Source organism: Ochotona curzoniae, unplaced genomic scaffold (genome assembly GCF_017591425.1).
Source record: "Ochotona curzoniae isolate NIBS_2020 unplaced genomic scaffold, NIBS_Ocur_1.0 scaffold_1852, whole genome shotgun sequence".
Classification (NCBI taxonomy): domain Eukaryota; kingdom Metazoa; phylum Chordata; class Mammalia; order Lagomorpha; family Ochotonidae; genus Ochotona; species Ochotona curzoniae.
Window position 1 is genome coordinate 15177522 of NW_024467087.1, and position 60948 is coordinate 15238469.

The 60948-nt window shown below is 42.5% G+C and overlaps 1 protein-coding gene across 1 annotated transcript; it reads left to right on the forward strand.

Annotated features, from left to right (window-relative positions):
- Positions 1–17309: 17309 nt before the first annotated feature.
- On the forward strand, positions 17310–57674 carry ZNF280C (zinc finger protein 280C). Its single transcript, XM_041000065.1, is given in 19 exon segments — positions 17310–17347; positions 17468–17512; positions 19367–19501; positions 25508–25527; positions 25529–25595; positions 25856–25974; positions 29572–29680; positions 31678–31766; positions 35636–35856; positions 39970–40121; positions 40826–40926; positions 41639–41785; positions 44817–44948; positions 48620–48912; positions 49373–49513; positions 54378–54443; positions 56830–56948; positions 57082–57118; positions 57204–57674. Coding segments are annotated over 18 exon segments (1995 nt in total). The 5' UTR covers positions 17310–17347; positions 17468–17481; the 3' UTR covers positions 57220–57674.
- The last annotated feature ends 3274 nt before the right edge of the window (positions 57675–60948 follow it).

A 60948-nucleotide genomic window follows, 5' to 3' on the forward strand; every position in this document is an offset into this window, starting at 1 on the left:
GCCTCTGCACCTACATATAAGCAACACAGCTGGGGCAGGTGATGCGACAGATAGGAGGGCCCAGAGGGTTTCCCAAAGCTGGACTGCTACACCTGCCAACACAAGGAGAGCTAGGCCTGTGAACCAACCAGGTGGCCGTGTTACAGGATCTCCTGGAGAGGACTGTTGCACCTGTCCATGTACATAGGATCAGGGAATGGGAGCAGATCAGGCCAGGTTGCTGCACCCACTGGCACACCTATGAGAAAGCCAAGCTAGAGCGCCAACCTGATAGGAAATCTGGAGAATTGTTCTTACCAGGCCAAGGTACCCATTGGTGAGTGCAATAACCAGGTCAGGGGCAGGTCAGGTTGAACCAGAGAACCCACAAGTGCTTGCAGGAACTGGGGCTGTGGGCCCACTTGGCAGGGATCATCATAACCAGGTTAACACATCTGCAGGTATGTAAAGGTGATAGGGCAGGTAGTAGTCCTACTGGGCTGCAGCACCCCCTGAGAAGCACATGAACTGTGGTTAGGAGTAGGACGGATAGGGTAACCTGGTTAGGAGTGGGCCCCCTGAATTATATGAATACCTTAGATGGACAGGATCCCTCATCTCAGGGAACATCCCATAGACATATGGTCTAACTGTGGAGCACATGTTGTGGAGGCCACCCCTGCTGCTGATTCCAGAGAAAGAATGCACATACCCAGATGCATCTGAAAGACAAGACAACCAGCTCCTCTAATCCAACAGAAGACCTCAAGAACCTCTCTAAAGGGCAGAAAGAAAGGCAAGTGGCATAACACATCAGACCAAGTTCTATAGAAAGTACCTTGGCCTGTGGACACTGAGGACAAACCGGCCTCAGAATTTACACAGAGAAAACAAGAGCTCCCGTGAGGGCAGATGGAATAAGTCACCTTTTATATAATGAAAGCCAATGACAGTTTAATAGAGCAATCAGGACGATGCTGGGGGCACAGCCACAGCCATTGAAGGGACAACCTCTGGCCAGCCATAACAATTCACTAAATGAGGGTCAGAAGCAGAAACTACATAGCAAGCTCAAGGAAACAGGTGGGAGGTCGTACCTCCCCCAGCCAATGTCAATCTTACTCATCAATTACTCAAGTACTGGTCCCAGGACATCCTGGAAACAGCAACAAGAAACTATCTCTATCCCCCATAGAAGTGGGGCATCCTTCTCTCTCCTCCTACTCCCTCTGTGGACATAGTTTTCTCCTTTCCCCCACCCTTTCCATCCCTACCAGTGACCCACAGGGCTCTGCAAAAATCTCCTAACCTTTTTAATGAACTATTAAACAAAAACAAAAAAACCCCACACAATTCGCAAAGCTCAACAAAAAGAAACTAATGATCCAAATCTCCTTCTAGCCACAACAAAAATTAATCTGTAGTTTGAAAGCCTTCCTTTCCCACAAAGGAAATTTTACTCCCACTTTACAGGATCAGTTCTCCCAAACATTTACAGAAGAAACAATTACAATTCATATGAACTCTTTAGCAAAACACAAGAGAACAAGTCCCAACTCACTCTATGAGGCTAACATTACCCTGATATCAGATGAACACATTACAAGAAATAAAACTAAAAAGAAACACTGCCCAAGAAATTAGCTTTTTAAGATCTTACGGCATTGTGGCACAGCACAGTAAGCTGCTGCCTCTGACTCCAGCAACCCATATGAGCATACTGCTTTCAATCCTAACTGCTCCACTTACAATCCAGCACTTTTTAAGAAAATATTTATTTATTTTATTGGAAAGGCAAATTTACAGAGAGACGCAAACAGAAAGATCTTCCATCTGTTGGTTCACTTCTCAATTGGCCACAACAGCTGGAGCTAAGCTGATCTGAAGCCAGGAGCCAGGAATTCATTCAGGTCTGTCGCACGGGTGCAGGGTCCCAAGGGTTTGGACCGTCCCTGACTGGCTTCCCAGGCAACAAGCAGGAAGCTGGATGGGAAATGGAATAGCTGGGACATGAACTGGTGCCCATATGGGATCCTGGTGCTTAAAAGGGGAGGATTAATCAACTGAGACAAAGGCGCTGGGCCCCAATCCAGGTCTCGTCGTACTGACAAGACGGTGGAACATGGCCCTAGTGCCTGGGCTCCTGCTATCTGCAAAGGAATCCTGGGTCTGCTCCTGTCTCAAGGCTTTAGCTGTATACTGGCCCCAGTCACTTGACTAGTAAATCAGGAGATGAAAATTCTTTTTTCCTCTCTCTGTCTTTCAAATAAATTAAATAGTAAATAGTTTCTAGAACTTTAACATACTGACTCCAATAATATAATGAGAGTTTATTATGGTTACATGGGTTTTGCCTGAGAAATGTAAGCTAGGTATAACCATTAAAATCAACCATTATATTTCAGCATATTAACTTAGCAATAAAAGAAAAACTACAATCTATGTAGAGAAATAAATTAAGTACATCATGCATTCCTGATTAACTCTCCAAACTAATAAGGAATCTTCCTCAACCTGCTGAAAGAGAACTACAAAACTGTAGCTAATATCACATTCACCAAATGAGAGAGACTTACACTTGTTCTCTAACATGGGAAACAAGATCTATCTCCTTGACCACTTCTATTCAACAAAGAAATTCGAATCAATGAGATAAGGCAAGAAAAAGAGGTTGGAAAAGCAAACAAACTCTCAGTACACATGGATAACCTATTGTCCAAATAGAAAATCTTCTAGAACAGGCCAAAAGCACAACTAATAAATGAATCATAAGGTTACAGGATCCAGAATCAATACCCAAGAATCAATTGTCCTTTCACAGATCAGCCATACATAACTGGACAGGATTTTTTTTTTTTTTACGCAAACCAGCATCTATATGGGATCCCAGTGCATGCAAGGTGAGGACTTTAGCCACTAGGCTACTGCACCGGGCCTAGACAGGGATATCTTAACTAGTATTTTAACTGCTACACCAAATGCCCACCCCCTTCATGGATTGATTTTTGGCTATTAACTGCCAGTAGGAGGTAGGAGCGACGCCTGATGTGTAGACATGTGTTATAATGACTCTTTTCTGTAATAGTTTCATTGGACACTTTTTTTTTGCTGCATTTGTGTAAGCTTAGTGAGACTCATTCTGTCCTAAAGTAAAGATGAGAGGGGGAATAAAGCTTTACAGTGTTTCACGGGAGTGAATGAATTTCCAGAACAGAGCAGAACCAATATTTTCAAGTAGCTTTAGGAAATAGTATGACTTGCTAGCTTGTCTTTTATCTGTGAGCTACTTATCTAAACTTTTAATACTAAAGATATACATTAATAAAAATTTGGATTCATCTTCAGATACCACTAAATTAGATTCATTATGTCCCATATTCAGACTAAATTACTAACATTTAGAATGCCATTCTTATTCCTCCAGTAATGATATATTTAAATTTGCTTTCTGTAATTTGTGGTTAATTGGTCCATCATTAAACATCATGTTCGTATATCCTGCTACTCTAACTCGTGATTCTTCTTTTTTTTTTTTTTAAGATTTATTCCTTTTTATTGGAAAGTCAGATTTACAGAGAGAAGGAAAGACAGAGATAAAGATCCTCCATCTGCTGATTCACTCCTCAAGTGGCCACAACGGCTGGTGCTGAGTGGATCTGAAGCCAGGAGCCAAGAGCTTCCTCCCAGCCTCTCATGTGGGTCCAGGGTGCCAAGGCTTTGGGCCGTCCTCCACTGCTTTCCCAGGCCACAAGCAGGGAGCTGGATGGGAAGTGGAGCAGCCGGGACACGAACCGGTGCCCCATGGGATCCTGGTTCATGTAAGGCAAGGATTTATACACTAGGCTACAGCACTGGGTCCAGAAATGTTCATTCATAAATGAACATTCCAAGAGGAAGATTCATTTTACCTCAAAACAAGGATATGAGGATTAAATAGAAAGGCCGTCCGGTGAGGATTCAACTAGGGTTCCAACCAGTGAAGCATTAGCTGCGAAAGGAAGTTTGAAATGACCAGCTCCCTTGGCAAGGATAATTCTAACACAAAGGCTGCAGGGGCCCCGAAGTACCAAAGCTTCCGCTCTGCAAGTCCAAAGGACTTTATGAAAAAGAAAATAAAGGACCTGGCGCGATAGTGTAGTGGTTAAGGTCCTCGCCTTGCATGCGTTGGGATCTCATAAGGGCGCTGGTTCAAGTACCAGCAGCCCTGCTTCCCACCCAGCTCCCCGCTTGTGGCCTGGGAGACCAAGAAGAAGCTCCTGGCTCCTGGCTTTGGATTGGCTCATCTCCAGCCATTGTGGCCGCTTGGGGAGTGAACCATCAGACAGAAGATCTTCCTCTCTGTCTCTCCTCCTCTGCATATCTGCCTTTCCAATAAAAATAAATAAAATCTTTAAGGAAAAAAAAAAAGAAATAGAAACACCGACTAGTCTGGCCTTTGCCAAGCAGCCTCTTCCTCCAGCTTGTCCTCCTCCAGCTTTGGCTGCTCGGCCCATCACGGACCAGCTCCGGACCTGCTGAAGCTGCCCTGCTGTCCTAGGAGCCTTGGAGCCAGGAACTAGCCCGTGCCACACGCCTTAGCTGGGCGCAAGGCACGCGATTTGAGAACGCCCTGTGACCCCACTCCACTCCCCAACCTCCCAGCTCCGCGCTGTACCAGAGCGCAGGAGTTGTTGGGACACCACAGACCAGTACTATCTCCTGTCTCGGGATCCCGCTCCACTCACTACCGCCAACCTAAAAGCACACAACCAACCTAAAAGCCACAACCAAGCACCCAGGTTGAAGTTGCTTCCTTGTGGCTGGCAGAGCGAACTCGGATTCTTACAGCGGAATTGTTTTCTCCGCTGTGGTCTCAGCACCGCCCACAGCACGGGTTCCAGCTCAAGCCTACAGGAATTAAAAAAAAAAAAAAAAAAAAAAAAAAGGAGGGCTGTGCGGGGCGGCGGGAGGGCAGTACTTAACTCCTTAGTCTCCAGTTCGCTTCGGCTACCTGCGCCGGGGAGGTGGATGCCGAGAGATGGGACGCGGGAAGAGCCGGAGGGATTCCAGAGTGTGGCTAGAGGACCCAACTCGCAGTGCAAGAGTTAGACCGGGGAGGGGCGTAGAGTGCACGCAGCCAAGCCGCGTCTCCCCGCCCCCCGTGCTTAGCGAGGCTGCGCCCCTCGCAAAGCGCAGCGCGAGACGGCGGGCTCCTCCTTCCTCCCCCTCTCCTCTGGCTTCCCTACTGCACGAGGTCCCTAAAGGGGGTACGAGGGAGACGTAGCTGTCCTGACTGCGGAGGGTTGCTGTCTCCGAGAAAGTTGTCCAGGACTCCAGGCAGTTGGAGCCCTGGGAGGCTGTCCCAAGGTAAGTGCTGAAAGTACTCTAATTAGGGAAGGGAGAGGTTGGGCGTATTCCAGTTGGAGCGGGGTGCATGCCGTTGGTCAAACTGAGTGCTAGAGTCTAATGAAGGATTGTAAGGGCAAAAAGATCTCCAAACTCCAGGAAGCAGCACGGGACTCAAGTTTCCAAACACCACATGCATTCAATCCTCCCCAACTTGTCTTCGGTCACGCTCCCCAGACTCGAATCCGATTCTAGTTATAAAATTGATCAGCTTTGGGACTGGGAATCTTCCTCCTCGATTTACAGAGACAGATTAAGCACATTCAGTCACACAGTCATTCCCTGGCGCAAAGCTCTGAATTTGGAGGCAGGAAGGAGCTTCAGGTGGAGTAGAACCAAGACCTGGCAAATTTCAATTAAGTTCAATTAGGAAATGAAGGGAAAGATTTCCCCAGTGAGAAGTTTATGGACCAGTGAATGCAGTAAATACCAGTATGGCCTCTATGAGGTTTTCAAATTAGGTTTTAGGATTTTAGGGTTCAAAAAAAAAAAAGGCAGCTAGTGAAAGCAGAGAAAACTTTATTTTAGCGGGAACAGAATCGGAGGAGATAAGAGAGAGTGTGAGTAGAGTGTGGCCAGATTAAGAACAGGCAGTTTGATGCTAGCTTTCATTCCTGTAGCAGGTAGTCAACTCTTTAGTAATAATAATAGTGGTAGTAAAAACTTATTTATTGGAAAGACAGAGTTGCACAGAGAGGGGGATACAGACAGAGACAGAGATCTGAGCCAGGAGTGCAAGCCTCGTCGGGGTCTCCCACGTGAACACAGGACCCCAAACACTTGGAGTCATCCTCCATTGCTTTCCCAAGCACTTAGCAGGGAGCTAGATCTGAAGTGAAGCAGCCAGGACTCCTGCCAGCACTGAAGGCTACAGCTTAACTCTATATGCCGCAGCGCCAGCCCACCCCACGTCAGACATTCTTTAATTGTAATTTGGTTTAAGCCTTGTCTGCTCCACTTCCCTTCCAGCTCCCTGCTTGTAGCCTGGGAAAGCAGTAGAGGTTGGCCCAAAACCTTGGGACCCTGCACCTGCATGGGAGGCCTGAAAGTAGCTCCTAAATCCTAGCGTCCGATTGGCTCAGCTCTGGCCACTGAGGTCATTAAGGGAGCTAACCAGCAATGAAAGATATTTTTCTCTGTTTCTGCTTCTATCTGGTTGTCTCCCCTTTTGTATGTAAATCTTTCAAATAAAAAAAAATAGAGCCTTAAAAAAAGAAATAAGGAAAAAGTAAGTAAGCAGTCTGAAAAAAACTACAGACAATGTGATTCCTACTATGTGATGTTTCGCAAAGGAGGAAACTATGGTAACACAGTGGGGAGGACAGAATAAATGGACGAAGCGCAAACTGGTTCTCAAGTAGTGAAATTGCTATACGATAGTGGACATATGTCATTGCAAATGAATGCAAACTGATATAATTACAAACTCAGAAAAGGAACTCAAATATAAATTATGCTCTTTGGGTAATAATTATGTGTCATGATAGCTTTCATTGGCTTACTAAGTGTCTCATTCTGGTGGACAATGTTGGTAATGGGAGAGGTTATATATGTCTGGGGGTAGGGGACATTCAGAAAATCTTTATCCTTTTTGGTCAAGTTTGATTTGAATAAAAAACTGTTCATATGTACATATATATTCTATTTTTCTTTTTTGCTTTCTTAATTTTTACATTGTTTCCATTTTAGTTTTCTTTTGTACTTATTATTTATTTTGTTGTATATATTTTTTAAAATTTTGATTTTTAAAAAGCACTTGACAACCAGATAATATATATAAATGACCAACAAGCGCATCAATTGATGCCCAATATCATGAGTTATTACAGGGAGGCAAATCAAAACTACAGTGAAAGGGGTAGTTATTTTGGTGCAGAAGTTATGATTCAGCTTGGGATGGCTGTATCTATATCAAAGTGTTTGGGGATTCCAGTCCCAGATAATCTACTGATTCAAGCAGGTCCCAGCTACCCACATGGGAGACCTGGATTGAATTCCTGATTCCTTTGCTTCAACCTGACCTGGCCTTCCGTGGTTGTTGTATGCATTTAAGAATTGAAACATAAGATGAGGCCTCCCTCTCTCTCTCTTTCTCTCTCTCTCCTTTTCTTCCTTCAAAGTAAATAAATAGGGGGAAATGACCTAAAAAAAAAAAAAAAAAACCTTCCATTACGAAGCCCAGACCCAATATCAAAGTATGTGAGTTTGATTCCCAAATCTGACTTCTGATTCCAGCTTTCTGCTAATATGGACCCTGAGAGGCAGCTAAACCCTTGCTGGCTGAAGTGATTGAGATTCTGTCACACACCTAAGAGATCCAACTTGAGTTCCCAAGCCCCAACTACAGCTAAACCCAGCTCTGGATGTTGTAGACATTTCAGGAGTGAGCCAAATGATCTCTCTCAGTCTCATAAATAAATAAATAGTTTACATGAAGATGTCTAAAAACACAAGATAGAGGTACCACTTTTGTAAACACCAGGGAGGTTATAAGAAACCTAAAAGCAGAAACTAGAGGAGTGAGTGTTAACAAACTGTGGAGAAATGAATCATGATAAACCCTAGTGCAAATGAATGATGATGCCAATGTGGAATTTGGCAGTCTATCAAAATTTAATGATAGAATTATTACATGGTATATGATATATGTTCCTAGTGAAGTAACAAAGACAATTGAAAATATATTTCCACTCCAAAATCTATACAGTAATAATTGTTGTAGACAAAATTGGAAACAACACGATTAGCCACAAACTGTCAAATAAATGCACAAATTGTACTAACTTCACACAATTAATGTTCTTTAATCATGTAGAGAATCACATGCTGCAATATGGATGAACATTCAAAGCAGTAACGTAAAGAAAACAAGTTATAAATATAAACATATTTTGTGAGTTCAGTCATAATAAATCTATTATAAATCAGGAAAATTTTTACAGTTATAAAATTGATTATTGGCTGTGTAGTAGAGCTAGAGTGTAGCTGAGTGCTGAGGTGAGGCAGGTGAGGTGATAACCTATGCGTTACAGGGTTCTTTTGGAGATGGTGAAAGTGCTCTAAAAGTGACCATTACGTTGACTCTCTGTGAACCTCCTAAAAACCGTTGAATTGTACCCTTGCATGCATTGTATGGTGTGCTGACTATAATCTCAGCAATCTCAGAACTTCTGACATGGAACTCCTATAAGTTTCCTTTACTGGGGCTGTAGATTTTCAAGCACTAATGGGTGTTACTGCCTGGTCCAGCCTGATGCCCACAGCCCTGGCTCTCATGCTCACTAATGGGAGCCACAGCCTAGTAGGGGAGTGCCCGCAGTTCCCCTGCCAGGCCCAGTATCCTGTGATTGCCAGGGGTACTGTGGTCCAGCCTGACATGAATCACACCCAGTCTCAGCACTCTGGTTCTCACACATGCCAACAGGTGAAACAGCCTAACAACCGCTCCTGTCCCAGACCAAGTCCGCACACTGGCTAACTGGTGTTACAGCCCTGTCTGGCCTGGCCTGGCCTGACCCACCCCCAGCCCCAGCTCTCCTGCTCACCAGTGGAAGCAGCAGTTCAGTAGGGAAGTCCCCAAAGTTCCTCTACCAGGCTTACTCCCATCCTTGGGTCTTTTACATGCCAGCAGGTGCAATGGTCCAGTCTGCCACAGCTCACCCCAAGTCTCAGCATTTGCTGTGAGATGCTGAAACCTGACTCAGCCCAGCCTGCCCCCTGTCCCAGCTCTTGCCAGTAAGTACAGCAACCTAGCCCAGCCTGGTCCACTCTCCACACCAGCTCACATGTAAACTGGCAGGTCCTATAGCTCAAACCCAGCATGGCATGCACCCCATCCTGGCTCTTGCATGTGCCAGCACGTGCTGTGGCCTGGCCCTGCCAGATCTGCTCCCACACCAGATCTGCTCCCACACCACATATGTCAACAGGTACTGCAGCCATGCCTGGCCTAGCCTGCCTCCTACCCTGTGGCCTAACAGGGGGGTTCCTCAAGTTCTGCTACCAGGCCTGCTCCCAGCCCTGGAGATTGTGCTGGTGAGGGGTGAGGCTGAGGGCCAGCCTGACATGGCCTGCTCCAAGTCCTGGTACTCATTGGCAGGTACTGAGGCCTAGGTCAACTGACCCATGTCCATCCCAGCTCCTGTAGGCAGATGCCAGTCTAGTCCAATCTGGTTCACCCCCAGACCTGACTCATGCACCTGGCAGGTGCCACAGCCTAGCATAGCCCATCTAGAACCCGTTCTAGCTCTCACAAGCACCAGTTGCTGCTGGGGCCTAGCCCAGTATGGCATGCCCTCAGACCTAGCCCACATGCATGCTGATGGTTACTGCAGCCTTACCTAGTCCAGTTTGCCCCCAGCCCCAGATCTTACTCTCACCAGTGGGAGCTGCAGTCTAGCAGGAATGTCCCTAACATTCTCCTATAAGGCTCATTCCCAGCCCTAGGTCTTGCATGTGCTGGTGGGTACTTTAGCCAAGCCTAACATGGCTCACCCCTAGTCTCAGCTCTGGCTTGGTGGTGGTGCAGGCTAGTCCCACCTGGCCCACCTCCTATCCTGGCTTCTATATAAGCCAGCAAGTGCTATGGCCTGACTAGCCTGACCTGCTCCCAGACCTGGCCCATATACATGCTAATGAGTGCTGCAGCCTTGCCTGGCTTGGCCTTCCAGCAGCCCCTGCTTCCATGCTCCCCAGTGGGAGCTATTGCCTAGCAGGGGAGCTTCCCAAATTCCCCCACCAGGCCTGTCCCCAGTCCTGAATCTCATATGTGCTGGTAGGTGCCATGCCCTTCTTGGCATGGTCTGCCCTCAGTCCTGGCCTTTGCATGTGCTGATGGGTGCTGCAGCGTGGCCCGGCCTAGCCTGCTCCCAGCCCCAGCTTCTGCAAGTGTGAGTGATTTCTCTGGTTCAACCTGTTACCACCCCTAGCTTTCATGCAAATCAACAGGTGCTGAAGTCCCACAGATGCAAACCTACAAGTCCCCTATACAATCTACCCCTAGATCTGTTTCTCTTACATTCTGGCTGGTGCCCCAGCACAGCCTGACCTGTGTCCACACCCTGCTCCTACACCTGTGGAGAGGTACTGCGGCCTAGCCCAATCATCGATGCCCCACAGTCATAGCTTTTGCATGCACCGGAAGTTAGTGGTGATGTTACTGAGCTCAGCCCAGGTTTCCTACATGGGTGGATGCCATAGCCTGACCCACACATGCCCGCCAGTTTCCCGTGTCTAAACCACTACATCTCAGGGTGGATTAGCTAATGGAGCCATTGTGATCCCCCCTCTCCAAAGAAATCTTTTTTTCTTTTGATATTTCAATAAGAAATCCCACATCCAATATAAAAGTACCTAGGTTTGATTCCTGGATCTGGTTCCTGGTAAATGTGGCCCCTAGGAAGACACAGGGCTCAAATGATTGGGTCACTCCCACCCGCAGGAGAGACCCACATTTAGTTCCCAGGCCCCAGCTATAACTGACTGAACTGATCCCTAGCTCTGGCAGGCATTTCAGGAGTGAACTCGATGATCATAACTTTCTGTCAAGACCTCTGCCTCTCAAATAAATTAACAAAAAGGAGCTGGACTCAAACATACTGAATATACTGTTGTAAATAACACAATGCTACTTTAATGTCCACTAGGATGGTTATAACAAACAAAAACACAAACCAGAAAGCGGGTGTGTTGGTGATGTTGTGGAAAAATAAGTTATTTTGGATTTTGTCTCACCCTTCAGAACATTCATAGAAACAGAGACATTGGAGGAGTTGCCAAAGAACCTTGACATGCTGACTCTTACACAGGGCATGACCGTCTGGATGCAGATTTATCCAATTAGGGGAGGAGTGGAACCACAATTGAGGGAGGATATTAAGGCAACCAATCAGAGAGCAGGGAAAAACAACCAATCAGGAGGCCAGAAAAGCAGTCAGTCAGCGGGCAAGGCAAACCAGCAATCTGGATGCTAGAACAAAATTAGAACTCTTCCTTTCAGGTCTTTGAAAAGTTAATGTATTTTTATGTTTTTCTTTCCTTTTGTTGGTCCCCTAGAATCCCTATCATAGCAATCAGATTTTTTATTTATTTATTTTTTTTTGCTAATGTTTCAGGCAGGCTGGCATTGTTTGGCTAAGTGCTTTAAGCCCCTCCCTCACCCCTTCCCCCCACTTGGCCAGGCACGGTAGCTCAGTGGCTAAAATCTTTGTCCTGCAGGCGCCAGGATCCCATGCAGCCAAACAGCTTCCTGCATGTGGCCTGGGAAAGCAATCAAAGACAGCCCAAAGCCTTGGGACCCTGCACCCAGGAAGAAGTTCCTGGCTCCTGGCTTCGGATCAGCTCAGCTCCGGTCATTGCAGCCAATTGGGGAGTGAACCATTGGGTGGAAAATCTTCCTCTCTGTCTCTCTTCCTCTGTGTGTATCACACTTTCCAATGAAAATAAATAAATCATAAGGAAAACAAAAGACCCCCCCCCATACACTGCCATATCCCAAATGAGCGCTGGTTCGGTCATCTAGGCGGTCAGCCAGCAGATTGAAGAACTTTCTCATTCCCCCTCCATAAAAAAAAATCATGTTTAAAAAATATTTATGTATTTGAATTGCCAAGTCAGATATACAGAGAGGAAGAGAGACAGGAACATCTTCTATCTGTTGATTCACTCCCCAAGTGGCCACAACGGCTGGAGGCGAGCCAATCTGAAGCCAGCAGCCAGGAGCCTCCTCAGGGTCTCTCACGCGGGTGCCGGGATTAGACCCAACACCCGTATGGGATCCTGGCGCATTCAAGGCGAGGACTTTAGTTGCTAGGCCACCGGACCCAAATACATAAATCTTCTGATTTTGAAGCAAGTTCGTATGTTTAATATGAATTTGTTAAAATTTGTTTGACTTTGGGCCCAGCACGGTGGCACAAGTGGTTAAAGGTCCTCGCCTAGCACGCCCGGGATCCCATATGGTCGCCGGTTCTAATCCCGGCAGCCCCGCTTCCCTTCCAGCTCCCTGCCTGTGGCCCGGGAAAGCAGTCGAGGACGGCCCAAAGCTTTGGGAACCTGCACCCGCGTGGGAGACCCAGAAGAGGATCCTGGCTTTGGATCGGCGTAGTATCGGCCGTTGCGCTCACTTGGGGAGTGAATCATCGGACGGAAGATCTTCCTCTCTGTCTCTCCTCTCTGTATATCAACCTTTCCAATAAAAAAATAATAAAAATAAATCTTTTTAAAAATTTGACTTTTATTTCCGTTTATTGTCCAGTAAGAGCTGAGAGGTGTCTTGGGTTTCTGAGGCTCTTGTTTTTTTTACCTCAGAGCAGTCGCCTTCGAGGGCGTTAGAAAGTAGCGAACAGTGTCTGACTGAAAAGTTGCCCGGATGTTCAGTGTGGCGTTGGCGTCTTCCCATCATGCAACGCACCGCCTATATATTTCGGCTTCTGGCGGGAGGCTCTCAGTGCGCCGAGGGGATTCCCTGGCCGCCGGTTCTCCTGGTGGTCGCCTAGCGCCTTCGCGCTCCTCCCTCTCTTGCTCCTCCTCAGGGCTGGGCTTGTGGCCGATTTTCCCCTTGGTTGGTAAGCGCATTCCGCTGTTGGACCGGGGATGCCGGCTGCCAGCGGCGGTTCTCCCGCGCGGCTGTGGCCACGGGTACCCTCCTGTCAGGGTGCCGACCTGAGGGACTCGAGCGTCGGCGCGGCTTCTCGGAGTGGACCGGGACGCGCGTGAGAGGTCCAGCTTCGTGGCACAGCCGCGGGTGGGCCGACCCTGCGACCCTGCGTGCGCGTGGACGGTGGGGGAGTTTGGGTGGGGGCAGGTGTTTGGGTGGGGGCAGGAGGGCGAGGAGCCGCCCCCCCGTGACGACGCGGCGCTCCGTGGACACAGGACCCCACGAGGCCCGTGACTCTCGGGGCTTTTTTTTTTTTTTTTGGCTTTTTTTTTGTTTGTTTTTTGTTTTTTTGGCTTTTCTTGACTTTCTTGGCTTTTCTTTCTGGAGGAGGCTCCCTTCGGACTTTTGTCAGTTCGGTGGCTGTGGGGGATGGAGCCCCGCCCACCCCGAGTCTCCGGAGGCGAGTTGGAAGTTTGAAGCACCCGGGCTTCTCGGGTCGCTCGCTCGCTCGCTCGCTCGCTCCCTTGCGCTCCCTTGCTCGCTCGCAATGCGCTCCTTCCGCGCCGCCTGCTTTCTTCTGGCCCAAGTGGTTTCCTTTTCTATCCCAGAAATCGTGTTTCGTTCCCTTACTGTCTGCAGGCTGAGAGCCCGCAGGAGAATCGTGAGGTTAAATGCACTGAGTTTGTGTTTGTTCCACCCCGCCCCCCACACCCCGCAAGAGTGAGTTCTTGCGGGTTTGTTCTATGAGGTAAAAACACATTTCGCTTTCTTTTCGCTCGCTCTGGAGATAGAGGGTGTTCCCACCTCAAGTTTGAGTGTTTTTCCTCAAGCGAGATCTGAGACGAAAGTGTCTAGTGAGCGCGATTCTGGGAGTATGGGGGAACTTCATCGAAGGAATTCTCTGGAAAGATGCAGCGTTTCGTTTCGTTTCTCTTTGTTTTATAAGTCGGCGAACTTAAACTTACGGCTTCGTGGTTTCCCAGTTTGGACTCTAGCGTTAGAAACGTCTTTGAGTTGCAATGCCCTCAGACCTGCAAGTAGAATTTTAAACTACAAAAACAAACAACAAAAAACTGGCATTAGGGAGCTGTTCTGATTTGGAGGTTACTGTGCAAGCTCAAGCTGTCTTCTAAGGCAGCAAGTAAAACTAGAAAGGCAGGGGTTTGCTTGGAAAATGAAGTCAAGTCTGCGCTGGTGTTTTCCAAGGGCCGCCTGGTCCCCCATCCGACCAGCTTGCGATTGTGGGTTGTGTAGATTCCCGTCCCTTGTCTCTTCTGAGCTGAGCCTTTGGAGTTCTGACAGACTGTTTTGAGGGTGAATTAACAACCTCAAGGAAAGGGTTTAAATAATAGTAAAGCCAATTCTTGACCCTCCTGTGCTGCTTAATTCACCGTTACCATGCCCACAGTTTTATGGGAATGGGGTGGCTGTAGAAATAACCGGGGCGGGGGAGGACGAAGGGGTACCTGAAAAGTCTAAGAACTATGATGCTTATTTTTATTTCATTTCGCTAGTTATATTTAAGAATTCATATTTTTCAACTTAATATTAAAATGTTTCCAAACCTATTGAGAAGCTGCACAATATCCACTGACAACGTCCACTTGTCAGAGAATCACAAGTACCGGTTGTTCCTACTCATTATTAAGTTAGGTTTCCCAATCCAGTCTTTCTCAGCACAGTAGTGTATCACTCAGCCTTTTCTCTTTTAGTATTAGAGAAAAGAGCATGGGGAAAGAGGCACATAATTCAGGGTCTGGTGCGATGGCTCCTTGCCTAAAGTCCTCGCCTTGGCGCCTAAAGTCCTCGCCTTGCATGCACCAGGATCCCATTTGGGCAGCGATTCTAAGCCTGGTGGCCCCGCTTCCCATCCAGCTCCCTGCTTGTGTCCTGGGAAAGCAGTCAAGCACTGGGAACCTGTACCCGCGTGGGAGAACCTGAAGAGGCTCCGGATGCCTGACTTCTGATTTGCTCAGCTCTGGCGTTTGTGGCCATTTGGGGAGTGAACCAGCTTAGATCTTCCATCCTCTGGTTCACTCCCCAACTGCCAGAACTGAGCTGAAAGGAACTGGCACCCAAATGAGATCCCAGCAGTTATAAGGTGGAGGATTTAGCTGCTGAGCCTGCCCAAAAAGGAACTTTTAAAAGATTAGAAATATACCACCTATGCACACTTATTAAATATAGTAGATCTTAAATATATGACCCTGTGTCTTCTAGCTTTAGCACAACTTTAAAAAGTAGGAAAGATTTATTCAGCAAAAGGCCATTTGGATGTTTATATCATACTTGAGTCATAAAAAATTATTAGCTTAGAAATTAGCCTACTATAGATGTATTGAATTTCAGGTCCAACCAGTGATTGCCTTGAGCAGGCCAGACTAAATGATTTGTGTTTTGCTTGCTGGATGTTTGACTAATGTTTCAGGAAGATGTGGTTTACTCAGGAACGTGACTCCAAAATGTATGCCTCAGCTTTTTTGATTCATTTTCTGTGTAGTGGTTTTCTTTTGAAGAACATTCTTAGTAAGTCTTGGTATACCAGGAAAAGTAGTCATCGTTATGGAACGTATGGGTACACTGGGCCATATTTACTTCTTACATTTTTAATTCGCTTTGCAAATATTTTATGTAAGAATAAAGGACTCTTAGAAACTTTATTACCAAATAAGAATTTATTCATTGCGTACTTTTTTTAAACAAAAAAATAGAGGCTAATAAAATCAAATTGTCTTTTACTAAGACAGATATTAAAACTTTTTTTTAAAGTTTTATGTGTTTATTTTATTGGAAAGACAGATATACAGAGAGGAAAGACAGAGAGGAAGATCTTCCGTCTGATGGTTCACTCCAGCAACAGCTGGAGCTGAGCAAATACAAAGCCAGGAGACTCCTTCGGGTCTCCCACGTGGGTGCAGGGTCCCAAGGCTTTGGGCCATCCTTGACTGCATTCCCAGGCCATAGGCAGGGAGCTGGATGGGAAGTGGAGCTGCTGGGATTAGAACTGGCATTCATATGGGATCCTGGCGCACGCAAGGCAAGAACCTTAACCTCTATGCTATCGCACAGGGCCCAAAACTTTTTCAAAAATGTAAATCAGCACAACTCTTGTTGCTAGGTTTTTTGTTTTAGGAAAATTATTATTTTCATTGAAAGTGTTTATATTGATTTGTAATTAATTTCCATTGTTGAGTAAATTAATATTGAAATGTTTTCTCAGTTTCCGTTAATTCTGTGCTGGATTTCAATAGATGTAATCCACATAAATGTTTTTTAAGAGGAAAGGCGTTCGGAGTCAAGATGATGAAAATTTACCTGATGCAATTTGTTTGTGACAGACAGTATTTGGTTAAAAGATTTCATTTATTTAACTTGAAAGAATTACAGAGAGAGGGAGGGAAGGATAGAGATTCTCCATCTGCAGATTCACTCCCCCAAAAGCCACAGTGGCAAGAACTGAGCTGATCCAAAGCCAGGAGCTTCTTCCTGGTCTCCCATGTGGGTGCAGGGTCCCAAGGCTTTAGTCCATCCTCCACAGCTCTCCCGGCTGTAAGCAGGGAGCTGGACCAGGAAGTGGAGCAGCTGGGACACAAACCAGCATCCGTAAGGGATGCCAGTAATGCAGGCAGAGGTTTAGCATGCTATGCCATCATGACAGCTCCTTGTTTGTTGTGGTTTTTGTTTGTTTGTTTTGTTTTAATGACTGAACAAGCTTGTTAGAAAAGTGCATTTTTGGTGTTCAATGTATATTATGTGTGTGAAAATTCAAAATACAAATTCTTATTTTAATTACAGCAATTCAAATATTTTGATGGCTTGTTTTAAAGCTCAAAGAATCGTAAACACATTTATGTTCCCCTAAGACTTAACATATTATATTAAATGCAGAAGGTACTGAGTAGTTTTATTTTAATGAATTAATCTGCAAAGAAATTTATGCAGTTAATCTTCAATACCTTTCATGTAGTTGATAAGGAGCCAAAATATATGTGTAAACTAAAACATTCTTACACTTTTTTTCCTTACAATAATACTTTATTATTCCTGAAATGTTAATAATATCATTTAACATTTCAAGATTCAGATTTACTAAAACATATTTTGCAGGATAATTACTCATTTTTACAGAGAAGTCTTTTAAATTTTATTTCTAGTTTAATAATTCATCAGATTTTTTTCCAAGCAGGAAATGCTTGTACTATTCTTTCTATTTACTAAATTTGTTTTTACTCAGAAATGAACCAATTTCAAGATGTGCATTATATGTCAAACTTACAAAATAAGGTTTGGTAAGGCAGAATATTAAACTGCTCGTCTTAAATCCATTCTAATAATATCTTTGATTTACAGGTTGAAAAACTACGCTGCCCTGTCTGCAGCCACAGAGTAAGTTTACTGAAAATTAAAATTAGACCCAAATGTTTCTGAGTCACATTTCATGTTTCAGTATTTGGTGTAACTTAACATGACTATTACAATTGAATGATGTCATGGGTTGCTACTTAGGTGACTGCAGTCTCATGGATGACGACAGCCCCTTTGAACTAGAACGTAAGTAGTGTTCTTGCACCTGAAATCAGTGTGCCTTGCTTCTGTCCTGGTAAGAGACAGAGGTGGGCGCACTTTCTTACAGTATATTTAGATTTTATCTACTTACAGTAAGAAATGAACCATATGCCAAAAAAAAAAAAGTCAGTAAAGTAGAATTGAAATGTTTCTTCCTCATCCTCAGAGATAAATACTATTTTTTTAAGATTTATTTATTTTTATTTGAAAGAGTTACAGAGGGGAGAGAGAGAAAGATCTTCCATCCACTGATTTACTCCCCAAGAGGCTACAGCGGCCAGAACTGGGCTGAGCTGATCCAAAGTTGGGAACAGGAAACTTTTCTGGGTCTCCCATGCAGGTACTGGGGCCCAAGATTGTAGCCATCCTCTGTTGCTTTTCCATGCCATAAGCAGGGAGCTGGATTGAAGGTGGAGCAGCTAGGGTGTGAACTGGCACCCATATGGGATGCTGGCACTTGTAGGCAGAGAATTATCCAGTTCAGCCATCGTACTGGCCACTCAAAAATATCTTAATATAGACAGTTGTAACCCTCATTTAAAAAGAATGAGATAAAGGCTAGCACTTTCAGGATAAGCTGTTGCTTGCAGTGCCAGCTTTGGGTGCCAACTTGAGTCCACTACCAATTCAAATCCCTGCAAATGCACCTGGGAAAGTGGCAGAGAATGGCCCAAATGCATGGGTCCTTACAACCACATGGGAGACCTTGGAAGAAGTTCCTGGCTCCTAGTTTTAGATAGGCCCAGCCCTTGCTGTTATGGCTATTTGAGAAGTGAACCAGTGGACACAGGACCTGCCTCTCAATTGATAATTCTGTGTTTCAAGAAATAACTAATTTTTTAAGAGAGGAGAAAGACCTATGGGTGTCTACATGATATCAACATGGATATAAGCTTGTTTTAGTTATTAGTATACGTGAGTCTCTTATTTGTTTAAATTTGGCATTGTTGAACTTTGCCAAATTTCTAAGTCTCTGTGTAGGATTGCAACTCTCGGTTGGATTTGGAATGCCAGTGTCACTGCGCCACAATGCCCACCCCTGGCCAGTTAAACTTACTTAGTTTTTTACTTTTGCTACCATGCGGTGACTATGAATATCAGTTTGATAATTGTCTTTAAGATTATTAAAATATATTAAAAATATCATGTTGTGAAAAAGTTTTTTTTTAAATACTTTTATTTCAAAGGCGGATTTATAGAGATAGAAGGAGAGACAGAGAAAAAGATCTTTGATCTGCTAGTTTACTGCCCAAATGGCTGCAACAGAAAACCAGAAGCCTGGAGCTGCTTCCAGGTCTCTTACATGGATGCAGGGTCCCAAAACTTGTACCATTTTCCATTACTTTCCCTGGAACATTAACATGGAGCTGGATTAGAAATGGAGCAGCCAGAACACAAATTGGCACCTGTATGGGATGCCAGCGAAACTTAACCTACTAAATCACAATGCCAGTGCCTGTATTTTTCTTTTTATAAAAGCATCTATTATTTTAATGGAAAGGCAGATTTTTTTTTTTTTTTGGAAAGGCCATTTTTACTGAGAAAAGTCTTTCTGTCCACTGGTTCACTCCACTAAATGGCTGCAACAGCCAGAACTGGGCTGAGCTGATCCTGAGTTTGGAGCCAGGAGCTTTTCCCAGGTCTCCCAAATAGGTGCAGGTGCCCAAGGATTTTATCTTTGCAGGCCATACGAAGAGAGCTGGATTGGAGATGGAGCAGCCGCCCGATGCCCATATGGGATGCTGGCGCCACAGGGTGGAGGATTAGCTTGCTGCACCACTACATCAGCCCCAGTAATTTTCTTTTTTAAAGTTTGCTTTTCTGCTTTTTAAAAATTAGATAATATAAAAATGGCAGAACTCTTCATGGAATGTGAAGAAGAAGATTTAGAACCATGGCAAATTATAGACTCTTCGAGTGAGGATGACTTGATCTTTGTTGGAGAGATACCTGCTTCAAAACCAGCCTCTTCAAGTAAGCATTTATTTTTCAGTGAAGTTTCATGACATAGTTGTTGGTTGTTCCTAAGAGGAAAACCTATGGGCTGCCAAATGTGCTTGATGTACTTGTTCTTCTGCTAGGAGTGAAGTTGGGTTAGTGGACAAAGGTCAGTAAAAATTTGTGGAATTCAAGGTAGGGATATGGTTGGTGAGCAGAGGATGAAGCTCGCCTTGTACCTAGGCAAGTGTTACTGCAGCCAAAAACATTCTGGGCCTGGTTAATGCCAACTCTGTGTTAACTATACCAGTGTATCAGTATAGTTGCCTATTCTATTTTTTTCTATTTTTTAAAAATATCTGGGGGAAAAGGTGAGAGTTCACTGTGCCACCATCAGTGCATGGCAGCTGGGGCCATTCCACTGCCATTGCTGCTGTCACAGCATTTGGGAGGAGGGCATGCATTGCTAGGAGCTGGGAAACTGGGGATGGGTTGGAATGGGGACCAGTGAGGGCTTGTTTGACATATATAAAATGCTTTCTGGGGGTTTTCATGGAGCATACCACCAACACCTAGGGAGTTGAGACAGGGTGGACTAGAAGGGGTAATTTGAGGGCCTCCCTGTGTCAAACCAAAGCACCTGCATGCACACATGAGCCGGAGCTGGGGGTGGATCAGGCTAGGCTAGGTCATAGTACCCACTGGTGCTTGTGAGAGCCAGTTTGAGGGCAGGTCTGGTAGTTCTTAGGTGTTGCCCCAACCAGGCTACGGCACCAACCAGCAAGTTTTGGGACTGGGGTAATCTAATGCCAAGCTGGGCTGCAGCACCCACCAGCACATGGAAGAAATGGGGCTGTGGGAGCAGGCCTGATATGGGATTTTTAAGGACATACTTGCTGGACCTTAGTACCCGCTGGAACATATGAGAATCAGGGATGGGAACAGGCTGAACTGGGCTAGACTACAGCATCCACTGACAAATGAAGGAGCTGGCATTTGGGACAGACCAGGCCAGGTTAGGCCGTAGCACCCAATGACACACATGGGGGTCTAGGTTTCAAGTGGGCTGGACTGAACTAGGCTGCAGTACCCACCAGCAGACATGAGGGGATGGACCTAAAGGGGGCCTCAAGGGCCTCCTTGGCTAGGCCACAGTACCTGCTACTACAAATAAGAGCAAGTTCTAGGGCAGGATGGAGCAGGCTGCACACCTGCTGGTGTGCACAAGAGCTGAGGGTAGGGGCAGATTGGATTCAGGCCACAACATCTGCCAGTATACATGAGATCCGAGTCTGGGGACAGGTTTGGCCAGGCTAGGCTGCAGCACCCATTGGCAAACATCGGAGCCAAGTCAGGGCAGGCTTAGAAGAAATCTTAGAGGTCTATGCTAGGCACCAGCACCTGCTGGTGGGCATGAGAGCCAGGTCTGGGGGGCACGTTGGGCCAGCCACAGCACCTACCAGTTCACGCTGGAACTGGGGCTGGGATCTGGCTGGTCCAGGCTTGACTGAAGCACATGCGGGCACATGCAGGGACCGGATCTGGGTACAGGCCAAGTTGGAGTTCTGGGGGAATTACTCTGACCAGGGCTCAGCACCCACTGGTGCACATGAGGCCGAATTAAGGGGTGAGCTCTGTTGGGTTTGGCTGCAGCACCCACTGTTACATGCAAGAACTGGATCTGGAAACCAGCTTAGCAGGGTACTCTTAGGAGTCAGCCCAATGAGTCCTCTCCTCTGGATCCCCAACCTCAGGGAACATATTGTGGGACTGGGCTGCCTCCGTTACTGACTGTGTAAAGAGAAACAACATATAGGGATGCACACAAAAGACAGGACAGCCAGCCTCTCTGATTCAACAGAGGATCTTGAATGCTTCACTGAAAACATGGAGTGAAGAGCAGCTTAAATAACGCTACAGGCTAAATTCTCCACCAAACATCTAAATGCTGTGGACATACTGAAACATAGAGAAATGGTATCTCACACCTGGTGCAGTGAAGCTAACACCCTCTCAGAACAATCGAGACTAATAAAGTGACACCCTCAAGATATTTTTCTCCCCATCAGGATCCCTGGAACAAAACCAGGGGACCATCTCTGTCCCTTGGCACTGATGTGATCTGGCAGGAAGGAGCAGCATAATATCTCCCCCACCGTGCCCTGCAGTCAGGAGGGAAGACAGGGTCTTTTTCCTCACCCACTTTCTCCCTCATCCCCAGCCCACCAAAGATCTGCAAGGGTTTGCAATCCCCCACCTATGCAGCAAACATTTTAAAATAAATATTTTAAGGGAGGTGAAAAATTAAGATATATGATTAAGAAAAGCAAAATAGTTTAACTTAAGGAAAAGATTGTATTATGGACCTTCTGAGATTAGAAATGTTTAGTGGCATCTCACTTGATAACTGCAACATGCATAGGCAAATCCGGCTCCGAGCCTAGCTGCTGACAGTCTCCACACACATTGTGGGAAGGAGAGAAAGCACATTGCCCAGGGAAGGGAGTCTGGGGACAGACAGATCAGACTAGGAGCTACTGAGAGCTTGGGCTTGTTTCACATGTACAGAATACTTTTAGAGGTTTTCATAGACCAGGCCACTGTACTCATGGATAATTAGAGGAGTTGAGATGGGGTGGATCAGAAAGGGAAATCCCAAGGGCATATGTGGATTGGGCCATAACACCTGCTGGCACACGTAAGAGCCAGTAAGGACTAGGGTGGGTCAGATTGTAGCACCTTCTGGCACCTGCAAGAGCCAGATCTTGGGGCAGGCCAGGCAGGGCTAGGCTACTGCACCCACCAACAAAACCTGGAAGTGGGGTCAGGCCAGGCCTGGCTGAGGCAGCAGTACCTGCTGACACAAGAGCCAGGGCTGGAGGTGGGCCAACCTGAGCCAGTCACAACACCCACTAGTACACACAAATATCAGTCTGGAAGCTAGCCAGGCTGGACCACAGCACCCACTAGCAAAAACCAGGACTGTGGACAGGCCAATGGCAGCACATGCAAGAACTGGGCCCAGGAGTGGGCATGATAAGGGTTGTTAGATGGGGTCTCTAAGACGAGGAAGCAGCACCTGCCAGTGCACACAAGAACTGAAGCAGGGGCCCGGTCAGGTTGGGCTAAGAAGCTGCAGCATGTGTGAACGCTAGAGCTGTGGGTGAGCCAGGAAGGGCATCTTTGGGGCTGCCCTTACTAGGCCACAGTACCTGCTGGTGTACGTGAGGCAGTCTGGGTCTAGGCCGATGTGGGCAAGGCTGAACCATCTGCCAGTTCACATGCAAGCTGGGGCTCAGGATGGGATGGACCAGGCAGATGCCCCCACTGGTAAGTGCATTGGCTGGTACAGGGGATGGGCTGAAACTGACTCTGCAACAACAGGCACACACAATAGCAAAATCTGAGGATCTCCAAATGGATTTCTGTGCATGAACCCCAACTGCAGGGAAAATCGCAAAGATATGTGGTCTAAACCTGGAACACATGTTCTAGGACTGGGCCACCATGGTTGCTGACTTCCATGCAGGAATAGAGAGCATACCCAGTTGTACACAAAAACCAAGAAAGCCAGTTCATCTAAGTCAAAAGAAGACTTCAAGTACCTCATCAGAAGAAGGGAAGAAGGACAGATTGAACAATACTCCTGGCCAAGCTTTGCAGCAAACTCAGTCTGTGAACACACTGAAGCATAAATGATTAGCTAACCTTAGAAAGAATATCTCACCTCTGATGTAACAAATCTGACAACTCCTTAGAACAATGAACGCCCTCAGAACATTGTTTTTCACATCAGGGGACATCATATGACCATCTCCATCTCTGCGCACAGATGTAGTTTGACAGCAAGAAACAATGCACTACCACTGTCCTTCGCAAGGCCCAGAAGAAAAGACTGCAACATTTGTCTCACCCACCTTCCTGTACGCATTCCGATCCTCTCTACCTGAATTGGAGATCCACAGTGGTCTGCAAACCCCTTATTTGTGTAATCAATTTTTAAATAAAAGTTTTTAAAGATCTATAGGTGCCCCATAATTACACATTATCTGTATACCAACATATGCTTTAGGTACTAACCATACCCACTTTCTAGCAACTGTTTATATTCATGAAGGAGAAAAGATCTGATCTTCAGTCACTGTACTTGAAGAATGTGAGTAGGGCTCAGTGCAGTGGTTCAGCTGGTTAATTGTCCCATTCAAAGCACCGGCATCTCATGTGGTTGTCTGTTTGTGTCCTGGCTGCTCCATTTCCCATCCAGCTCCCTGCTTGTAGCCTAGAAAAGCAGTAGAGGATTGCCCAAAGCCTTGGGACCCTGCATCCACATGAGAGAAGAAGCTCCTTGCTCCTGGCATCAGACGGGCTCAGCTCCAGTTGTTAACGGCTATTTAGGGAGGGAATCAGCAAATGGAAGATCTTTGTCTCTGTCTCTCCTTCTCTCTCTCTCTAAATCTACCTTTCCAAGGAAAATAAATAAATATAAAAAAAAAAAAAGAGAGAGAGAGAGAGCAGCTGGAAGTCGAATTAGCACCTATATGAGATGGCAGCATTTGATGTCCTGCAATGACAGGAACCTGGAACATTGTCTGGGACTCCCACATAGGTAGCAGGAGTCCAAGAACTGGAGCTTTCAGTTGCTTCTCTTGCAGGCATATTTAACAGAAACTGGATTTGAAGTGGTGCAGCTAGGACTCAAATCTGCACTCCAGTATGGGATATTGTGTCACAAGTGGTGGCTTATATCACTGTGGAATAAAGCCAACTGTGTTAGAATTCCTTTTCTTAATTGTTAACTCAGATTTTAAATTTTAATTGTCTTTTGAATGTTTTATGTGTAAGCCGTAAAATGATTTTAGCATATGAAGTATGAGCTAAAAGTTTACATATTGTAGCTTTACAGTGGTTGACAGGGGAATAAAAGGTGTGTTTGGTAGACTACAAAAGCCAAATGGCAGGAATGGCTTTTTAATGGCGTGAGTATATAAATATTTATTTTGAACCCCTGAATGAAAGCATTATTGAATTCTTTGGGCAGGTTTTTCTTCTAGAAGACTTCTACAGTGCTTACTCATGTAGTGTATTATATTTCCATGATCAGAAAAAAAGCCCTATTTTTTGTGTGACTCAGTGTAATTGTTTTCATTATCTGGTTCTTTTCTAGTAAGAAAAAATAGATGGAGGTTCTGATTTTTATTTTGCATAGTTTGTATTTTTTCTTGATAAGCAATTTTGAGACAATCTGTGTTCTTCCACATTTTATTTTGGTCTCAATAACCTGGAACTTAGAGTTCGCATGAGTGTAAGTGTGAGCAGTCGTAAACTGATCTAAAGTATCTGTCACTATCAGGCTCAAATTGACTTCTGCTATTAGAATAACAATTTAAAAAATATATATACTTCTTATAGATATATTTTTAAAGGTTTATTTAGTAACTGTAGTAGAGACTGTCACATGTAAATGTAAAGATACAATGCAGTATGCATCTGTACTTACAAATCAAAGATGGACTCTCAATGAAACTGTTGAATGTATCTTGACAATAGGATGCTGGACTTGCCATTGTCCATGTCTACAATGTCAGGATACACTTAAATAGAATGACGGACTTACGACTGATTATGAAAGACTATACTATTGTAGTGATATGGGAGAATTCGGAAGGAGGTAGGGATTTGGGGAGAGGAAAGGGGAAATCCCAGAGCCTGTGGAACTGCAGCATGGAATAATAAATAAATAAATATTAAAAAGATTTTTTATTAGAAAGGAAGATCTACAGAGAAAAATTTTCCATCCACTGATTCATTTCCCAAGTGGCTGCTGAGCTGATCCGAAGTCAGGAGACAGGAGCTTCTTCTGGGTCTCTGGCATGGGTGCAGGGTTCCAAGGCTTTGGGCCACCACCCACTGCTTTCCCAGTACACAAGCAGGGAGCCAGATGGGAAGTGGAGCAACTGAGACACAAACCAGTGCCATATGGGATACTGGCATATGCAAGGCAAGTATTTAGCCATTGAGCCATCGTGCTGGGCTCTGTTGTAGATGCCTTGAACATGGGTAATGTTCTCCAGCTCATCCTCAAAGGGAATAAAGAAGGAGGCACACTCCCCATCTGGAAGACTTGGAAGAAGCTCCTGGATCCTGGCCTAGGATTGGCTCAGCTCCTACCATTGCGGCCATTTGGGGAGAGAACAAGTGACTGGAAGATTTCTCTATTTCTTTCTCTCTCTCCTCTTCTGTAACTGTGCCTTTAAATGAAAATAAAATCTTTTCAAAAAGAGTCACTTGAGGTATTATAGTATTGATATACTGGTTTAATTTAAAGTGTAATACTATGATAATTTTTTATACAATAATATATCCAATCTATTGTATAATTTTAAAATACAGGTAGTTCTGATCTAAACATTTCTTCAAGTCCACCAGAAGGAGACCCAACAATATGTTCTATGTCCACTGTACTCTACCTTACTCCTGATGCAAGATCTGCAGATAGCATGACGACTAAAGTAAGTGTTCATAGAATTCTACAATTAGATCAAGGACACATTGGATAGAATACCAAGTTAAAATCGTGAACTATGATAGTTGTCATTCCAACAGAAGCATAATCTCCATCAGAAAAATGTCAATATCTTTATAGTATAACTCAGCCAGCAATACGCAAAGCAGTAACTATAGGTACTGCCACAGATAAACCAGATATAAGTTACTGAAAATTGTGTTCTCTAAACATGAGTAAAAATCAGCCCACCATGGCTGCACACACTGTTGATTAGGGCCACAAGGGGTTGTGGAGATCAACAGAGGTGGAAAGCCTGCATGACTGGTCACCAAAATAGGGACAGGCCAGAGGGAGGGGGAAACTGAGGATTATTTAGGGTGTAGAAAGTGATTACTGAGGACTTCCATGGAACAGGCTACTGTACCCACATGTAAGCAACAGAGCTGGACAGGTGATAGAACGGATAGGAGGGCCCAAAAGGTCTCCCAGGGCTGGACTGCTTCACCTGCCAACACATAGGAGAGCTAGGCCTAAGGACCAGCCAGGAGGTCGTGCTAAGATGATCTACTGAGGCCAGGCTGTTATACCCTCTGGTGTATGTGAGATCGGGATAGGGCAGCCCAGGACAGGTTCCATCGCCCACTGGGACATGCAAATACAGGGTGGGTGGGGGGTCACCCTGAACAATCCAAGCTACCTACCAGTGAGTGAAATAGCTGAATCTGGGGCTCAGCCACTGGCATACCCACTGGTGTTCTTGAGAGTGGGGCATCAACAGTGGGAAATCAAGAGGTCTACTCAGCTGTGCCACTGTACCTGCCAGTGCCCATGAGAGCCAGGGCTGGAGACAGGCTGAATCAGTCCACCGCACCCACAGGCACTCACTGCTTATTTTGAAAACATTGCTTCATAGTTTAAAAACTTAGCAGAAATTAAAAAGAAATCCCAATGAGGTGAGCACTACTACTTTTCCCATTTTACAGTTGAGAATTGCTGAAGTTCAGAGAGGATAAATAATTCACTTTTATCCACACTGTAAATGATGGATCTGGGATTTCAATCCAGTTTAATCTAGAGTTTTAAAAATATGCTCGTATACATATCCATCCATAAATTTAAATATATTCTTAAAAATGGGAGCATTGCCTAAGAGCAGTGATTAGTCAGTCCACAGTGGCATGATGTTCCCTGAAATTCTTGTGGGGTTAAAGCTATTGTTACAACAGGTATTTGTTGTTTTCATTGTACTCTGCAAGTTATTTATTGTAAGATTCAGCAAGGGTGGAGAATGGCAGATATATTCTTGGATAAAATATGAGAAACCCAAGTAAGGGATTTTCTCTAATTTTTAAAAACTAATCTGGAGGGCCTGGCGCGATAGCCTAATGGCTGAAGTCCTCACCATGCATGTGCCAGGATCACATATGGGCCCCGATTCCAATCCCTACTGCTCTACTGCTTGTGGCCCGAGAAAGCGGTCAAGGATGGCCCAAAGCCTTGGGATCCTGCACCCATATGGGACACCCTGAAGAAGCTCGTGGCTCCTGGCTTCGGATTGACTCAGCTCCGCCATTGCAGCCACTTGGGGAATGAATCAATGGACAGAAGATCTTTCTGTATCTCCCTCTCTGTATATCTTTCTTTCTGATAAAAATAAATAAATATTAAAACAAAAAACTATTCTCTTGGGGCCAGTATGGTGATGTGACAGGCTAATTCTTCTCCCATTGGAGCTGGCATCCCATATGGGCACTGGTTTTCACGTCCCAGCTGCTCCACCTCCAGTCCAGCTCTCCGCTGATGGCTTGGGAAAGCAGTGCATGAGCCCTGTACCCACTTGGGAGATGTGGAAGAGGCTCCTGTCTTCTGATTGGCTCACCTGTTGCTATTGTGGCCATTTTGGGAGAGAACCAACAAATGAAAGATCTTTCTTTTTAAAAGATTTATTTATTTTTATTGGAAAATCAGATTTACAGAGGGAAGGAGAGACAAAGAGAAAGATCTTCCATCTGCTAGTTCAAGCACCAAGTGGCTGCAGTGTCCACAGCTGAGCTGATTTGAAGGCAGGAGCTTCTTCCAGGTTTCCCACGTGGGTGCAGGGTCCCAAGGCCTTGAGCCATCCTCGACTGCTTTCCCAGGCCACAAGCAGGGAGCTGGATGGGAAATGGAGCAGCCAGAATACAAGCTGGTGTCCACATGGGATCCCAGCGCATTCAATTCAAGGCAAGGACTTTAGCCACTAGGCTACTGTGTCAGGCCCCGAAGATCTTTCTGTCTCTCTTCTGTCTAAAAATCTGTCTTTAAATTTTTTTTAAAAAATCTTAGTTGAAAAATATTCTCTTTAGCTCAAAACTTATGCAGGCAAGAAAGGAGATTATTAGCTTTTCTGAAGCCAGTGTGATGTAGCTTAAGGGCACAAGTAATGTGAGATATTTTATGGTTTCTATTGTGTCAATTACTTGATATAATGCATGTACCCATAAAGAGGCAAGTACATTCTAAACACACAATTATTTATTGCTATTATTTCCATTTGAAATGTAAACAACTTGAAACTCAGAGGAGATTTGCCCAAGGTTAATGCAGTTGAGTGAATGACAGGTTCTCTGAATCCGACTTACCTACTCTTTTACCTTATCATTATATTTAGTATCTTTTTTAACTACTTTGAAGACGTAAGAAATTCTGACTTAGAAAACTATTTTAGCAAGTTATTTGTTGAATGAAGTGTCTGCTCTCTGAAGTGATGTTACTTGACCAGAGTTGTCATCTCAGAAATGTTTTAAAATTTTAATTTTATTTGAACTTCAAATTAAAGAGCTTTTTTTTAAAAAAAAATTACAAGTGGATATTTTCCATTTAAAAAAAATTTAAGTCTTTTTTTAATTGAGAGAGTTTTAGAGAGACAGAGGTGTCTTTCAGGGTTGCTCTAGACCAAGCCCAGGAACCTGGAGCTGTAGCTGGGTCTCTCATATGGGTGCAGGGGCCCAAGGAATTGGATTGTCCTCCACTGCTTTCCCAGACACATTAGCAGGGACCTGCAGCAGAAGCAAAGAAGCCAGGAATCAAATCAACACTCCAAAATGGACTGATGACTTGCAGAAGGCAGCATAGTACACTACATCACAATGGGCTTGCCCCTGTTTTCCGTTTCCATTCATTTTATAAAAGCAATCCAGCAGCTTGCTTTTTCTCTTTATTGGAAAGCCAGGTATACAGAGAGGAAGAGAGACAGAGAGGAAAGCTCTTCAGTCTGCTGACTCACTCCCCAAGTGGCCACTACGGCCAGAACTGATCTGATCTGAAGGCAGGAGTTTCTGCAGGTGCAGGGTCCCAAGGCTTTGGGCCATCCTCCGCAGCTTTACCATTGCTTTTTAACTTTTTTATGTCAACAATGTCAGTTTTCTAGAAAAAATCACAAAAATAATGCAGAGTTCCTACATACCCCTCATCTAGTAGGTGCTAATTTTGGCAAAGCATAGCAATTAATCTTGTGTCAATGACTTACTGGTAATTGAATCATTAAAGTATTGAATACAGTTAAATTTACCTTTATAATGAAATTTATAAAACAAAATAATTGTGATTTTTTTTTTTACAGAATTTTCTAGGGGGTTTACAACACATTGATTTGGATGAGCTTGCACGCCTACAGTGTAACCAGAAAATAGTGCCAAAGTCAGCAGTTGCATCAAAAGCTGTTATGCAAGGTTTGCTTTAGCATTTTTAAAGAGCTATTATAAAGAGGCTTAGTGAATATACATGTGGAATCGAATTTCTGTTTTGAATTCCTTACCTTCATGTTAAGTTTTTCATATGTTGTGAGATGAAATAGAGCTAATCATTCCTGAATGCCTTTCCTTAGTTGTTTTACATAAAATCACATTAGTAATAGAATACGTTCTGTTAAGTTGGCTAACACATGCTCTTTAAACTTGTTCTCATTTGGAACCAGTCATGGAGTGGACAGATCTTAACTTGAATCAAGTAAGTTTCCTGATGCCTTAGATACTCTTGAAAAAAAAATATTAATGGTGTTGGAGCAGCTGAAGCTCTGGTGCCTCCACTTCTGATGCAGCTCTTTGCTAATGCACCTAAGGAGGCAGTAGGGGATGATGCAGATACTTGGGCCCATGCATCCAGGTGGGAGAGCTGGTGGGTCTCTAGGCTCCTGGCTGCAGCCTAACCTAACCTGGGACTTGAGACCATTGAGTGAGTGGTGTCACAATCTCTGTCTCTCTCCTTCTCTCCCCACCCCTCTGTTTTTCTCTCCCCTCCCTCTTCTTGCCCGTCATCTTCTCCCTTCTCTCTCTTTCTCTGTAACTGCCTTTCAAGTAAATAATGTTTAAATCGTGTTCTTATCACACATTTTTAAGAAATTATTTATTTTTATCGAAAAGGCAGAAGGGAGAGAGAGAAAGATTTATGCACTGGCCAACTCCCCAAGTGACAGCAATGGCCAGAGCTGAGCTGATCAGAAGCCAGGAGTCAAGAGCTTCTTCAGGGTCTCCCACATGGTGCAGGGTCCCAAGGCTTTGGGCCGTCCTCTACTGCTTTCCCAGGCCACAAGCCGGGAGCTGAATAGGAAGTGAGGTGACCTGGGCACAAACTGGTGCCCATATGGGATCCTGGAGGATGCAAGGCAAGTATTTAGCCACTGAGTCATCATGCCAGGCCCACATATCACACATTTTTTAAAAAAGTGTTGAGACATGCATGACTATAGTTGATTTCTTAATATTTTAATATCTGCCCAAATAAATGACATAAATATACTAGTATTTTGCTCAACAAGTATCCATTGGAGAAACAGTGGAAATTCCAAGGAAGAGCTAACAATTGATTCTTTCTCTAGCATAAAAAGTTCTTCCTTAACCTAAAATAAATTAATATGTCAAGTGAAGACTTTTATCTTCTTGAAAATTTTCCTATAATCAAAGCATTTAACATTTCTGTATTTCATTAGATGTATTTCAGTACATGGAGAGATATAATTTTTTGAGTATCTAAATTGTTTACTGACAAATTATTGCATAACATTTACTCACATTAAAACAAGGAAAATAATTGGGTCTAGCATCATGGCATAGTAGGCTAAGCTTTTGCCTGATAGTGTTGACATCTGCCTGCTGTACTTCCAATCCAGCCTCATCTTATGGCCTGGGAAAGCAGCTCAGTCCTTGGGTCCAGAACCCAGATATTACACCAGGAAGAAGCTCCTGGCTTCAGATTGGCTCAGCTCCAGCCACTGCAGCCATTGGAGCCATTGGGGAGTGGACCAGTGGATAGACGATCTCTTTATGTCTCTCTGTAACTCCACCTCTCAAATAATATATTTTATATTCTCTATTAAAGCATTTGTAAATATCTTTCACACTATTTAAATTTTTGTGAGTTCCAACCAAAGTTCACCTGAATTAGCACTTCCTTCTACTTCTAAAAAGTATGGTGTTAATCCCAGACAGCCAAAGACCAGTGCAAGTGTTTCTGAGATAAATCTGTCTGTTTTGTTGTCTTTAATGGACTATTCTTCAGAGACATCCCTCCACTGTGTAGAAATAGCAGAAAGTATGAAGTCTTTCGTGTAAAACAGATATTGTATTGCTTATACTTAAATATTAGCAATTTGATGAATTTTGAAACATGTTATAGTTATACAAGGTTATGCAGGATGAATTTTAGTCATGGAAGCCTTCATTTATTTTAGGTACAGATGCCTCATCATCTGTCCGAAAAGCTTGTCCAAGATGCAGTACTGAGTTCAAGCTTTGCATTGCTTTGAAATGCCACATGAAGGTAAAATTATGTTTAAGTTCAATTTTTAAAGTGTTCACAAATCCCTGAAAAGAGTAATGATTAGTAGATAAGTAAATACTGGTTTATTTAAATATTAAGCCAAATCTCATGTTGATAATATCATAAAACTTAAGCAAGAATTAAGCATGGTTATCATTATGCAGCATTTTTGCAGTTCTTCTGAATCATGACATTTTAAAAAATAGGTTAATGTACATTACAGTGTATGTATATGACACTTTAAATGAAAGTGATATATTAATCAAAGTATTGTATTGATTTAACCATGTCATTGTTTAAACTTCTTGTAAAGCAAACTTTTTTATTAGATGCTTGATATTTGATATAACCTAAAAATTCCTTATATTTGTCTTATATTGTATTATATTTTCTTATATTGTGGTGACCTATGCATGTTCATTGTTCAAAAAAATCTTAGTTTTGCATTTTAATTTTCAACTCAAAAGTAAACTAATAATGGAGGTGATGGGGCCCGGCACCATGGCCTAGCAGCTAAAGTCCTCGCCTTGAACGCCCCGGGATCCCATGTGGGCGCCGGTTCTAATCCCAGCAGCTCCACTTCCCATCCAGCTCCCTGCTTGTGGCCTGGGAAAGCAGTCAAGGACGGCTCAAAGCCTTGGGACCCTGCACCCGTGTGGGAGACCCGGAAGAAGTTCCTGGTTCCCGGCTTCTGATCAGCGCAGCACCAGCCGTTGAGCTCACTTGGGGAGTGAATCATCGGATGGAAGATCTTCTCTGTCTCTCCTCCTCTCTGTATATCTGACTTTCCAATAAATAAATAAATCTTTAAAAAAAATAATGGAAGTGATGATTTTATTTCAGCCTAGAATATACTTAACTTTTAACTACCTTTTTTTTGGTGTCAGAAACTTGGAACTGGATTTTAGGTAAATTTCAAAGTACTATTGACATATGGGATTTAGATAATGTTCCACTTAAAATATTTTGGTAGATACTACAGTATTCTGGTATATCAGTGTAGAAATGCTTTGCTATCCTTGAATGTCAAGTATTAATGATAAGGAGGAAAGGACTTTTAAGATTTGTTTATTTGTTTGTTTGTTTGTTTGTTTGTTTTTATTGCAAACTCAAATATATAGAGGAGAGACAGAGAGGAAGATCTTCCATCCGCTGATTCACTCCCCAAGTGACTGCAACACCAGAGCTGAGCTGATCTGAAGCCAAGAGCCAAGAGTTTCTTCTGGGTTTTCCACACAGGTGCAGGGTCCCAAGGCTTTGGGCCATATGGGGCCTACGCTGTAGCCTAGTGGCTAAAGTCCTCACCTTGTATCCTTCAGGATCCCATATGGGCACCAATTCATGTCCAGGCCACTCCACTCCCTGCTTGCGTCCTAGGAAAGCACTAGAGAACAGCCCAAACCCTTGGGACCCTACACCCGCATGGGAGACCCACAGGAGCTCCTGGCTCCTGGCTTCTGATCTTCTCAGCTCTGGTCATTGCAGCCCCTTGAGGAGTGAAGTAGCGGTGCCGGGGGTGCGGGCAGCGGGGAGTTCTTCCTCTCTGTCTCTCCTTCTCTCTGTAAATCTGACTTTCCAATACAAATAATAAATATTTTTAAAAATCTGCAAAGCACTGTGGATTAAAACAGTGATGAAGAGAGTCCAAAGCAATTACTTAGAAAAAGGTATTTATCACTGTTTCAAGGATTAGCAGTTTTTTAATTAAAATTCCGCATTTCACAAAACATTTTGGAGAGAAATAATTTTCAAAATTCCAAATTGAGCACTCTATATTCTGGGACAAAGCTGTGTTGAATCTGTTACTTCTTTCATCTCCCTGATTATATTTGAGAATGGTGAATATTAACTCTGTTTTCATTGATACCCTCCAACTCCATTTTGTGGTGTTGCTCTTTGGAGCAAAGATGAATATCTTATAACTTTATTGTGAGTATGGATTTTTATACAACATCTTTTTGTCTGATTGTTTAGTGCGTTTAAGCCTGAATTCTGTTTTGTCTTATCCTAGGCTCACAACGCTTGATTTCTTATTTTCCATGTGTCTTATTATTATTTTACGAGTATCTCGAACTCTTCCGCATCACTTTGGTTTTGCTATATTTCTTATCCTTGGTAGTGTTCTTCTTTATTTTGTGATGTTATTTTCTGTTAGGAGTTAAACCCATTTATATTCACTGATTAAGAGATTTAATTGGTCTAATAGATGTAATTGCTCTCGTTTCTGTCAATTTTTGTAAAAGTTTGTTTTTCATTTAAAAGGCAGACTTAGCAGAGGAGGAGAGACAGAGAGGTCTTCCATCCACTGCTTCACTCTTAAATGGCCACAGTGGCCAGAGCTGAGCTGATCTGAAGCCAGGGGCTTCTTTCTTGGTCTTCTGTGTGGGTGCAAGAGCCTAAAGACTTGGAGCATTCTCTTCTGCCTTCCCAGGGAGCTGGATTGGAAGTGGAACAGCCAGAACTCAAACTGGAACTTAGGTGGAATGTTCGTGTTGCAGGAGGAGGATTACCTGACTATGCCACCACACCGGCCCCAGTTGCAGTTGTCTTTTTTCTTCCTTTTTTTTAAGCCATGCTTTAAAGTTTTTCACATTATGATTGCTTTTAAGCAGTTTTTTTTTAAATTTATTTGAAAGAATTACAGAGAGAGGGACAGAATGAGCTTCCATTCACTACTTTAATCCCCAGAGAGCTGCAATGGCTGGGGTTAGCCCAAGCCAAAGCCAGGAGCTTCATTTGGATCTCCTATGTGGATATCTGCGGGTCCAGGAATTTCAGTATGGTTGAAATAACCAGAGCTGTGCTGATATTAAACTGGGATCCAGGAGCTTCTTCCTGGTCTCCCATGTGAGTTCAGGGACTAAAGGCCTTGGGCCATCCTTCACTGCTCTCCCAGGCCATAAGCAGAGAACTGGATAGGAAGTGTAGACTGGCTGCTACGCCACCACACCAGGCTCCCTGCTTTGGGTTTTTATGAAAGCTTTTGTGTGTATGTTTTCTAGCCCAGTTTGTTTTATTATATAGTCTAGTCTATTTGTCTAAAATACACTTTACTGAGGTGTGCTTAACATACAAAAATCTATACACGTTTATATTTGATGAGTCTGGAGATCTAATCCAGCTGCCTGTTTATGACCTGGGAATGCAGGGAAGGATGGCTTCTGCACCCTTATAAGAATTCTGGAGAAATTTTACAACTGAAAGTGTGTAAAATAAGTTTTATCTTACTGAGGCAAAAAGATTCCTGTAAGTGTTTCACTTTATAGTTGGTTTATATGAGGTGTTGGTTTTATTCTTAAGGTAGATCACCTGTAAGATATGAAGGCATTTTAGCTCGGATGTGTTGAGCTTTTCAAGTTGTAACTGATACTTTGTCTATGCCTCACATTTTCTTGTGTTTAATGAATGGAAGGTTAGCTGTGTTCCATGTCTAGCTTTAGTCAGGTTTTTAGTAAAATACTACTACTGTTTGATAATGAAGCTTATACATAAAAGGCATATAAAACTACCCCTTCCTTTTTAAGTTCATCTTGGCACAAATATGAATTATATATTTTTGGATAAGAAACAAATTGTTATCAAATATTTGCATCTAAAAAGAAAAATTACAAGGAAAAATTGTCTATATGTGTGAACATCTCTGATCCTAAGGTTTCCAGTTTACTAGTGGTTTTTTCTGTGTGAAAATAATAGATATTTATTGTTGGAAACTTTATAAAATGTGTGAAGAAGGAAGCATTTTGGTGAATGTCTTTCCAGGTACAGATCAAATGCAGTTTGATGTAATCTGGTGCTACTTGTAAACAATCATTTATTAGTGTCTAATTTTTAAAAGATATATAAATGTGGCTTACATTTTTATCTTTCAGCGTTGTTGTCCAGATATGGCAAATAATTTTATGAAAACCAATGAACCCGGACTTTCACATGCAAAAAGCACCACTAAGGTTGATTCAGACAAAAAGAAATTAGTCATGTTAGTGAGCGACTTTTATTATGGACAATATGAAGGAAATAATGCGGAAGAAGCAAAGTGTTACACAACTTTTCAATGCCCCAGCTGCTTGAAAGTTTTCAAAAACAATATTAGGTATGTAAGTACTTCCCATTGCTTAAAAATAAGATACTATTGATCTGAATGTTGTATCTTTGTGACATTCCATCCCTAAGTAGATGAGTCTAGGAGCAAAGGCAGGTTATCCTCTTGAAAAGGGCTTGTTTTTATTTTAAAGGTTTGTTTATTTTGAGAGTCAGAGTTACAAACAGAGAAAGAGAGACTAGATTTTCCATCCTCTGGTTCACTTCCCACATGGCTGCAGCAGCCAGCTCTGGGCTAGGCCGAAGCTGAGGAGTCAGGAGCTTCTTCCCTGTCACCTTCATGGGTGCAGGGGTCAGGGACTTAAGCCATCTTCCACTGCTTTATCCAGGCCGTTAGCAGGGATCTAGATCTGAAGTAGAGCAGCCAGGATTCAAACTATGTTGAATGCCGGTGTCACAGGAAGCCTTAGCTACCATGCCACACTGCTAGTCCCCGAAAAGCTTTCAGTCTGTATCATTGAATGAAGAGGTTTTGTTTGTTTGTGTTTCTTTTTTTTTTTTTTACAATTTTTTATAATCTAGCTGCTTATTATTTTGTATAAAAGATTTATTTATTCATTGATTCATTTATTTGATAAAGTGACACAATGGAGAAAAAGATCTGTTGCATCTGCCGGTCTCCTTCTCAAATGGTTGCAGTAGCCAGAGCAGAGTCAGGATCAACCTAGGAGCCTGGAACTCCCTCTGGGTCTCACCTGTGAATTGTAAGGGTCCAGCTGCTTAAGCCATCTTCTGCTGCTTTCCCAGGTGCATTACCAGGAAGCTGTGTTGCAAACAACACCTGGGACTAGAACTTGGGCTCCACTACAGGGTGCCAGTATCACAAGCAGTTTAACCTGCTATATCCCAGTATAGCCCCAAGAGTCTTGCTTCTTTTCGTATCACAAGAACGAACCATTTTATTCCTTTTGACCACCTCCCTACTAGTCTCATTTAATGCTCAAATTTTTTCAATTCATAGTTATTTTTAGCACATTCACCTTGCAGAGAAACTGTTCTATTTTGGTTATCTGCTTTAGAGAAGTTTGATGTATCCTGACTCATTTAATTTTATACCTTAACACATTTTGAAACATAGATGTAATTCCTAGTAGAATTCTAAAGAATTTATAGTTTCATGAGTTTGCATTTTATTGTCTTTTGAGTTACATGGCATAACATGTATCTATCATCTTTTTTTTAAAGACTTATTTTAATTTTTATTGGAAAGTCACATATACAGAGAGGAGGAGAGACAGAGAGGAAGATCCTCTGTCCACTGGTGCACTCCCCAAGTGGCCTCAATGGCCGGAGCTGAGCCAATCCAAAGCCAGGAGCCAAGAGCCTCCTTTGGGTCTTCCATGCGGGTGCAAAGACCCAAGGCTTTTTGCGCTGTCCTCAACCGCCCTCCCAGGCCTCAAGCAGGAAGCTGGACAGAAAGTGGGGCTGCCGGAATTAGAATCATAGCCCATATGGGATCCCAGCGGTTGCAAGGCAAGGACTCCAGCCACCAGGCCACCACGCTGGGCCCGTATCTATCATCTTAAATGAAATATAGCAAACTACAAGATATACAGCTTGTTGTTGCTCAAAATCTGGTGAGGTTGTTTCTCCAACATTTTATTATAAAAATTTTCAAGTAGTTCCAGCCATGCAACCATCTGGGAATGGAAGACATTTCTGTCTCTCTTCTCTGTAAATCTGCCTTTGAAATAAACTAATCTTTAATTTTTTAAGAAAGTTAAAATAGGAAAGAGAAGTAAAAAATAATTGTAGTTCATGAATAATTTTTTCTTTTTCTATTTTTTTTTATTTGAAAGGCAAGTTTCCAGAGAGAAGGAGAGAGAGAGAGAAAGATGTTCCATCCTCTGGATCACTCCCCAAATAACCACAATGGCTGGAGCTAAGCTCTCGCCCAGTGGCCCTAATGGCTGGAGCTAAGCTGATCTGGAGCCAGGAGCTGCAGTTGCCCCGGGTCCTCCATGTGGGTGCAAGGGCCAAAGAGTTTAAGTCATCCTCCACTGCTTTCCCAGACCATTAGCAGGGAGCTGGATTATAAGTGGAGCAGCAAAGACTAGAAATGCGCCCACAGTGGGATGCTGGTGCTATAGGCAGGGGATTAGCCTCTTGAGCCACCACACCAACCCCCATAATTTTTTTCATTCTATGTATTTCCACCAAGTTTTGAAGACCCTTTGTGTGCATGTACTTGAAAATTTTTGCACCTAAGTAAACTTTTTATTGTATATCTGTAGACATTATGAAATATCCTCAATTGAAAAATTGAAAAAAAGCTTACAGAGAACATCTATTTACCATCACATCTCTTCCATTAAGATTTTGCTATATAAAGTGTTTCTTATCTGAAACGCTTGCAGTCAAAGGTGTTTCAGATTTGAGGGAGTGAATATTGCACAGAACCCAAGTTAAAACACGAAATACATTTACATTTTATGTATGTCTTATTCACCTAACCTAAAGATAATTTCACCCGCTATTTTTAACATGCCTGTGTTTTGGCTATGATCCATACTATAGGGTCAGGTGTGGAATTTTCCACTCATGCTGTCATTTCAACCCTCAGAAAGTTTTGAATTTTGGAGCATTTCAAGTTTGGTTTTCAGCTTAACCTGTGCTTACTTTATCACATATATCTATTTATCCATAGAATCATCTGATTTTTTTGGATGCCTTTCTCCATTTTAAATTTTTATTTGTTATCTTAGAGGTAGAATAAGAAAGAGCAAAACCTCAAGAGCTCCCATTTACTGCTTCACTCCTCAAATGCCCCTGATGGCCAGGGAGGAGCGTGGGCCAGAGCTCGGAGCCAGGAATGCAATGCAGGTCTCCCACATGAGTGGCAGAAACCTATTACTTCAGCTGTCACTGTCACTGACACACGGCTACTGTATTGGAAGTCAGCTGTATTCAGGAGCCAGACATGAGAATTAAACAAATACAGGCACTCTGAAATATAGCACATTCATCTTAACTGCTGGGATACACTCTTTCCTAAGGTACCTTTCAAAGCAAATTGCAGGCATTTACCAAAACTAAGGGAGTAAAGATTTTTTTCAAAGTGTACCATACCTAGCTTTACAGAGAAGCAGTGTCTTGGAAATCTGAAAAAGAAAGAATTATAAAAAACCTTCACAACTATCACTTCAAGATTATTTTCTTTAAGGACTCATAGTAAGTAATTGTGAATAGTTGACCCAGTCTTAAAATTTTGATTGAATCACTTTACTTTAAAATTCATCGAAGAGGGATCAGTCAGCCTCAGGCTATCCTGCCAGCCCACTGCTCCTTCGCTGTGTGTTCAGTAAATCTTAACTCTGATCACTCCTGAAAAGAAACAGAAGTAAAGATAGAAGAGAGGGAGGGAGGGGAAAAAAACTCAACCTGGAACTTCAATACGTTCTTCAAAATAAGCATGCCTGTTTATACTTGTATATTTTTTTTTAACCACTGAAGGTCATAGTAGCTTCTCTTAAGCCTTTTAACGAAGTTGAAATAGCAAAATGTAGGACTGAAAAAATGTACATCTTGGAGGACTTCGAAAGATTTCTCTCATGATTCTAAAGCTTTTTAGTAGTAAAAGGAAGTAGTAAAAGGAAGGCTTCCTTCCTTTTAACATATTATGTGTAGAAAAGTAGGCTAGGACTGATCTTTACCAAAAAGAAATGTTTTATCTTAAATAATGATGAGGAATTGTAGCAAATCATTGATACTTCATATTGACCTCATTAATAAATTATTTTTAAAAAAATAAAGATAAAAGGAATAATGCTTATTGAGCCAGTTAATGAAAGTAAATTACTTAGGGTGCATATCTGGTTTTTTTTCAATTTTAATGTTTATTACAAAAGTGAGGGGGTTGCAGACTCATATGAGCCTCTGATTAGAGTGGAATGTGGAGGAGGTGGGTGAGAGCAGTTTCTGTCTTCCCTCCTGTGTCTGCAGAAGGGGGGGGGGAGTACATATCTTTTTAGAGTGCTTAAGGCCCTAGAGGTACAATTTTGAATCCTGCTACTGCATCTTTCAAACTTAGGTTCAAATACTTACTTGTAAAGTTTTTTATTGGTTATAAATCTGAATTTTTGCACCTGTTGACTATTATTTATAGATTCATGAACCACCTGAGATATCACGTGGCAACCGAAAAGCAGAGCAATTGTGAAAACCCTATCATCTGCCAGTACTGCTTCCGGCAGTATCCCACATCTTTCCAGCTGCAGTGCCACATTGAGAGTACACATACCCTTCAGGAAGTTTCTAGTAAGAGACAATTTCACTGAAGTTCTAAGCATTGATTTTTATAATCTGCACTGTGAAAAAAAAATCTTGTTTTTTTCAAATCAGAATAAGATTTGTAATGTGATGACACAATTGAAAAGCACATTTTATAAACTTAAATAAATTTTGCTACTATAGTTGAAACCCCTCGTAAATAATTCATTAGTGGAACTTCCCTGGCAGCACCCAAGCATTGTGTATAGGTGACTAAAACACCTAGATTCTGTGGTTTTCAAATTTGAAATCGCTGTCCTTGATTTACATTTTATTATGAAAAATGTAGCTACAGTGGCGGTTAAAGTTCAAGGTCTAATTGCTAGACAACTTGGATTCATATACCAGCTCTTCCTTTTAATACGGCTACAAGTTACGTGTAGGTTACTTAACCGTTCTGTGCTTCTGGATCTTCATCTGGAGAAACAGGGATAAAAATAACCATATCTCCCTCAGTGAAGTTATGAAAATTAGATAAGTTAATATCCACATAACACTATAGTTACCAGTTAGAGAATTGTTATAGCTACCGTCGTTACTATTCCTACTACTGTTACTACTTATTGTTATGGATGTACAGATTACTATTATTTATATTTTATATATGTTTATACATACACACACAAATATATGTGTATAAATATATATGTATATATCATTAGACTGATATAATTGTTTTTTTTTAATTTCAGCTATTTGCAGAATCTGTGAATTATCATTTGCATCAGAACGTATTCTTTTACTGCATATGAAGGACACTCACAAACCTGGTGAGATGCCATATATATGCCAGGTGTGTGCATTTTATTTTGTACTTAGGTATTTGCTTAATTTTCATCTGCTATGAAAATGTAGTTCCTCTGATTTTAGAAACCATTTAAATAACATTAGTTACTGTCCTAAAATTGAAGACCTTCTTCACTAATGAAAGCTCCCTTGATTTAATTTATGTATTACCTGGGGGTGGGGGCTGCATTTGACGTATAGGCTGTAGTCTCATGATAACTATACTAGACAGACACAAACATGTGAGCCTATCTTGTAAGAAAAATATAGGCATGCTGAAGAGAAAGGAGATACTCATGGTTGGAACCAGTTGAATGCTTTGGGATCATTATCTTTCCAGAATCAAAGTGCTCCCAGAAATGAGAAAAGAAGATAAATTGCCACTGACATAGCCTAGATGCTATTTGAAGTTTAAAGGAAAGAATACTCTGTTTTAGGTAGCCAAAAAATAGAGAGCAGGAAGTATCAGAGCTTGAAAGCTCAAGCCATGTCGGGGGTAGAAGAACTGAAATGAAGAAGGAAGGCCAGCTCTGATTTTGGAACATGTCCTTAAATTTTGCAAAGTAACTTTTCTGTTTCAGGAGTTATTATTACTTGCAGTTAGGAGATTCTTGCCTATATATAATCTTCTAAGGAAATGACCCGTAAGTGCTACTTTGAAATAATTGCATTTATGTTAAAAATTTTCATGTCAAACTAAACCTTCTTTACATTTCTAGGTTTGCCAGTTTAGATCATCAACATTTGCTGATGTGGAAACTCATTTTAAAACATTCCATGAAAACACTAAGCACTTGTTATGCCCCTTTTGCCTGAAAGTTAGTGAAATAGCAGCCACCTATATGAATCATTACATGAGCCATCAGGTGAGATTTAGTAATTTGTGTTGTCTAAATGAAAATAAATAAATATACCCACAAAGAGAAAACATTAGTTAAATTTGTTCTAGTTAGAAAGTAGAATTACTTGTGAAACTTGTTTCTTTGCCTGTTTGTTGTTTTTTTTTTTTTTTACCATGCTGAGGTTCATACATAAGTTTTTTTTTTTTTAAATCCTGAAAAATGACTAGAAATAGCAACTGTAGAAAAAAATAGAAAAGTTGAATACTTGATTGGCTATTTCAAGGTCTGAAGAGTGGTGGGAATGGGAATATTTTTGAAGGTAGTTATCCTGGGCATAGGAAATGGTATGTTTGAAATATGAAATTGAGAGCCCGTAACCTTCTTTTGTCCTTTTTTTCTTAACAACCTTATTTCTACTTTTTTGCCCACTCTTTATAATGGAAAGATATGCAACTATCATTAGTGACCCAGAATAGTCCTTTGTAGCAACTGGTTACAAAGGAACAGCAGTGACGCTTATTACCAGATATGTGAACTATGCCAGAGAACCCTAGGTTGTAACTTCTTTCCTACGTTCCTTTTACCAGTTCTGCCATGTAATTTCTGGGATGTCTATGTTAGTGCTTGTACTTTTCCCTGATCTTTCATTTTATGTTAACTGATTCTTTTCATGAAACTAGACTGTCCTTTAGCCAAAACTTTGATAAAACAGTGAGAGTTGTTGAGGGAAGGAACAACTATGCCTTTGCCAAAATCAGAAATCAGTGGATTTACAGAATTTAATTATTTAATACAGCTTTTCTTTCTTCACTGGTTAGCTCAATATATTTTACCATATTGCTTATATTTTCATGGCAAATTTCTTCAGCACTGGTAGTAACATAGCTTTTGGTTCATCACTATATAGTCATAAAATTAACTTGTTAAGTGGAAAACAATTTTTAAAAAGTAGAATTTCTGAACACACTCAAGATCACCTGTTATGACTGTGATGGTATCACATGTTCGAATATTTAAGATTTATTTATTTTTATTGGAAAGGCAGATATACAGAGAGTGTTAGTAGGGACAGAGAGAAAGATCTTCCATCTGCTGATTCACTCCCCAAGTGGTTGCAACAGCCAGACAGAGCCCAGCTGATCCGAAACCAAAAGCTTCTTCTGGGTCTCCTACATGCGTGCAGGGTTCCAAGGCTTTTGACCATCCTCTACTGCTTTCCCAAGCCAACAAGCAAGAAGCTGAAGGGAAATGGGGCAGCCAGGACATGAACTGGTACCCACATGGGATCCTGACGCATGCAAGGTGAAGATTACCTAATTGAGCCATTGCACCAGGCCCTGTAATTCCTTCATCCTCGTGGGCCCCCTCACCCTTAAGAACCTCTAGAAGAAGTTTTCTATTCTAGGATCTTCCTAGTAATGTGATGTCACTAAGTTGTTCCTAGGACTGATATCATGGTACAGCAGTTTAAACTCTGCATGGCTGGGACCCCTTATTAGAGTGTGAATTTGATTCCTGGTTGTTCCACTTCCAGTCCTGCTTCCTTCTAATGCACCTAGGAGGCAACAGAGGATGGCCCCTGCCACCCATGTGGGAGATCCAGATAGAATTGGTGGCTCCTTGCGCAGCAGTTCTGTTACAGCCATTTGGGCATGAACTAGCAGACAGATCTTTCTCTGCCTCCCCTCTCTATCTTTAATTCTGCCTTTCAAATAAACGAATACACATTTATAAAAGAAAATCACCTTCTCAGCCACACTTGCTACATTTCAGGTGCTCAGTGAGGGGCAGCACTGTGACATAGTGGGTAAATTCAACACCTGTAGCACTGGCATCCCTTATGGGCACCAGGTTGAGTCCCTGCTGCTTCACGTCTGATCCAGCTCCTGTTAATGCACCTGGGAGAGTAGCAGAGGATGGCCCCACTACTTGGGCCTCTGCAACCACATGGAAAACCCAGAAAAAGTTCCTGGCTTTGGCCTAGCCCCACCCTGGCAAATGTAGTCATTAGGGGAGTGAACCAGCAGATGGAAGACCTTTCTTTTTCACCGCGACACACATTTCTATCTCAATCTTTATATCTGCCTTCCAAATAAATAAAATAAATCTTTTTGTTTAATTATGTTTAATAACTACATGTAGCTGACATCTTCCAATTGGAAAGTGTGGCTATAGAACATTATCATCATTGCAGAAAAATTGATTGGGTAAACCAATTCAGTTGTTTATGTAACAACTTTCTTGGGAAGTTTTTTTTTTAATCAGATTTGTTGGGCTTATAAAGGTCAATCAAAATATTTTACCAACTCATGAAATAAATAGAAATAGCCAAAACTTTAAAAGAATTTATGTTTTAGGGCCCGGCGCCATGGCCTAGCAGCTAAAGTCCTCGCCTTGAATGTGCAGGGATCCCATATGGGCGCCGGTTCTAGTCCTGGCAGCTCCACTTCCCATCCAGCTCCCTGCTTGTGGCCTGGGAAAGCAGTCAAGGACGGCCCAAAGCCTTGGGAACCTGCACCCGCGTGGGAGACCTGGAGGAGGTTCCTGGCTCCTGGCTTCTGATCGGCGCAATACCGGCCATTGCGGTCACTTGGGAGTGAATCATCGGACAGAAGATCTTCCTCTCTGTATATCTGACTTTGCAATAAAAATAAAATGAATCTTAAAAAAATTTATATTTTAAAGTTAAAATATAGCAAAACATTTTCAGAGGATCATGTGCTTGGATAGCTCATACTATAAAATTTTTGTTTGTTTATACTTCAAATTTATAATTAACGGCTTTCATGCTATAGTTGCTATTAAACTTTTTCCGATTGGAATCTAATTGGTATAATTTTCAGAATGAATGCTTATATGGTAATATTGCTTTTGAAACTCAGTAATTCAAGGAGTGCTTTAAAAATAAAAATATTTTGATATATCTTGTGGAAGATAGTAAAATACTGATTTTTTTAGAAATTTAGAAATTAGAATAAAGCAATTTCAGGTAGCAGGGTTTATCATGATAAAAGATACTATTTCTGTGATTTCCATTAATATTTTATGTAAACAGAAAAAAGGAGTTCATCGTTGCACAAAATGCAGGCTGCAGTTTTTGACCGCCCAGGAGAAAATGGATCACAAATTACAGCATCGGACATTTATAAAGCCTAAAGAATTACAGGGATTGCCTTCAGGAACAAAAGTAAGTTTGAAATATATTGCATCTTTATTAATTTATTTTTATTTATTCAAGAGGTAGTGAGGTTGGCATTGTCTGGGCCACTCTCATCCCGTTTTAGTACCACTTCAAATCCCAGCTACTCACCTCCAGCCCAGCTCTCCACTGATGTGTCTGGGAAGAGGTGGATGATGGCTTGAGTCTCTGACACCTGCATGGCAGACCTGGCTGGAGTCTTTTGCACCTGGCTTCTTTCTGGCCTAACCTTGGCTATTGAGGACCTATAGAGAAGGAATCAAGATGGAAAGTCTCTCTCTACTTTCCTCACCACCCCTCCTTCCTTTCTCCTTCTATCATTCTGCCTTTTGAATACATAATCTTTAAAATAAATAACTAAATAAATAGGTACAGAGACAGACTGGGAGAGTTCCCATCTTCCCTTCTGCTGGTTCACCTCCTATTCCCTAAATGCCCAAAGGGCTGTAGTTGGAATTGGGGCCAGAGCCAAGAGCTTGAAATTCGGTCTAGGTCTCCCACATGTGTGTCAGGGATCCAGCTACTTCAGCTGTCACCTGCTGTCTCACAGGTCTGCACTGACAGGAAGCTGAAATTGGAAACTGGAGCTAGATATTGACCTCAGGCACTCCAACAGGAGATCCAGGCACCTTAACCCTATATCTCGGCTGCTTAGGTTGAACACCCACCCTTAAAATGTTGTGTTTTAATACGCTTTTATGAATAACAGAAACCTATTGAATGTAATATTAAAAATTGACTTCTACTTATTATAACCTTAGTTTTAGCTTTTATTATTATTATGCTTGGAAGTAAGAGCTTCTGACCCTCGCATTTGTCTCTTTTGTTTTTTGTTTTCTGTTGATGTGTGCTTTGCTGTATGCTTTCTCAGTGAGGGCAATAGGTTGATTGTACACTGGGTCAATAGGTTTCAATATTCTGCAGGCTTTGGGAGCTATTCCATTTGGCAGCATATATTTATGTCTGTTTCAGCAGCTAGATGATAAGGTGTTTTTAGGAATAATTGTGTTTGTTCTATCATTGTAACCCCAGCATGTATCAGTCTCTTGAAAACCATTCGTTTTGTTGAAGTTGGCATTACTGAATATATTCACAGAGAAACAAGTTCTGCTCTTGGGTAGTATTTGTTTTTAGTAAGGAAGCACACATCGAACTAAATTTTTCCTTTTTGCTGTCTGTATACACGTTTTGGACATGAATTAGCAGGCAGCTTTTTCTGCCTCCCCTCTCTATCTTTACCATTAGATAACATTAGCTCTTGAGAATTTGCTATAGGCGAGGGATGAATAATCAAAACTGAAATGAATAATCCCAAAATTTTTATGTTTGAGTTTGACTACATACCTTTGAATGTGTGTCTGGTATTTAAATTAATTAAAATCATGCAAACCAATACTCTGAATAGCTGCAATGAGGGGAACTAACCAATGTCCTTTGCTACAGTACATTCATCCCAAATTAAAACTGGATATGCAGGATACTGATAGTCCTCTTGCCTATCTTCCCATTCTGCTCATATACCACAAATAATAATAATAATAATTCTGAATTTCTTATGGAACTTTAGAATTAAACTTTCAGTTTCTTCATGCATACCCTTATTTGATCCATATGGTGGTGCAACGAGGTAGGTGAACCAAAGATTCCCATGCTATACATGAGGAGGCTTAGAAAAAAGAAAGTACTTACTCTTTTTCACATTTCTGGGAAAGAGGCAGAACTGAAATTTAGCCTCAGACCTTTTGGCCCCTGATTCAGTGCTCTTGTATAATATGAAACCACATGTATTTGATAGGCTTACATAGGCTGCTCCTCAAGCACGTGAGGGCAGTATAGTTAAATGATTAAAGTGAGTATTAATAGCTGACTGTGTTTTCTATTATTAGCCAATGAATATAAATATTTCATTTTCCAATTACTAGATAATACATTGTATATTAGCTCTCTTCATAACTAAGTTGTAGACATTGTTAAAAATCTCCGTGCTGTTGGGGCCTGGCGTGATGGCCTAGCAGCTAAAGTTCTCACCTTGAACATATCAGGATCCCATATGAGCACCAGTTCTAATCCCAGCTGCTCCACTTCCCATTTACCTCCCTGCTTTTGGCCTACGAAAGCAGCAGAGGACAGCCCAAAGCCTTGGGACCCTGCAGCCATGTGGGAGACCCAGAAGAGGCTCCTGGCTCCTGGCTTTGGAACAACTCAGCTCTGGCCCTGGCTGTCGCGACTACTTGGGGAGTGAATCAACAGATGGAATATCTTCCTCTTCATCTCTCCTCCTCTCTGTAGATCGGTCTTTCTAATGAAAATAAGTAAATCTTTAGAAAAAACAAAAATCTCCTTGTTGTATGAAGAATTAATGTAATCTCCACCATAACTTTAGGAAGCAAAACTCTTGCCTAATGAACTCCCAGAAAGAGAAGGTTATATTTATTGGAAACTGTTTTCTACTTACCAAAGGATAATACAGGTCTTTTCCAGCTATTTCAGGCTTTGAGTTAAATTTTGATCTCTATATTTGTGAAAGCTTTTTAGTTGCCTTGAAGATCAAAAATACCCATGGAGGAACTAGTGCTGCAGCACAGTAGGTAAAGCCACCACCTGCAGCACTGACATCCTATATGGGTGCCAGTTCAGATTCCTGCTAATGGCCTGAGGAAAAGCAGCTGAAGATGGCTTAAGTGCTCCCAACGGTCCCTGCATCCATGTGGGAGAAAAACCCATACCCATTAGCTGCAATTCCATTTCCCCTCCGCTAGTCCTGTGCAAACTTTATTTATTTTTAGATCCTATTGATTTTCCTATTCTGAAATTTTCCATAGGCAAGAGAGGAGGAAAGACAGAGAGAAAGATCTCTGTCCAATGATTTACTTCCCAAGTGGCCACAATGGCCAGAGCTAAGCTGGTCCAAAGCCAGGAGCCAGGAGCTTCCTCAGGGTCTCCCACACGGTGCAGGGTCCCAAGGCCTTGGGCCGTCCTTGACTGCTTTCCCAGGCCACAAGCAGAGAGCTGGATGGGAAGTGGAGCTGCTGGAACATGAACCAGTGTCCATATGGGATCCCGGGGCGTTCAAGGCGAGGACTTTAGCTGCTAGGCTACCACCCTCTAGGGTTTTATGTTTGTTTTTTAATTTGTTAATATTTATTCATTTATTTGAAAGGCAGTTAGAGAGAATGAAATATAGAGATATTTTGCATCTGATGGTTCACTCCCCAAAAAGGTCTCAGTGGCAGGAACTGGACATGTCTGATATCAGGAGCTTCTTCCCAGTTTCTCATGTTTAGTATTTATATCTTTAAAGAAATGCCTGTTCATTTATTTTTTTCCTTATTTCCTTGTGGTATTGCTGACAAATTAAGAAACCATTGTCTAGCAATGGTCATGAGAATTTACTCCTGTACTTTCTTGTAGTTCTGCACTTTTAGCTCTTAAAATTTGTTCATTGATATACATTGATTTAATCTTTGTGGTATAAGAATAAGGAGTTTGAATTACTCTTTCATTTAACTATCACCTTTTACAGCAGCATTTGCTAATACGACTATTCTTTTCTCCATTGAATTGTTTTGACACTATTTTCAGAAACAATTGGTCATAAGGTGAGGGCTTGCAGTTGGTGATATTTTTTTATACTAGTATCAAAATTCATTTTATTAAAGGTTACTATTCGAGCTTCATTTGGACATCTTCACTCAAAATCACTAATTAAAAGTTCTATAAGCACTTCTCTTGAGGTTTTGCCTCCATGCCGTGGTAGTACGTCTGCTACAAGTTCTACAGATGCCAGTGCAAGCAAGACAAGTAAGCCTGACGAGACTTTATCCAGTGGAAGTCCAGCTAGCACAACTCAGCTACAGGGAGATACAGCTGACCCTTGCATGAAACCCATTACCCAATTGAAGAGTCAGCGCAACGGAAGAAATACAATCAGCATAGCTTTGAAGAAGTTAAGGTACCACCCTCCATTCCTGATATACAATACTAATTTAATCTTCAGTATTAATATTTACTTTAATGTAATTTACCATATCACAGAACTGTTTTGTACACTCTTACCTAGCATAATTAGTTACTTGGTATAAAACCCAAGCAAATTATTTAAAAGATACTTTTGTACAGTTGCTGGACAGGAATTAAATTACCGTTTATTTTATAATTTCCATGTTCACACTAATTGTATACTTCATCTTGTGATATATGAGTTAGTTATTTCATCTTTTCTATTCCAGGGAAATAGTAACTGGTATTAGATTTTTTTTTACAGTTAATTTAGCTAGTTTTAAAGCAAATTTTGAAATTATAGTCTCTATTTAAAGATTAATTTAAACATCTTGACTTCAACTAAGAAGCAAATAAGGCTTTTCATTATTTTGTTTTACAATAATTTTAAACCACTTTTCTGCATTTGTAAGGTGCCGTCAGGAGATACACACGTGCATCGAGTGTCACTCCAAAATAAAAGATTTTGCAAGCCACTTTTCTGCAAATATACACTGCAGTTTTTGCAAATACAACACTAACTGTAATAAAGCCCGTAGAGAGCATATGACAAGGTAAGTTAAGCATGCAAACTGTAAATCAAAGTTATCATTCAGGAAGCTAATTTTTTTTTAAAACAGTGTCTCATCATGGAGATAAAAATATGCAGCAAGAGGGAGGTTGTAGGAAAATCATTGTACTTTTTTAATTGTAACAATTTAATTTTGATAATTTTTACATTTGATTAGGTTATAAAAGGTCAAGGGCTAGAGGAAAGTGAGTGAAACCATTGTTTTCACATTCTTTCTTACTTCCTGTAACTGGGGGGAGAGGAGGGATAAGGGAAGCCACACCCAGCCTCCCAACCATCCCAGGGTCCCAGATGTAGGGCATGATCCAAGGACACTACTCAAGTGCTACAATTCTGTATTGTTGGCGATCTTGCCACTCCAAACGTGATGCAATCTCTCCAGACTCCACTGGCTGACATAGTCCACCTTAGAGTCTGTTTGCCCAGGCATTCTTGGCAGGGGTACTTGATCAATTTGTTATGTCCTTCATCCTCTATTATGGTACCAGGTGTCCTCTGTAGGCTCCAGTGTACTGCCATATCCTCCATGTGCATCTGGATATGCTGTCCACTGCTCCATCTAAGCTCTTGAGGAGTCCCAGCTCTGACACATGCATTCCATGGTCAGACCTTGGAATCTGCAGTTTTCTCCATGGTTAGAGTTCCGAGTCCAGTGGTTCACTTGGGGGGATTCCCAAAGAAACCTCATCTGAGGTGATTCCAGAACTGATTCTTGTGTGTGCTTGCCCAATGCAGGGTCCAGTCAGTCTGTCGCCCCAATTTGCCTACGCACACACTACTGGGTCAGTTCTGTCTCCAGCCCTGTCTTCTATGCAAACTAATGGGTGTTGCAGTCCAGCCCAATCCTGCCCACCACATGCTTGGCCCTCATGCAAGCCAGTGAGAGCTTCAGCCTAGTTGGAATGACCTGCAATAACCCCCACCAGATCCGCCCCCTGCCCTGGTTCCCATGCTTGCCAGCATGAACAGCAGACTGGTCCATTCTGTTTCACATCCCACTGAGCTCTCGTATATGTCAATGGGAACAGAAACCTAATTCAACCCAACCAACCAGCCCCTCTATCCAGCAAACACATGTGCTAGCAGGTGCTACTCTGTCTAGCCATGCCTGCCCCTAGTCCTGGTTTCCATGCTCACCAGCTGGAGTGGCAACCCAAGAGGGAGATGCTTACTGCTTCCCTAATGGGCTCACTCCCACTCCTGGATCTTGCACTCACCAGGTGGTACTGAAGTTTAACTTTTTCTTCCTGTGCCAGCATCTGCTAGCTGATCCACACCCACTCTGGCTTATGCTTGTACCAGTAAGTATAATCTGTCCAGCCTGGCTTGTGCTGGATCCAGCTTACATGAAGGCCAACCGGTGTTGTAACCCTTTCTGGCTTGGTCTTCCCCCAATCCCAGCTTTCACTACAATCCCAGCTTACCACTACCAGTGGTAGTAGTGACCCAGCAGAGGAGCACCTCACAGCTCCCCTACTGGGTTCACCCCTTGCTGCCCTGGATCTCACGTATGCTACTTGCGTGCTGCAACCCAGTCTGGCATGGCCCTCCTCCCCTTGGCATTTGCTAGGGGTGCTATAGCCTGGTCTGGCCCTGCCCATCCCTAGTTCCTTCTCACACTGGTAGGGACTACAACCTAGCCCAGCCCAAACAACCCCCAGTCCTGGCCTTAATGTAAACTGGCTGGTATTACAGACCAACCTGGCATGACCCACACACCAGTCTGGCTCTCGGAATGCCAGCAGGTGATATGAACTGGCCCAGCCTGGCTCACCCCAGACCTGAGCCAAAGGAAAGCTGATGGGTGCTGTAACCTGGCCTGATCTGAGCTGCTCCCTTTCTTGGTTCTTGCGCTCATCTGCAAAGACTGTGTCCTGACAAAAGTTCCCCATGCTCCTCCATCAGAACATCTCCCAATGCCGTATCTCACACCCACACGTGGGTCCATGTGCCAACCCTACTTAGTCCACCTCCTGTTCTAACAGGAAGAGTAGTCTTTCCTGACTGGCCCTCGCCTATTCCAGTTCTTACTGTTCAGTGCTACAGCCCAGCCAAGCCTAGTCCACACCCAGATGTAGCTCACACATGGCTCAGCAGAGGCAAGACCTAGCCCAGCCTGTCCTATACCCACCCTGGTTCTCACGATCACCAGTGGGTGCTGGAGTCTAGCACAGTCTGGCACAACCCAGACCCAGTCCACATACATGCCAAGGGATATTGCAGTTGTGTCCAAGCAAGACTGCAGCCCAAATGCCGGCCCCCGCGCAAACCCGTGGGACCCACAACCCACCCAGGGCATCCCCTTAGCTCCCTAACCAAGCCTGATCCCAGCCACAGATCTCACGTATGCCAGTGGTTGCTCTGACCCAGCTTAGCATAGTCTCTCCCCTGGCTTGGCCTTTGCCTTCAGATGCTGCAACCTGGCCGGCCCCCAGTCCTAACACTCACTGCTGGGTGCTGCAACCTGGCCCTGCTCAATCTGCTCTCATATAGACTAGTAGGTGTGGTAGCACTCTAATCCTGTTTTCTGCACTTGCCAGTGGGTTGTGGATTGCTTGGCCCTGCCCACTCCATCCCCTTCCAAAACCAACTCACATACTTGCTGACTGATAGAGTTATCCTGCCCAACACCCAAGCCTGAACCACGTGCTCATCGGCGGGAGTTATGACCTGCTAGGGGTTTTTCCCAAGTTACCCCACTTGGTCCACTCTCAGACCCAGATCTCACACATGCCAATGGGTGTTTGGCTCTTGCCCAACATAACCTGCCCCAACTGTCCTGGCCTTTGTATGAACTGATGCAGCCCAACCCACCCCACAGCCTGTTTTAGGGCGCTCATGTGGGTGCTGCAGCCTGTACCTTCTGCGCTTGTTCCCAGCCCCAGTACCAGTGAGCATAAATGAGTTCCATGGTCACGCCTAGCTCAGCCCATCACCATTCCAACTTTCAAGCTAACCAGCAGGAATTGTAATTCCATAAGGTTGGGCCCACATATCCCCCACAGAATCCACCCTCCTGACCTGGTTCTCTTGTGTACTTGTTGGTGTCATGGCCCAGTCTAATGTTTGTTACCCATCCCCTGATCTGACACTCACTGTCAGGTGCTGGGATCTAGCCCTGCTAGACATGCCCTTAGCCATCCATACCTTGTGTGTGTGCTGGTGTGGGGTGGTCAACCCTGTTCCATGCTAATAAGCTCAGGGTCCCAAGGCTTTGGGCTATCCTCTACTGCATTCCCAGGTCACAAGCAGGGATTTGGATGGAAAGCGGAGCAGCTAGGACACGAACTGAGGCCCATATGGGATCCCAGCACATGGAAGACAAGGACTTTAGCTGTTAGGCTATGGCACCATGCCCCCCGCAAATATAATTTTTAAAAATATTTTCCTTGTTGCTTATTCCTAGAATATAGTGTTCCTTCACTCTCAGTTCACCTACTTCCAGAAGTGTCTGATAACCAAAGTTATTCATAAAGATTTTTCCTTTATTTGAGTTCTATATCACCAAGCTATTCTACTTCATATTTGCCTGTACTATCTCTGTAAAGAAACTCTTTGTTTTCATCTTGCCACCTATTCTGAGGCTATTGTCTTGGGATTATTGCTAGCCAGAATCTTTTATTTTTTCTTGTGCATATATGCCATGATGATGGTGGTTACCTTGTGTTTAAGGCTAACTATGTTTGGCTAGTTTGGATCTGTCAGAAAAAAGATAAAGCTAATGTTTTTCAAATTTAGCTTGCATAAGCATGAGATGTAAAATTTGTTAAAATTGGTTTCTGGGCCTCCTGCTAGAGATGGAGTGAGCAGGTTTGCAGTGAGACCTGAGCCTTTTCCATTCTAACAAGGTTCCAGGTGATACTCGGAGTAATGCAAAACCTGGCTAATCCTGTCTTGTTTTCTAACAGACAAGCTTTTCTTTTTAATTTAAAATTGATACGAGAGCTATTACCATTGGTTGCAGAGGTCTGTTCCCATTTGTAGGAGAAGCATTGTTTTAACTTATGAACTTTGCTTCCTTTAAAAAGTTTTGCTAGTAATTGCAAAGGGTTCTTTAGTGTTTGATTTTATTTCTATGTTTAGCAATGCCATTTAGTTTGAGTCGCATTTACTTCCAGAATAATTCAGACTGTTGCCGTCCATATTAAAATAAAAAGCACATTAGAATCAGAAAGTAACAAATGAAAATCATTCATAATGACTTCTATTATTGCAGAATAAATTATTAGCAAATGGCCTTTAAGTTGTTTTTACTCTTAATTGCTAGAGAAGCTTACTTTGATTCTTTACACTTTTAACTCTTGAGAATTCTTTATAGTGGTGAGGTACAGATCATCTAAGAATATTCTCAGGGAAACAATTAATTCAAAAATATACCTCAGGCAAAATTGAATGTAAGATAAAACTTTTGAATTAAACCAAGGTGGCTGTTTTGGTGCATTCAGGCTGCTATAACCAAATACTAGACTGATAAGTGTGTAAATGACAGAAATTTCTCATGCTCTGGATGCTGAGAATTCTAGTTATGGTGTCAGCAGTTTTAAGTGTGTAGTGAGGACCCATTGCTCATACATGCCACATTGTCACTGCATCGCCACACAGTGGAAGGGGCGAGCTAGTTCTCTGGGCCCAAAGGCCTGCACCACCTAATATTATAATTGTGACAGTTTGTATTTTGATATATGAATGGGTGGGTCACATTTAGACCATAGCAATGACCAACATATTTGTATTATTAAGGGTCATGATCAATAAAACTCAGAAATTAAGCATATTCAAAATGTAGTTATAAAATATGATTCAATTGACAAAATTAATAAAATCTTATTTATCTATCGCCTCTCCAGTAGTCATGGCAACTCTCAAAAACAGCAGATTCATTTTCTGAAGAAGCATTCTTCCAAAGCTTTCAGGTAACCAGTTGATCTTTTTCCTTTTTCTCCATTTAAAAATTGTAATACTTCTTCAAACCTGATATTGGGGTACCTTGTATATAATATGATTGTTACTGGACATAGTAAAGTTCTGCTCATTGTACCAATAGACCAGGGTGGGGAACCTTTTTTATTCCAATAGCCATATTTATTTTTTTAATTAATTTATTTTTTTATTGCAAAGTCAGATATACAGAGAGGAGGAGAAACAGAGAGGAAGATCTTCCGTCCAAAGATTCACTCCCCAAGTGACCTCAACAGCTGGTGCTGCGCCGATCCAAAGCCAGGAGCCAGGAACTTCCTCCAGGTCTCCTACATGAGTGCAGGGTCCCAAGGCTTTGGGCTGTCCTTGACTGCTTTCCCAGGCCACAGCCAGGGAGCTGGATGGGAAGTAGAGCTGCCAAGACTAGAACTGGTGCCCATATGGGATCCCGGTGCATTCAAGGCAAAGACTTTAGCTGCTAGGCTATCGCACCGGGCCCCATTTTGATATTTATAGCATCACCCACAGGCCATATAAATTAATCAACTTCAAAATTAGTCTGCTGCAGATTTATTTGATTTCAGGTTCTACCTGCGATTGCCTTAGCAGATCCAGAGAAATGATTTTGTGGGACTCACATAAAGCACAGGCAGGGCTAATGTTCCTACCCCTTCTATCTAAGGGTTAGCCTATAATTCCTGAATCAACTTTGTTTCACTGGTGCCAGTGATTAAGGGGAAACCTTCAGTATTTGAGGAGAAGTAAGTTTACTCAAGCTGTATGAGGTTTGAAGCCAGTATGAAGCCTTGGGAATTTTTACTTTTTCTTCATAAATTGAAGACAAATATGCAACGTGGTTATATACAAAAAGTTTTGATTAATATTTCTAAAGGTATTAAAATTAACTTTGATTTTACTGTAAACTCTGCTCAAAATCACCAAGCATGATTTTTTTTCACATTTTTCTGATCTGTTTTCACTCCATGTTCCTCTGTTTAGTTATTTTGCTCATGTTACCAGGTATTTACCAGGCATTGAATAGTATCTGCACTTAGTGGACACTTGATATATACTTTTTTTGAGTAAGTTCATGTATATATTGAAAATTAATGATTTTGGACCAATAGTTCACACACAGACTGATTCCATTTTAAAAATACATTAGCGTCATTGTTAAAACAATACTGCATGCAGGTAATTTGAAAAGGACAAGCTATATTGCATGTTTTAGAAAAAAAAATTTAAACCTGTGAATGAATTTCTTAATTTTAAAGATGATATATTTTTTTAAGTATACCTCATTTTTAAGCTCAGTTGTGTGCATGGTATTTGACTGATTAAAGATGGAAGGTGTTTTCTCAAATTTCAATCTTCAGCAAAAAACTGGTTATTTTCCATGCGTGGAACTTGCCATTATTTGTAACAAGGAGGACAAAGAGACTTTATGATTTCAAGGATGAGGGGAAATTGCTGCTTCTGTGAAAAGAAACATTCTGATTTGAAGAAATAGCATGCATAAAAGTGTAGCAAGGGGCCCAGCGCAGTAGCCTAGTGGCTAAGTCCTCACCTTGTATGTGCAGGTGCCCAGCGCAGTAGCCTAGTGGCTAAGTCCTCACCTTGTATGTGCAGGTGCCATGTGGGTGACAGTTCATATCCCAGCTGCTCTGCTTCCCTTCTGCCTTCCTGCTTGTGACCTGGGAAGTGGGTGAAGGACGGTCCAATGCCTTGGACCCTACACTCGCATGGGAGACCTGGAGAAGGCTCCTGGCTCCTGGCTTCAGATCAGCTCAGCTTGGCTCCGGCCATTGCAGCCACTTGGGGAGTGAAACAACGGAGGGGAAGATCTCTCTGTGTCCACTTCTCTCTATGGATATGACTTTCCAATGTAAAATAAATAAATATAGATTTTTAAAATCATAGACAAAAGCACATTACATAAGCCTTTTTGTGTTACAGTGAATAACCAGTAGTAGTTTGAATGGAGCATGACGTTCGTATAACAGTGTGTGCAATCTGGGGGGATCATTTTAAGCTTAGATTCAGGTTGTGAAGTCCTTTGAAACAGTGCCAGGGAGTTTAGACTTAATTTTAATTTGAAGACATTGGGCATATCACCGATGTCTTGAATAAAATCAAGGGCTCTAAATGAAGACCAGTTTGGAGGAGAGTACAAGCTGAGTTGCAATGTATTAAGCACATAAATGGATTAAAGCTATTGTGGTAGTTAAGGCTGATGCAGTAATAACCTGGATTAAGGTGTTGAAATGACATTACATCACATCAGAAGAACATGGACTCTTAAAACTGATTATTGAACCTGTGTGTGGATTGCCGTAAAATATAAGAACCTCTTTCTAATTTCTCTTCTTTTTCCTCCCATAGGGGCATTACTGTAGTCTGCCTTCACTGTGATTTCCTAAGCGATTCTACGCGCCTAGATCGTATGGCTAAACACTTAAGTCTTTATAGAACTCACAGTTGCCAAGTTGTGATCGAGAATAGTAAGTATACATTAAATGTTACTTTGGGCTTCTGCTATTTATTCCAGTATTTTTATGGGCCCTTTATATATTAAACCAAGTCTAGCTTTTCACATACACTGCTTTAAGTATAAAACTCTTTTTCTTTTTGCAGTGACCAAAATTACCTCAACTTCTGAACTCACTGCTGGGTAAGTTTCATTTTCATTCCATGCATTTTAATGCATCATTCATAGAAATGAAAAATATTAAAGTGTTTTGTTTTTACTTTCAAAGCCAGTTGATGAACTAGGTTGCTGCTGTGTGACGATCGTACAACCTGGTGCGAGACAAGTTGGAATATCCCAAGTTCAATGTTCTGAAGTGTTTTCTTACCCAAAGGCAGTTTCCCAAGTTTAAAGTTCTGACGCATAAAGTTTAACCACATGAAGGTGGTTAAACTACCAATTCATGACACTAGGTCTTAGAAGCTTTTTCAGTTTTCAGATGGCTCTAGATTCTCTACCTTATCTCTTTCAGGTTAATGCATCTTAACGCGTGTTTTTTCCTCCAGTTGGCACTCTGCAAAACTAATTTGTGTTACTATAGTCTTCCCTTGCTTGCTTAAGTAATGTGCGTTTTTCTCTGGTGTGTTTGCCTTTGGAATATTACATTCCAAACTATAGGAACTGTTCATCGTTTATTGTCTGATTTGTCTGCTTTCTTTGAAGTGTTACATTTTAGGTCAAATAGCTGGGTTTTTTTTTCTCTCTCCTCTTTGTCATTGTTCTATTTTTCATACATTTTCAGATGCAGGAACAACACAGAAATTTAAAAAAAAATCCAGAATACCACTGGACAGTGTCCCACTTCAGAGGACACAACTGATGCCTGTTCTCTCTTTCCACACAATGTGAATTGTTTGCCTGTGAGACCTCCTCCAGTTTGTGGCCTTAAGAAGTCAGGAGAGTTCCTGACCACCTGACTGGCCGCCCATAAGGCTGATGCTCATTCGGCCAGAGATGACCTCAGAGCTCACCTAACTGAATACAACTTTCCACTGAGGGTTTTGGCACTTCCTGTAAGATGTAAGAGTTGATTCTAAGACATGACTGTGAAATCAGTCCTTTGACATCCAAGTTGATGTTCAGTCAGTTTGACTGCTGTCCTTTACTAATCTAGCATGCATGCAGTCTAAGGAATATAAAAATTCTGGTCTTCGAACCCAGGTTACGTTGTTTTTAGAAAAAGAAAATTTTTATAAAGTTACCTTCCTGAGATAAGTTATTCTTATTGCCATGTATGGTTTTATTCAGTATTAATACTAGGAATTCTCAGCAATACTAATACCCAAAATGTGTAATTTTGAAAACCTTCATTGATTTTGACAGCTTAGTTTTATGTCATTCTTCATTAACTTTTTCATGTTCTTTTTGTTATGTCTCCTTTGCATTATTCTTCTTACACCTCTTGTTTTGTGTTTTATTTCTGTTAAGAACTTCCAGACATTCCTTAAACCTCTTTGCAGATCTCATGTAATTACCTACATGTAGCTTCTTAATTGGATACCTGTTCAGACCATTTGATGTTATAACATGTATCATCTTGGGAATATCATTTACATTTTAGGGATTATGAGTTCTGAGACAAAGAATTGGCAAAATGTCTTTCAGAACCTGAAAAACAACTTTTAAACTTGCAAATATCTAATACATGTTATCATCTTAGCCATCAAGCCATTAATGTAATTCTTTTGGATAAAGATAATATATTCAAAAGTACTGGGACCAAGAAGTGCACTTGTTTCCTACCCATATATATAGATATAGACATATGTTTTAAAAAATTGATGTTTGTTTATTTTGGTTACACTGAATAAATATTTGTTGAACATTTTTATGTTACTTATTTTTAAATAAAGTTTGCATTGTTAAAAGTGTCTTGGTAATTATTTTCTTAAAAAGTTTCATGTGAAAGTTGTGGGTTGTATGACATAACTAGGATCATTATTTTGCTTCTTATGTGGAAGCCTGGTTGTTCTGCTGACTAAGTGCTCTGACTTATAGCATGTCTCACACTTCTTTCTCCAGTGTAGGTAAAAACTCACCATTTGGAGCCAGAGCATTGGCTTAACAGGCTAATCCTTCACCTGCAGTGCTGGTACCCCATATGGCCATTGGTTAGAGTCCTAGCTGCTCCACTTGCCATCCAGCTCCCTGCCTATAGCCTGGGAAGGCAAGGGAGGGTGACTTAGGTCCTGCAGCCCTTGAACCCATGTAGAAGAACCAGAAGAAGCTTCTGGCTCTTGGCTGAAGATTGGCACAGCTCTGGCCATTGCAGTCTTTTAGGGAATGAACCAGTAGGTGGAGGAAAGACCTCTGTCTGTATCCTTATCTCTCTTAGATAAAAATAAATCTTTTTTTTAAAAAGCTTACCACTTATACTTTACTAGGTTCTTGAACTTTTCATAATTTATTTTATTTTTGATAATGCTTACGTAGTTGAGAAGAACCATCAATTAGGGTGGGAAGGATCAAGGAATGGAGGAAGTGGATGAGACGACTGCTTTCATTCTTCCTTTCTATTCTTCCTGTGTCTGGAGGAAGAGGAGAGAGAGAGAGGAGGTGAGGGTCACTCCCAGCAGCCTAAGCATACCAGTACCCAAGGATGTGGGACAGCCACCCAATGTCATCCTAGGGTCCCCAGTGTGCAGCGTGCTCTGAGGATACTGCTCAAGTAGTCTTGATAGTTCTCACATGCGGCTGATTTCATTGCTCCAAGGTTGAGGAAATCCCTCCCAAGTCCATTGACTGATATAATCCACCTCAGAGTCTCAGCTCACCCATATACCTGCTGTCAAAGCTCAAACAGGACTGGTGCCCAATTTGTTCTACCCTGCATGGTATTAGACATCGTCTGCAGGCTTCAGTGATCTGTCATGTTCCCCACGTGCATCTGGTCAAGCTGTCTGCTGCACAGGCTTCAGCAACTGAGGAGGCCCAGTTCTGAAACATAATTCCAGTCAGGCCACAGATCCTGTCATTTTCCCTGTGGTTGGAGTTTTGAATCCAGAGGTCCAGTTGCTGGGGGGTATGGGTCCCCAAAGAAATCTCAACTTAAGCGACCCCAGACCTGACTCCTCTGTTCCAGCCAGTGCAGGGTTCAGCTCAGTCCATCACCAGCTTCAGCATGGTTGCAGTTACCAGGTCAGATCTGTCCCCAGCTTCATCTCATACACAAACCAATGGGTGCTGTGGCCCAGGCTAAGCCTACGAACCACACCCTCAGCCCTCATGTACATTAATGGGAACTGCAGCCCAGTTGGAGCAACTTCCAATAACCTCCACCAGACCTGCCCCCAGCCCTGGTTCCTGTGCAGCAGACTGGTCTGATCTGTCCTTCAGCCATTTGGGTTTTGTACACACCAGTGGATGCTGCAGCCTACCTCAACCCAACCAACCCACGTATCCAACTCACACTCATGCTGGTGGATGCCACCACCTGTCTAGCTAGGCCCACCCCCAGACATGGTTCTCATGCTAACCTGTGGGAATTAGAGCCCATCAGAGAGGTGCCCACATTTTCCCAATTGGGCCCACTCCCAGTGCTGGATATCATACTTTCCAGGTGGTTCTCAGTTTAGCTTGATAGGATTTGCTCCTGTTCCCAGCACTTGGCAGCTGAATGTGAACTGCCAGTTGCCAATGTGAGTTGGTAGGGCAAGGCTCCAGCACCCACCTGTCCCATATCCAACCCAGCCTATACCACACCCTGTTCTGGTTTTCAAATCTGCCAGTGGGTGCTATGAACTGGCCCAGCCTGTCCTGCCCCAGACCTGACCCACACACAGGCCAGCAGGTACTAACTGTAACCTGGCCTGGTCTGGGTTGCTCCTAGCCTCAGTTCTTATGCTCACCTGCAGGAACTGTGTCCTGACAAAGAATTTCTCCAAGATTCTCTATCAGGTCACATCCCAGATTGCACGCATACTGGAAGTTGCTTGGCCCAGCCTGACTTGGCCCACCCCTTGCCTTGGCATATA